Source organism: Calliphora vicina, chromosome 1 (genome assembly GCF_958450345.1).
Source record: "Calliphora vicina chromosome 1, idCalVici1.1, whole genome shotgun sequence".
Taxonomy (NCBI): domain Eukaryota; kingdom Metazoa; phylum Arthropoda; class Insecta; order Diptera; family Calliphoridae; genus Calliphora; species Calliphora vicina.
Genome location: NC_088780.1, coordinates 45,869,642 through 45,941,730, shown reverse-complemented (window position 1 = coordinate 45,941,730; position 72,089 = coordinate 45,869,642).

Sequence of the window (72,089 nt, the reverse complement as noted above, 5' to 3'; positions counted from 1 at the left end):
TTGCTCTACAAAATAATCATATTTATTTCTTCAAATGACATTGAAATTAAATTTAAAATGAATTTAAATGAATAATTTAAATTGCTTGAATTAAATATGTATATAATTTGAATTGATTATAATTTCTTTAAAAACAACTGAAACATTTTCCTTGTCAATAAGAGTATTTATTATTAGCATTTACATTTTAATCATTATGATATTGTAAGAAGGACAAACATTTTTTATCTTTAAAAAATTTACATAAGAATGTTAAATAAACAAGAAAGAAAAGATTTCCCCTAGTATCAGCTTGAATAAAATTATTACATTTTTCCTATACAAGCAATGTCTTAATAAAAATTTAAAAAGATTTATTAATTCCTTTTCCAATGCATGTTTCACAAAATACCAGCGATACTTTGGTATTCGCTATTTCTGAGATCCAATAAAGTAAGAATTTTAAAAGAAGAGAGAAACATAATACTACACAATTTATAGTTATATTTAGAGAAGTTTAATTTTAATTTAAGGAAAAACAAGTAAGAGAGCATGATTCGGCTATGCCTAATCTTATAATTCCCTCAAGAACGTATGGGTCTTTTTAGTTTTTTCGTTATATCTTTGGAATTTAAAGTCGGAACTTAAGGTATGATATATAAATGTTTTTGTCTCGAGAAGACCAATGTTTTATGCTAAGGGCCATTGACTTCAAGTATCCCTCTATCTAATATTTATACACCAGATTTCTGTTTCTACCACCATAATGTATAAACCAAATGTCAGAAAATTAATCTGGTGGATAAATGCATTCCATATCAAATATCTAGATCATCCGGGACCCAAATTATACATATTTTGGACTCTAAGAAAAATATAAGTCGGTCTAACTATGTCGTTTTTCTGTTTCAGATATTTTCACATCCAAAGTAAGTTTCGGTTGATCAAGCTCCTCAGTGTTTGTAAAACTAAACGTTTTTTTTAAAGAGACACTCATTAAACAGATTAACCAATGTAATACAAATTCTGCAGTATGTCAGTTTTTAGATGTTTTTTATGACTCAACAACTCAAATCCACCAGTGCTCAGACTATTTATATTCACAAGTGGTTTGTTTCAAATTCAATTAAACAACAATTGCAAATACAGCTGGTGTCTAATTTACAAGCATAACATTATAGCGGTAATATAATCTAACCCCAAACACAATTTGAATTTATAATATTATACTAATTGTGATTTTATGGAGGATTGGTGGATATGTGGTAAAATTTAATAACTTTTATAAACCACAGCGTAAATTGCATACCATAATTTTCACACATGAGTAAAAGACAGAAATAAGTTAAAATACTTATAGTTAAGTATATGGGGCATTTCACGTCAAGTGAACCAACTTTTGAAATCGATGTCTTCCGATTGCGATGAAATTTGCACCAATGTTAGTTCTATTGGATAGTAATTCGGACACAATTTTTCACAATTTTTTTATTACCTATTGTTCTTAGCAAAATGTGTCCCAAATAGTTTAGATTGCTATTTATGCAATCTTTCGAAAAAAAATTTAATAAAATATTTTTGATTTTTTTTTTTAAATCAAAAATATTTTTGACTTTTTTTTTCAAAATGGGCCCTTTTTATTTTTTTTTTTTATTTTTTTAAGAAAGCTTAGGTCTTTTCCTAAGCGACCTATATGGTCGCTTAGTGGGATGCGAGTGGGATATCTATCAAAAAAAATATTTTGTAACTCAAGATTTAAAATTTTTGAATTTTTTTGCAAAATCAAAAACTTTGTTGACTTTTTTTAAAAAAATGGAACCATTTTTTAATTTTTTTTTTTGCTCAGAAGAAAGCTTATGTGTTTTCCTTTAACACCCTTTTTGTCGCTTAGTGGGATGCGAGTGGGATATCTATAAAAAAAATATTTTGTAACTCAAGACATACAATTTTTTACTTTTTTTTGAAAAATCAAAAACCTTTTTGACTTTTTGACCTAATGGACTCTTTTTTTATTAATTTTTTTTCTCAAAAGAAAGCTTAGGTCTTTTGTATTACATACCGTCGGAAAGGCTAATGTGTCTAGTTTCTCTGCGTAAGTTTAATTTTTAAGGTTTACACACAAATATGAAAAAAATTTAAATAGTGCAAATTTAAAAACCTTTGTCATGAGTTACAAAACATTTATTTTGATAGATATCCCACTCGCATCCCACTAAGCGACCAAAAAGGTTTTAAAGGAAAAGACCTAAGCTTTCTTTTGAGAAAAAAAAATTAATAAAAAAAGAGTCCATTTTGGAAAAAAAAAGTCAAAAAGGTTTTTGATTTTTCAAAAAAAAGTAAAAAATTGTATGTCTTGAGTTACAAAATATTTTTTTTATAGATATCCCACTCGCATCCCACTAAGCGACAAAAAGGGTGTTAAAGGAAAACACATAAGCTTTCTTCTGAGCAAAAAAATAAATTAAAAAATGGGTCCATTTTTTTAAAAAAAGTCAACAAAGTTTTTGATTTTGCAAAAAAATTCAAAAATTTTAAATCTTGAGTTACAAAATATTTTTTTTGATAGATATCCCACTCGCATCCCACTAAGCAACCATATAGGTCGCTTAGGAAAAGACCTAAGCTTTCTTAAAAAAAATAAAAAAAAAAAAAAAAAAGGGCCCATTTTGAAAAAAAAGTCAAAAATATTTTTGATTTAAAAAAAAAATCAAAAATATTTTATTAAATTTTTTTAATTTTTTTTTTCGAAAGATTGCATAAATAGCTATCTAAACTATTTGGGACACATTTTGCTAAGAACAATAGGTAATAAGTTATATGGATAAAAAAAACACCTGTTTGGCCAAAATGTCAAATTTTGACCTCCTATAACTCAGAGAGTTCTTGACCGATCTTGTTGAAAAATGGTGTCCGAATTACTATCCAATAGAACTAACATTGGTGCAAATTTCATCGCGATCGGAAGACATCGATTTCAAAAGTTGGTTCACTTGATGTGAAATGCCCCATATATCTGATAAACCTTTAAATCTTTAGGCGTAAAATTGTTCTTTGTCATCTAGAAATCAATTGCTGAAAATTTTATCAAAATCGGATAGAATTAGAAGTTTTAAATTTTAGGTCAAAGTAGAAATATTTTACAAAAAATATGAAAAATTAAATGTTAAAAAAATCCAACTATTGGTTGTATGGCTTAAAAATACCGTATTTTTTAAAATTTTTAGCCTATATTTTGAAAGATCTTTCTTTACAATATAAATTTATACAAAGTATTGACCATTGTTAGATATGACCTGTTCTCTTCTTTCTGGCAACATGTCGATTCCGAGCCAAAAGAACAGCTCATATTTTGAGGCAAAGAACGCATCAAGCCAATATCGGATACACTATTCCAAAGTGAAGCGTTTCCTAGAGGGAGCGTTCTGGACTATAAAGCAGATGGTGCAAAGCTTCCCAACCATTTATTTCTTATATTTTTTAACAGGTATTTCAAATTGTGGCCGAGCGTTGTCATAATGGAATATTACGGTTAGTTTCCGGCCACATATTCTGGCCATTCCCATATAACCGCCTCCAATAAATCTTCCTTCCTGGTTCCTTATTCTTCTATTCTTCCTTATGTTACGATATAAAATTTCCCATAGATTTTCTATGGGATTGAGATCTGGCGATTGGGCAGGCCACTTCAAAACACGTACCTCGTTGGATTGTAACCACTCGGTACAACCATAGAGGTGTGTTTCGGGTCGTTGTCGTGTTGGAATCTCCAAACTAGGGGCATATTTTCCTCAGCGTATGGATACATAACATCGTTTAATTTGGTTCTGTATTCTATACCTGTCATTGTATCTTTTACAATATGAATTGGGCCCATACCTTGCCCTGAAAAACATCCCCATACCATAATATTGCCACCGCCAAACGTTACAGTCTTATTTGTGTACTTTGGATCTAATCTTTTTCCCTTTGGTCGTCTTACAAATGTTCTCCCATCACTGCCTCTTAAATTGTATTTGGATTCGTCGGAAAAGAGGACAGTAATCCATATCTGTATCGACCAGTTTAAATGATACCTGGCAAATTGTAGACGAGCAGAACGGTTCTTTTTAGAAATGAGTGGTTTTTTCACAGGACGATAGCAACCAAGACCAACCTCATTTGCCCTGCGACTAACTGTTCGGGTACTTTTTTCTAATTTCAGGCTATTAACAACCTCTCGAGGAGTTATTTTTGGGAATTTCTTGAACTCTCTCGCTATTAAATTATCTTGTCTAGGAGTAGTCTTACCAGGTCTTCCACCTAAATGTTGAGTTTTTACAGAACCGTTCTCACGAAATTTCTTTATAATTTTTGAAACTGCTGATTTATTTATTGAATATTTGTCACAGATACTTTTTTGTTTTAAACCAGCTTTAAAATTGTTAATTATTTTAGTTTTTAAGTCTTCACAAATCTTAACTTTAGCCATTTTCGTTAACTTTGAAAAAAAGCAATTATGCGAAAAACTTAGAAAAAGAAATTGTGAAAAATTACCAGAATTTAAAAATAAAATAAAATAACTGTAAACAGGATGCTTTTTACATCGTTTAAAAGTTTAAGTTTAAAAGTTTCCATTGTTTTGTCAGTAGCAAAATAGTGAATATTTTTAATTTTGTTCCCTTTTTTCAGAATATAATTAATTATGTTGTTTGTTTTTCAGTTAATTTATATAAATAAAACTATACAAGTAAAATACTAAAAAAAATAAATTTATTTTAAAAAAAATATTTTCAATTTTGGGCTACATATGGAATATTTGGAAAAGTTTCCATTGTTTTGTCAACCACTGTGCCCATCTATTGTAAATCCTGCAATTTTAAAAATAATTTTAGCATCGTGGATATGATGTTCACAAATTATATCCACGTAAGATGACCAAAAAGTCACCATATTTTTTCTTGTATAGAAAAAATTCTTCGGGAATATATATGTATATAAAACTATAGCCACCCAGCACAATCCAAACTTGCCCAACTTTTTTTAAAAAGAGTTTTGGTGAGTATGCAAGATTCGGTACAGCCGAATATAACATTCTTGCTTGTTGTGAAATTCAAATGAATAAAACTGAAAATGTTTAATATACTTCAGGGGTTATCTGTTTACCAAATATGGCCAAATCGGAAGACCCAAGTTAAAAACTCTTGATTTTCAATGTTTTTTGATGAAATTCATGATATAAGTATGAGATTTCAAAAAGTGTTCCTTCCTTGTATCTGAGCTCTTTGATTATAATAATATTTCCATTTACACAAAATTGTGGTTACATTGTTTTTTATGTGCGGTTTACAATGTGTTTGATGTTATCTATATTTTATGGGGGAAAACACAATAATTACTAAAAAAAACATAATTTTTGCAATAAAAAATAAATTTTTCAAACAAAAACATTAAAGTCAGTAACAGACGAAGCCAACATCAGGAACACAAATAAGGAAAAGTATTTTTAGCTGTGGTTTCGATTCAAGTGGTTGGCAAAGAATTTCGTGCGAATGACACTAAATGGCGAAGGACGAGGGTCAAGTGCAAATTGCTTTAAAATAATGATAGATCTGTAGTTACTATTTATCGATATACAAATTGTCCTGGAGCAAGTTATCTTTACTTTTAACTAAAGCAAAATCTTGTTTTTGTGTTAAAAAAATTAAATGAATTAATACATGATGTTTTTTGTGTTGATAGTGACGAATGATTTTATTAATTAACAATTGCCCTTTTTGAAAACTTAAAACTTACAACCCTATTTCAGAACAATAAATTGCGGTTTTTGAAAAAATCCCTATAATATTATTGTACTATTTATAATAAAGTTATAATTTATAATAAACACTGATATTTGAATAGCAATTGCGATGTTTCAACTTAAATCGTAAATATGTTAAATATATATATGTGTACTTCTTACTCATGCAAATATTTACACCATAATATGCAAACAAATATTTTGTAATATTAATATGTATGCGGCCCATATTCAAAATTCATTCAGACATAAACATTTCCATATATCAGTTAGTCAGGCAGCTTGCCATTCAATGATTCGCTGACAAGTGATGTCTTTTGTTTGGAGTTTCATTCATGTATTTAACAGGAAATAGTAAGTTAATCATCAGCGGCATTTTCACAAAGACATACAGGAAATTTTAATGGGTTTTTGGTTCAATTTAGAGAAGTTTATGTCAGTTATTATGTAAAAATACACATCATTGTATTTGCTTACATTTTGTACTTGAATACTTACTAGGAAATCATACAAGTAACGCATGAAAAACATAAAGCAAACACCAGATATGCTGGAAAAATCAAAGAATAAAAAAAAATTACAAATTCAATCTCACAAATCCTTTATAAGGCGTCTTTGCAAATGTTTTTCGTCGTTGTTTTATACCCACGACCAAATAAATGGTGGTATATGGATTTTTTTCACATCGAAATATTCATCCTAGACCCACAAAAGTGTAAACATTCCTTATAATATTCAAAAATTCTGTCCGTCCGTCTATCTGTTGAAGGCACAATAAGTCCTACAGAAAATAAATTTTTATTGAAAAACTAGCTGACCCGACAGACGTTGTCCTGTCCAAATTAAAAAAATGCTTGTGTTCGATTTGCGAATTTGTGAGAAGCAAATGGTGTCTTAAAAATGGATATTTTCCGAAATCTTTTAAGCATGCTAAGGTAATACCCATTCTGAAACAGGGTAAAGATCCAAAATCTCCAAATAGCTACCGTCCTATTAGTATGTTGAATTGTTTAGATAAAGTGTTTGAAAAAGTAATTTTGAATAGAATGCTAGAGTTTACGGAAAATAACCATATCTTAAAAGACGAACAATTTGGATTTCGAAGAGAACATTCAACAATTCATCAAGTGAAGAGAATTGTAAACTTTATAAATTGTAATAAACTCCAACGTAAAAGTACAGGAATTGTGTTTTTAGACGTAGAAAAAGCATTCGATTCAATCTGGCATAAAGGCCTCGTTTACAAACTTAAAAAAATTGAATATCCAATTTATCTACAAAAAATTATTAACAGTTTTCTATCCGACAGAACGTTTATTGTAGACATTGAAAATGACAAGGCTCTGTCCTATCACCGTTGTTATACTCAATATATACCTCTGATTTTAAATTACTTAAAAAAAACACTGCAGCGCTTTATGCCGATGATACAGCTATAATATCAAGCGGAAAACTTTCAAACGCAATTATCAAAAATATGAAAACATCTATTATTCATGTTCAAAAGTACTTCACGAAATGGAAAATAAAAGTTAATGAAGGAAAAACACAAGCGATAATATTCCCATTCAATAAATCACCTAAAAGGGTTCCAACAATTCCATTGGAAATACAGGGATCAACTATCCCCATAAAAACATCTGTAAAATATCTCGGTATAATACTAGATAAAAAATTAACTTTTAAGGAGCATATTGTTCATGTATGTAACAAAGCTGTAAGATGTGGAAAAGCTCTCTTCCCCCTCCTGTACCGAAAATCAACATTAAACACAAAAAATAAACTTTTACTATATAAAACATGCATTCGACCCATAATGACATATGGATGCCAAGTCTGGTCTACCAAATGCCCCAAAACTCACATTAAAAAACTACAAATCATTCAAAATAAAAACCTTAAGATTATCTATAACTTAAATAGACGCTACCCCACTGCTAACCTACATAGTCATTACAAAAAAGATATGTTTATAACTATAATTTCTAAACTTACAAAAAGATTTGAAGATCGAAACAGAGCTTCAAGTTACGATATCCTAAGAAATTTGCACAATTAATAACTTCTACAACTTCAGAGATGAAGTTGTTAGAAGTTGTTAATATTAAAGTTTCTTAAAGAACATAAACAGGGATTTTTCCTCTATCTTTTTTCCCCTAAGCTGTATCAATTTATTTAAATTTGCAAGTATCTTATTATAAACAGGCCTGTATTTGCTGCAATACTTATTTTAAGTTAAACCTCAAGCTTTGTAAATATAAAAATTGTAACAATATTTTTAAGTGTACTGATGATAGAAAAATAAATAAAAAAAAAATTGTGAGAAGCGGTTTGAAATGGGTAAAAATAGTTCAAAAGATAAAAAAAACGTATTGTTGAATGATAATTTTTATTCATATGGGTTTGGGTTATGTTTGATTTACATTTGATTTTAAAATATGTACAATGAATCTTATTGTCATAGAATAAAATATACATGGAAGCGTTACTGAGAGACAAAGAACCTAAAGGTAGGGTCACATATTTTTGTTAAGTTTCATCAAAATCGGCCGAAAAATGTACAACATTTCGCTCTTTAAATTAAAAATTCAAAATATTGAAAAATATGACCTTTGACCTTTACGATTTAAGGTTTTCTGATTTTAGCAAAACTTTCAGAGTATATTTAGAATTATCTGGACTATAATATTGTGAATAGGGTTTACTTAAATTTTATAACAGTAAGGAAATAGAGCTCGTTCGCCAAAAATTTTCTCGAAAATTTCAAAATTTAAATCGCAGGTACGGAAAAACTATGGGAGATATTTCCATAACTTTTTCATATTTTTATTTCCTATTATGTTCTCAATAAATCCCAATGAGAGGATAAAAAAATTCTGAAATTTGTTTAACAAAATTTTTAAAAATTTGAAAATGGAGTTTTGAAACTGCCGTTAAAAAAAATTTATTTTTTTGGTCATACCTGCGAATAGGTTAACGGTATCCTACGAAGACAAAAACTCATATACAAGTAAATATGGATGTATTTTAAGTAAAAATTAGCTTTTATTTTAATATTTATCAAAATATGTTAATTTTGTTCCTACATTTCTTCTTCTAGGTGCCTGAGACACGGTAATGGCCTGGCGAATTTTTAATAACTTTAACATTTTTTGACCAATTTCTGTTTTATATGCCTCATTAGAACGACAATTACGTACACATTTCTATTCTTTTAAATTAAATTGCTAAAGTAATTTTTAAATGGCAACATTTTTACAAAAACTGAAAATGCATCTCAAAACTTCAATGCACGTTTCAACCCCAACCGATTTACCTAAAATTTTTTCAGGATGATTTTTTTACTAATGTTCACCAAACTGGGGGGTGAGAATGGCCAAAATCCAACTTTCGTTAATTAAGGGCCACCCTAGTGATCACAGATCCAGCTCTTTTTCTTGATTAAACGCTTATTGGCCAAGTTATTAGCGAATTTAGGTATTTTGAGTTTTTATATAAAAAGTCGGTATTTGGTCAGGAATATGAGTGATCACAGATCGAGATGGCGGTCGATCAACTCATTGTAATACATTCTCCTCAGTAAAGTACACTCATTTTCCATATGAGCGGCTAAATGAACAACAGTTGGATATCTTTCATGAATGGCAAATGAAAAAATGAGCTTCGTTACTGCTATCATAGCGGCCCATATGAAATTGCCATGTGGGAGTAAAAAACTTTTGTGGACTATTACGAACATTTAAAAAAAATAGCCAAATCGGTTCAGGCGTTCTGCGATTTTAGATATATCGAAAAAAAGTGGGCATCGTAAATTTTTCTTACGAATTTTACTAAGAACATTTAAAAACAAATTAGCCAAATAGGTGCAGCTGTTTTCCGATTTTAGATAAATCGAAAAAAGTGGGCGTGGTTCCTTCAGTAAAACTTAAATTGGATAACTACGAACATTTAAACCAAAAATTAGCCGAATCGGTGTAGCCGTTTTTCGATTTTAGATAAATAGAAAAAAGTGGGCGTGGTCAATTTTTCATTTCGTAAAAACATAATGATAAACATTAAAAAAAAAAATTTGGCCACTTGATTTTTATTTATATAGATAATAATGGGATTTTTACAAGTTTTATAGAACATCAAGATAATTGTGAACAGTTTTACCCATGATAAAAATATAGAGGGTAGTTTCAGTCAATTGATTTTTTCACAAATGAGTGTTAACATACAATTTTGACACATATGTACATATTAAGATGTTAACAAGGTCAATAAGCAAATATAATTGAAACTGCCTGGTGAAACAGTAAAACATAAATCAATTGACAGAGTAATGAACGAAAAACAAGCCATCGATTATCCTACTGAATTTTTGAGTTCATTGGAACCAGCAGGACTGCCACCACATGTATTAACATTGAAGGTTGGATCACCGACTGTGGCCGACAATACTATTTTGAAAAAATCCTTTTAGGAGTATACTTAAGTATATATTCTTAGCTTCTAACTTCAAATTCAACAATTTAAAACATTTTTTTGACTGCAACAATTTTATTAAATATGTAGCTTTTAATTAAATTTTCTTAGCAAATATAGACACGACTTTTAATATACAACGCAGATTACATAAAACCTACATTAGACCACATATATATAATAATCTCTAACATTTTAGCCACATGAACACACGCATGAAATCATCCATTAAAGCAAACTGATATTTACACAAATTCACATTTATATGGGCATCATTGCTATTAAATCCTTATGCCGCATGCTTTTATTTGAAAATGGATTTATAAACTCTTTTGTTTTATTTTGTTATTGTTTTCATCTGTTAGACTTTAAAGGACTGTTTTATATACACTCACACTCGAATATGTAAAAAATGTAAATATTGATAAACAAAGTAAACCACAGAAAATAATACAAGAACCAACACCTTCATATGTACATTAGTACTGCCCTAAAAAAAATATTATTTTGTTATTTAGTAGGTAAAACGAACCACCGTTTCAACAAGTTTACAAGTTTTTTAACATTATTATGGTCACTGTAATTATGTATATGATTTGGGTAACAGGCTTTATTACACAGTGCAATAGTGGAAAAAACACACGATCATGACAGTATACGTTCGACTCTACTACCAAAGGGTAGTAAAACCATATACTCAGTTTGGCCTTTTTGGTGACCAATTTTTTTTTATGGACCCCCAAAGATTCTGAAAATCAGTGGGCCCTCAAAAAAAGGTTTCATCAGTTTTTGACCAACAGCTAATTCAGACTTAGAATCAACCAAACAAACATCGTTAACATTTTTATCCAAAAAATAGCTTTTTCGTGCACTTTTAAAAAAAATATAGGAAGACAATTTTTTTTTTTTACTTTTTTTAGTATAATATCAGAGACTCTTAATTTTTCACTAACAAAGTTGTAGCTACGATAATGCTGAATAACTCTTGTGAACATATCAATGCATTCTGAATGTGTCTCTAAATAAGACATAAAGATCACTTTGTACCTTAACAATTTTCGTTTTTACTATTTTTTGACGCTAAAACAAAGATTTTTTGTTAAAACAGTATGATCTAACCCACACTTCTATGTTGTGCTGTATTATTTAGTCGGCTGAGGTGTTCGAAATGGGGATCAGTGGGTGGACCCTTAATATCACACATTTAAAAAAATCTCAAAAATCCATTTATGATCCGAATGAGCTGAAATTTAAAATATAGATAGTCCTTGAGAATATGCTTATATCTGTAGGCTATCTCTTATAGTTCATGAGATATTTAGGTTTACCTGTTTTTTAAATTTAGCTCGATCTTTTTTTCGTATTTTATTATGTATGATGGGCCTAAGGAAGGTCGAAATTTTTTTTATATATGACGTATATTTGCGATAAAATTCTAAAGAATATAAAACAAACCTGATAACAATTACTTCGTCCCTAGAAAATGTTACACGTATCCAAAGCTGAAGCATATTTTTATACATATGTATATTTCAACCATGTATGCGTGTGTTTTTTAAGTTTTTTCCCAAAAAAGTCCCCATATTTTTTCTTTTATAGAAAACAAATTTTGTACAGGACTATACACATTTTTTATGATCTGAAAAGACAACTTAATGCAAAAACGTACAAAGTAAAATTTGACTCACTTAAGCGGACATTGTGCCCGCAGCCCTATCCAAACTTGACCAATTTTGTACAACATTTTAGGTTTGAGAAAAAAATATAAAAAAACGCAAAGCACCGACCCTCTAAAACTTTTCATACTTGTATAGCCCTTTATGTTGTTTATATATACACAAAACGTTTTTACCATCATACTTTAAATAACGTCAAGGTGGGCACTTTTCTAAAAAACCTCAGTTTTTAGAACACATTTTCCCCGTTTAACTAATTTTGGTGTTTGAAAACAAAGAATGGCAACATTAGCCGGTTGCTTGATCAAGATTGGGTAATGTGATGGGCGCCGATCATACTCATAATTATTTGACCATTCTTTGTTATTGCAGTGCAATACAGATCCATACACTCGAACATACTTTTTTAACAAATCTTTTTTTTAGCGTCAAAAAATAGTAAAAAACTAAAGGTACAAAGTGATCTTTGTGAGCTTATTAGAGTGCATAGATATGTTCAGATTACATTGATATGTTCACAAGAGTTATTCAGATTTACCGTAGTTACAACTTTGCCAAATAATGTAAGTGAAAAATTAGGAGTCCTTGAAAGTTATTCCAAAAAAGATTAAAAAAAAATTTCTTTCTACAGTGGTGGCCACCAATTTAAGACATATATTTGAATTTTTTTCATCAACTGAATTTTAAGTGCGATAGAGCCAAAATAAAAGGACCTCTAAGGGTATAAAATTTATTACTAATGTTTCTAGTTTCTGAAAAATGTTTGGAAAAATCGGTAAAACATATATGGATAAAGACATGTGGAAATACGTTGACCCACCTCAGCGAACATCCGCTGTTAATAACATGATATGACCGAAACTAATGGAGCTAAAAATACGAAATTTGGTCCGAATATTTTATAATAATAAAATTATAATGATATAAATGTGAGAAAATATGTTTATTTAAAAAAAATGTTTGGTCAAGTTGTAGAAAAATTTTATGTGTTCATGGTGAATATGTATGAATTGCACAGTCGAATAAAACACACTTGTGTGTTAAAACAGTCCTCATGCATACATATTTGTGGAAATATTTGAAAAAATAATTGACAATTACATGGAATTTAGCAAACAATTTTTGTCTTAAATTCCTGGCCACCACTGTATATATTTTCCAAAAAAAGCACGAAAAAGCATTTTTTTGGTAAAAACTCTTAATAAAATTAGTTTGGCGGACTCTTAGCTATATTATTGCCATATAAAGTTAAGCGGTATCGCCAAGTCTAAATTAGCTGTTGGCCAAAAGCTGATGATGACACCATTTTTTGAGGGCGCACTGATTTTCAGAATAATTGGGTGTCCATTAAAAAAAATTTTGTCGCCAAACTGGACAAACTGAGTACAGGGTTTTACTATTCCCACTCTGAGAACAACATTTTATTATATAATGAGTCATCATGAACATGATTGCTATAAATAAATATTTATTTACTACAGTCGTGTACATGGTAACGGAAAAATATTATGGTTACCGTAATCATATAAATAATTACAGTCTCCATAATATTTAAAAAAAATATGTTTATATTTAAAAAAATAAGTTTAAATAAAAAATTATTTTAAGAAATAAAAAAATTATTTTCGGTTACCAAATTTCACAACTTTGGTTCCGACTGGCCTCTGATTTTCCAGATGTTAGTTTTAACTACACAGAACAAACAGATTCGTAGTTACAACCGAATTTGTTAGTTCCAAGTACTCATATCTGTGGACATTTGACAAAACGTCTTCTTTCTAAAACGTCAACTTTTCAGGAGAGCGAAAAAACTGTAAAAACTACTAACAAAAGTTCTTGTGTAGAAAATCAAAGAAATGTTATATATAAACATTATAGACAAATATCCAATAAACAAGTATCGCTTTTTCTTTTGTTTGAAAGAGCAATAGTTTTCTTTAAAACAGCAACAACAAATTTTAAGCTTTTTTGTCAAATGTATTTTTAGCAAACAAATTAGCTTGTATCATATAAGTCGTTTTGTCAAAATTGTTTTAATTAAATTAGAGTCGGCTTATGTAAAAACAAGTTGTTTTGTGAAATTGAAATATAAAAAAAAAGTCGAAAAAAGTTGATTTGACAAACATATTTCGGTATTATTAAAAATTATTCAAAAAAAATTATTCAACTTTTTTGTTACAATAGCCAAATAATTAATCAAATATAAAAATGTTTCTTTAAAAACAGTAAATATTTGATAAGGTTGAATTTTAATATAAAAATTAACTTTTAAATAAAATAATACTATTATCTTATTATAAGAAGAAAACAGTAAAAAATCATATTTTGCGATTTACTTTGTGAAACTTTATTGAGTTTCTTCTTCGTCAAGATCCAGATAGATTTTAAACGATCTTAATGCTTTAAAAAATGTGTAGATGGGTATTTATCAGTGGCAGCATATCCATCAAATGTGATAAGATTAATAGAGGCATGTAACTTCGACCAATTGTGGAATCGGCATCTTTAGACGACGATAGTTGATGTCTAGCAGCTTAAAAGCCTATCCTGGGTCTAGTGATGATTTGTGCTGCAAAACTCCAGGTTTACTTTACTCGTACTGCATCCATCGAACCTATTATATTATAATTATGTTGCAATTACTGAATATATAGTACACACTTTAACCGATTGCTGACGCACAACTGATATAAACAACCATTCGGTAGCTAAGACTGAATGTCAAAAAAAGGCACTAAATATTTTTTATAAATTTTATCAATATTCAAAATAAAAAGTCATTTTATTTTCTTTGAAATTTTTTACAAAAACATGTTTATTCATATTACGCTTGTTTTAGGCAGCTTTAATAAAATTTATTTCGTTTTTTGCCAATTTGATCTTGAAGATGAAGTTCACACTTTTTGTTCTTAATGACAAGGGCTACAACTTTGCCTCAGAGAGTAAATCAAAATTCCGAACTGTTTGCGCCTGTATGAGCCTGAGAAAATTATCACTTTTTTGCAAAAATGACACCGATGCCCCAAATCTTTGGTGGCCCATAAAATAAAAGCGCATGACTTTGGGCAAAACTGGAAGACACTTGTCTTTTTTTTGCTATTTTATCACGTAGTGGTGTCCGTATATGGTTATTGTTTTTTTGTATTGCACTGTGTTATCGTAGAAGAATTGTTTCTAATCAAAAATTTTTTTAAGGGCAGGTCTAATTTATATTCAGATTTTTGTTTTGTTTTTGTTCGAGAACAAACAAAAACAAAAAGCGAACACCGCATACAAAAGGCAAAGTGTATAAAAAGTACTTCAAACAATGTTACAATAACAATACATTTATGAGTATGGCGAAGTGATTTTCTTTGTATATAAGCCAGTGCAAATAAATGAAAAAATTTTCCACCCTGTTGAATAGAAAGTAGTGGAATGAAGGATGGCATAGACCTTATTTTTTATGTTCTAAATAAGGTCTTAATAATCACATATATCTGGGTTTCTCTGCAACTTACGGGTTAATTAGAGAATAACCCCAATATTCATAAACAATTTTTAAATTTCTGAATATTTGGGTAAGTATATATTTTAACATTTTGTTATGTATACTTTTTACATACTCTAAACCATTATGGAGTAATGGAGCATTTGTTTTTCGTTACAATGTGTTTTTTATTAACGATAGGCTACTCTTTGGTATTAGCACTACACAAATACTAAATATTTGAAAAATTACTCGGCTTCGAATCACTAAATATACTAAATATAGCAATCGTGAAAATTATTTGATAAAATAGCGATCTTAATTTTCAGAGCTTCCAACTTACCTAAAATGACGGACCTGAAAAAGTCCTCCGCTCAAAATTTTACATACCTTCTAATCGCTATGGAAAATCTCTGTATTCCATTTATCCTACTCTAGATTTCTACATATTTGATAGCTACAAATTTGTATTTGGTAAGGAACTTTGTTAAGTTGAGTTTAAAAATAAAATTTGTATCCTGTGTCTTATTGTCGTAAAAAATTCTTAATCAAATTGCAATTTGTTTCTTTTCGGTAAACTTAAAAACATTTTTATATCAAAGCTCAATTAGGAACTAAAACATAGCATAAATATTAAATCAAACAGCGAACAACTATAGAACTTTACCTCAGCAGTAACTATATGAATCAGGATTATTATTGAACCAAAAAAGGGTTATTATTAAACCAAAAAAAGAACAATTTTAGAAGCATCACTTCTAAAGTTGTTTGTCCAATCGCTGTCCTTTCTGATAATGTCGAAAACATGATAGCCCCATACCAAAACAAAATCTTTATTCTTGAAAGTTGCCTGACAAAAATGCTTACAACAAGTGAATTAAATACAATTTGGAAACATTTAAGAGGTCTAGTAAACTTTAATACTATTAATATTCTACTATGTACAAAAACTTTTGGTTTACTTTAAACTCAATTATGCATCAATTGCGAGCAGTTGACGTTCAAATGCAGAAGTTTAATTTTAATATGAAAGACGCAAATAACTAAAATATAAGGAAAGCAAAAACCAACTTTAACCTCGAATGGTGGAATGCTATTAAATTGGATTCAACGTAAATAACACAGTACAACATTTTTCAGTTCATTGCTTTGGGACTCAGTTCTGACAATTGCATGTGAAAGTAGCCCCAAAAATAAGAACTTCTGCATCATTGGTTTTGTCAAGTTTGCTGCCATAATAATTTAATGGCCATACGATTTTTTTTTTGCTCAAGGTGGATTTTTATCACTTTTTCTATATTTTAACACGGTTATATCTCGGTATACCGTATGGAATATCTCTTTTGTGGCTGAAGATATTGAATAGGAGAAAAAAATAGCGGAACATACCTACCCGAAAAAGAGCATCCAGTGCCTTAAAAATCGCAAAAATGCCTATTTTTTTTTACCAATTTTTCACATTTTTTTCTCAATAGCTGAATTACAAATCCAATTAATGACCGATCACCATGAAATCATAGCTCGCATATAAGACCCGCTTCCGAAAATCACTTTAAAGTGCATAAATCGCTTAAAAATTATGGTATACGTTATGGTATTCGAATTATTCGATTTTTCTCTTGTTCGAATAAAACGAATAATTCGAATACGAGATTTTAGCTTGTTCGAATAATTCGATCACACGTTAAAATTAATCGAATAATTTAAATTTTTTTAAAAAATAAAAAATTAAGTTTTGATGTCGGTTTTTTAATATTTTATTGTTAAAGAAAAAGAAAAAAATAACGTTAAAGTTAACAATTCAAGTATTGATAAAGAACATTGGAAAACAAAGCCGTTCATTAATTCGGGTTTAAAATTGAGTAACTAGTTTTTTAGTAAGTTAATTCTTCACTATTTCTAAATTATTTATAACATATTGTATTATACATCAAGCTCTATCAACGTTGCCGAATCTTTGCTTAATAAAGTGGTCTTGGGGAATTACACAATAAAGGGAAAAGGGTCCAAGGTTTGATATCATTGTCAGTGAACGTGGCTAATTTAAAGTCAGGCAGTGCATGATTGACGCATTTACAAATACGCAAAAAGTTTATTACCATGTTAGACGTTTTGTTGCATGCTTTCCTTGCAACAAAACGTTAACTTGCAATATTTGTGTTTATTATCCGATTTATGAAATAGTTTGCCACAATTACGTACGCGGTTTATGGCCTTTATCTATTTCAATGTAATCATTATAAATGTCATCCTCAATATCACTTTCGACAACCGTTTCAAAATCACATTCTTCATCACATTCAACTCCACTTTAATCTAAGTTAAAATTTTGATTATGAATTGCGATTCTTCTAATATTTCGCCAGCTAAATAACAAATATTTTATTCCGTACCTTTTATTTTCATTGGTTTAAGTCCTAAGTTCAAAATTTTGAAAGATTTGTTTTTAGAATTGTAAGTAATATTTATATATTTATAGAAGGAGCTATCGGAACACTCAAGTACAGTGATCGAAAGTCCGTTTGTCTTTAGTTATTTGTCGAATTTTAGAAACAATACAATTTTTGAGAGTCATTATTGCTTATTTAAGTTTGTAATTATAAAAAAATTTAAGGAATTTAATAAATTTAAATATATATGAACATTTATTCCTTTTATTCGATTATTCTACATAATATTGTTCGAATTATTCGTTATTCGAAAATGGCCATTTTTAAATTGTTCGAATAATTATTCGTAAGAAATAATTCGATTAATCGAACGATCATTAGTCGAATGAATACCCTAGTATACATACAAAGTTCATGATAAATAACTTTCATATAGACACAAATCACACGACTTAATTTCATGGTGATCGGTCCATAATTGGATTTGTAATCCAGATATTGAGCAAAAAAGGTGAAAGTTCATATTTGCAGAAGTTCTTTTTTTTTGGGGCTAAGTTCACGTGAAATTGTCAGAATTGAGTCCCAAAATCATGTGTTGTGTTGTGTAATGTTTTAGTGCTCTAAATTTTGTTTATTCTGTCCGATTGGTATACTTTAAGGTGGGTGTTAGACCAATGTGGGATGGTTATATACATGTCTATAGTTTTATTTTGGGAAATTTATTTTATTTGAAAAATTTATCAATAAAGGGTTATATGTTATTTGGGATTATGTGTAGGGTCTATTAAAACATGACTTCAACACTTGTTTTCTTTTTTTCTAAAATATCATCGACCATGCTCAACCAACCCAACTGTTATTTAACGTGGTGTAAAATTATTTTTCCTTTCTCTTCTTTACAATTTACATATGAACGAGTAATTTTTTTGTTTTGGAGAACAAGAATTTTAATTGTTGTCATAAATTAAAAGACTGGCATGTAAAGGTTGTTTTATAACACATTTTATGAGTGTAATAAATATAGATAAAAACATTTTACTTTGAAACAGTAAAAGGCAGGCTACGAAAAAATACATTTGTAATAAATTTAAAAGGAATTTTTAGTATATTTTATGAATGCATTTTTAGACATTTTTATCTATTCATTTGAATGATGATTTGCAAAAGTTGATATTTAATGTGAAACACGTAGTTATGATGGAGGAAAACAACCGTGCAAATTACTTTTGACCGGAAAATTTAAGGACAACATGTATTTGGTGTCGTCTTATGGTGGCAACTTGTGGTCTTTAATGTTTAGTAAGTATGGCTTTGTAGCTACTTATGTACCATACCGCAAACGATCAACACTATCACACTTCTTAAAATGAATTCCTTTGCAGAATCTGAAGAATTGGTCAGCCAATTTCGGAATAGGTCAGCTAATTTCTACATTTTTTATTTACGTCCCTACAAAGTAAATATATTCTGAATCGGCATAGATGGGGCATCGATATAGCCATGTCCGTCAGTGCGTCTCGCCGTCTGTATGTTGAAATATACGTCCAGTAGCCCCCAAATAACTAACATACATGATCCATACATAAAATATCGGTTGGTATTTAAAATCAAGAAAATAGGCCCAAAAATGGCTGAAATATAATTTAAAAAAACAGGAAAAAATCGATTTTTTAACTAAATTTGATCTACATATATCTGGATTACTAAGTCATTAATATGGATACCAAATAAGAGATATTTCAAAGACCTTTGCAACGGCGTATATAAGGCTAATGCTAAAAATCGAGAAGTACATTTTTTAAACAGATTTTTATTTTAAATAAAGTCAACGGCGAGAGCTATACGTCGATGGTTACAAACTTCTTTTGGCCTGAATTGGATCATGTGGACACAAACGACATGCTGTTTCAACAGGACGGTGCTACGTGCCACATTAGACATTTTGCACGAGCGATTTCAGGATATTTTATTTTATGTGGAGGTGATGGAACTGGACACCGGGATCGTGCATTTTGACCCCGTTAGACTTTTTCTTGTGGAGTTTTCTTAAGTCATAGGTTTATGGCGTAAGCCACAGCGGCTCTCATAGCCAAGTATCTGGTAAACTCAAACTGATTTATGTGCCAGAGTCATGGAAAATTGGACATTTCGGATGCACGCACAATGTTCTATTCCATAAATAATGGCATCGATATGCCCTTCAAATGAAAAGGAATTTTCAACCTTTGATTTATTTAAATTTAAGGATAGGATGCGCTTAATACAATACCCTTTACTTACAATTTAATAGAACTACAAGTTTACATAAATTTACATGTGTTTTTTATTGTTTATCTGTTATTGTCTAATATTATTACTTTATTTACATACACGTAATCAAATATAAGTGAAATGTGTACATTAGGATGGCCCCTTTTGCATGGAGGAAAAATAAGGTTTTATCTCAAAAGGATAAAAATGTAATTTTTTATGGTTTTTATGATTTTTTTTAATATATCTCGAAAAGAAAACATTTTTAAAGACCTTTCACGTGAAAGGTCTTTAAAAGAGTCTCTCCATGTGGTCTCAGAAATTTTTGTAAAAGATTAAAATTATTCAAACTTTTAAATAATTTAAAGTTTATAGCACTTAATAACACAGTGCAGCAAGATTTGTTTGGTGGACTCTTAGCTATGTTATTGCGATATATAATTAAGCGGTATCATCAAGTCTGAAATAACTGTTGGCCAAAAACTGATGACACTAGTTTTTGAGGGCCCACTGATTTTCAGAATTTTTGGAGTCCCGTAAAAAAAATTGGTCACCAAAATCGTTAAACTGATTATATGGGTTTACTACCCAATTGTAATACAATCGAATCTATACTGTTCAGTCCATGTGTTTTTCCATATTTTACTGAATATTTTTTGTCTTGAACATAAAGCTAACATCAAATCGGCAAGAAAATAGGTTTCCAAAAATCAAATAAAACTCGAACTATATAGAATTTATAAAAACGAAAAAAACTCTTTTCGGTAAAATTAAATAATTAAATATAACAGTTTTAAAAACCTTAAAAAATATCTTTTATCCTTTGATCCAGCTCACCAAATACTGAATGCAGGACAACAGTTTTGAAAACAGGCATCTTACAATGAATTAATCTTTTACTTTTGTTGAGACAATCCAATTTTTTTTGGGGCCACCCTCATGTACATCTTTGAAATGTAATAAAAAAAAAATAAATATACAAGTACACACATTAAAACATATTAACATTGGATAACTTTTCTTTATACACAATTTTTTTACAGACATTTTTACTGAGTTTTTACATCACTTCTAGATCCTTTAGGCATACCAACATTTTAATATAAATACAGGCAGACCTAGACATTCGTTTGGAATTTCTTTTAATTTTTTCTTAAAGTTTTTTATTTTTATTGTTGCGTATATTTAATTTAATAACAAAAATATGCTCCCATTCACAACCATTTGTGGAGAAGGAAATGCGAATGAGAATTCATAAAAAATAATATGCTAATATTCACATTAAAATTCTGTATTTCTAAGTGCTTAATCAAAATATTGGCACACGTTAATACTGGTTAGGTTCTAAGGATGGCGTAAGTTCCATTAAGAAATTTTATGTTTGCTGTCATAGAGGCAAATAAGTCCCATTATAATTCATGTTTTTGATTCTTCTTCACCTGATATCTTCCAATAATGACACTACTAAAAAGCCAAAATACTTATTTTCTCAAATATGTCAAATATTTAGTCGATTTTCGATTCTCCCAAGATCTAAATTTTAAAATTAAATGCTAAAATTTGAACAAAATAAGACAATATTTACATGCATATTTTGAGATTTTCAAAAACATGTTCCAAATTAACTTTCATAAGGCCTTCGGGTCAACTTTGACCCATTTTGAAATTAAAATTGAATTTTTTCTGAAAGTAAGTGGTTGATATTTTATGAATTTTATTTAATTTCGAATGTCAACAACTACGTTAGGTTTTTTGAATTAATGGTTGATATATTTGATATTTTATTACTATTTTGTAATTTGAAATGTCAACAATTACGTTAGGTTTTTTTATAAAGAATTGGAAAAAAAATATCTGTTTTCTATTTTGGTCAAATCTGTCGTTAAAGTCAAGCAATTTGATAAAGTGATAGAGTGATTAAATTCTTAAATCCTTAAATGACATGTCGAAATTTATGTTATTCTTATATATAAATTATTTATTGATAGGAAAATATTTTTCTGATACAGGGATTATATGGGGGTAGGGTCAATTATGCTCCTCCTTATGATCCTCACAAAAGTTGGTAGAAAGATTTATGTTCATATATTGCGTCAATTGCATTTTTCACTGCACTAAACCAAAATGTCAATTTAGTACCATTGTGGACTAGTTCATCGGGCGTATACTTACTATTAACAAATTTTCAATTAAATATGAAGTATACGACACATTTGTACAATTTTGTTTGTGTAAATAAACACGCATTTTTTAATATATGGGGCATTTCATGTCAAGTGAACCAACTTTTGAAATCGATGTCTTCCGATCGGGATGAAATTTGCACCAAGGTTAGCTCTATTGGATAGTAACTCAGACACAATTTTTCAACAACATCGGTCGAGAACTCTCTGAGTTATAGGGGGTAAAATTTTGACAATTTGGTCAAACAGGAGTTTTTTCTTATCCATGTAACTTATTACCTATTGTTCTTAGCAAAATGTGTCCCAAATAGTATAGATAGCTATTTCTTCGATCTTTCGAAAAAAAATATTAAAAAAAAAAAAATAAAAAATTTTTAATATTTTTTTTCCGAAATCAAAAACTTTTTTGACTTTTTTTTAAAATTTGTTCTCTTTTTTTTTTTTTTTTCTTAAAATAAAGTTTAGATATTTTCCTTGAACACCTACTTGGTCGCTTAGTGGGATGCGAGTGGGATATCTATCAAAATAAATATTTTGTAACTCAAAACATAAAATTTTTGACTTTTTTTGCAAAATCAAAAACTTTGTTGACTTTTTTTTTTCAAAATGGACTCTTTTTTAATCTTTTTTTTTAGGTCAAACAAAAGCTTAGATATTATCCTTGAAGACCCTTTTGGTCGCTTAGTGGGATGCGAGTGGGATATCTATCAAAATAAATATTTTTTAACTCAAGACTTACAATTTTTGACTTTTTTTTTTGCAAATACGATTTTTTTTCCAAATGGGCCCTTTTTTTAAAATTTTTTTTGTACTCAAAAGAAAGCTTAGGTCCATTCCTTTAAGATATTTTTAGTCCCTTAGTGGGATGCGAGAGACATACAATTTTTTAATTTTTTTTTGCAATATATTCTAAACATACATAGCTGTTAATTTTGGATTACGATTAGTAATCAATTATATTACATTCTAAAAATAATGTAATTGATTATATAATTCTTTTTAGGTGAATTTCTGAATACTAATGGATTACGATTACAAATAATCCAAAAGTAATCGAGATTACTTGCAATTACGATGGAATAATCAAAAGTAATTAAAAAATAATCCGACCACTTTCAATAATTATCAAAAGTAATCATTAAAAGAATTATTTTGTGATTACTTTTAATTATTTTCTGGTAATCCTTAGCAATCTTGATTATTTTTGGATTCTTTATAATCGTAATCAATTAGTAACCGTGCGAATATGAATATAATCGTAATTTAATCATTACTTCAGCTTTCGAAAAAAATGTAGTCTAAAGCATTGTTCACTTAAAATCCGGTCGCACTTAAGCATTAATATCTACATAAAATGCGATTTCATAATGTTCAACCATAAATTTAATCTTATTTATTAATAGTTATGAATATGCAAAAAAATAGTTTCTAATAAAAATTCTAGCTTTTGAAAAAACTCTAGTTCTGAGTATTTATTACAAGCAGATAACATTTTTTTATTGTCGATAATAGCGCTTCCATTTTTCTTTAATTTAGTTGGGGACAATTGGGTGGGTTCAAATTTTTTGGTATTATATCGACTTTGTTTCTTCGATACCAATCCATGACAGCTTTGGAATAGTGGTAGAAGGCCAAACCAGACCAAAACTTTACTGAAGAATGGTGTTGTCTAAAAAAGGGTAGCAAATGTTTTTTTAGACATTCTTTGATATAAATATCCGAAGTCATAGTTGTAGAGGTTATAAACCATTAGTCTCCAGCAGTACGCCCGCGGGCACCGTCTATGTGTGAGTTTCTTATATATGTGAAATGAAACCGAAATTGAAAAACGAACATGAGTTATTTTACAAGTGTTGCCAGTGAAGGATATTTTCATAAGAAATTTGGTTCAGTGTACACACATCGTAACACTAGAATACGAAGCAAGTCTATTGTTGTGAGAGTTTGGTTAACAATGTTATAAACGGAAAACTCCTAAGACCGCAACTGCAAATAGCTTGCCATACCATTACCTTCTTAACAAATTTATCCATTTTTGTTTATTTATATTATTGACTGACATTCCCGCTGCTCTCTGCAACATAAAATTTATGTCCTAGTTGATGGTCCATTTTCACATGGTTATTAAGTTTTGTAAAATTTTTTTAAAACGAAACCGTTTTACAGCAGTAATGTTTTGCTTTTCACTACGATTTGGATATATAATGCTACGATATGATCGTAAGCCATATTCTTCTTGCTGTGCTACGACTAGTTTAATTATTTTGGCGCGATCATTATCAGATAATCCAGGATTTTTTTTAATACAACGCACTATTTTCGCTGTAAGGTCTTGGTCTCATCTGCTAACTTTTTTTGTTTCTTTTTTCTTAAGATCTGTGCTCAAGGTTCCTCTGTAACATTTTATAACATCATTTACAGTACTTTATGGAAGCTTCAGATTTTTGCTATTATTTTTTAGAAAATTGTGCACAATTTATTTTCTACTTTGATTTTCCATTGCTCGCCACTTGTTCAAAAATTATTATACTAATTTAAAACCTTGACAGAATAACGGTTAGTTTGTTTAGAAAGTCATGCCAAAAGAAAATTAAAATCTTGCCACTATTTTTTTTTGTAAAAGCTTCTACAGTACGACCGGATTTTATGTGAACAATGCTTTAATTACTTATTATTGTGATTAGTAATTATTACTTAAAAGCTATGATTTATTACACTGTGCAACAGTAAAAAAACACACGATCATGACTGTATAGGTAGTAAAACCCTATACTCAGTTTGTCCATTTTGGTGACAGATTTTTTTTATGGGCCCCTAAAGTTTCTGAAAATCAGTGTGGCTTCTAAAAAAGGTGTCATCAGTTTTTGGTTAACAGCTAATTCAGACTTTGTGATACGGCTTAACTTTATATGGCAATAACAAAAATAATAAAAGTCCGCCAAATAAATTTTGTTAAAATTTTTTTCCGAAAAATAGCTTTTTCGTGCACTTTTGTTAAAAAAAATATAGGAAGAACATTTTTGTTTTTTACTTTTTTTAGAATAACTTCCAGGGTCTCCTAATTTTGTAGCTACGGTAAAGTTGAACAACTCTTGAGAACATATCTATGCATTCTGAACGTGTCTAGTCACTCTAAATAACACATAAAGATCACTTTCTACCTTAACAATTTTCGTTTTTACTATTTTTTGACGCTAAAACAAAGATTTTTTGTTAAAATAGTTTGATCAAGTCCACACTTCTATGTTGTGCTGTATTATTTACTCGGCTGAAGTGTTAGGAATGGGGATCAGTGGGTGAAACCTCAATGTCACACATTTAAAAAATAATCGTCAAAAAGCCATTTGTGATCTGAAATTTAAAATATAAATAGTCCTTGAGAAGATCTACAAAAAATATGCTTTTATCTCTAGGTTATCTCTTTTAGTTCAAGAGATATTTCGGTTTAATTTTTTTTTTAAATTTTGCTCGATCTTTTTTTCGTATTTTATATATGATGGGGCTACGAAAGGTCGAAGTTATTTATTATAAAATTTAAAAAAAAATAATTTCTTCCTATATTTTTTCAAACAAAAGTGCACGAAAAAGCTATTTTTTGGAAAACAATTTTAACAAAATTTATTTGGCGTACTCTTAGCTATATTATTGCCATATAAAGTTAAGACGTATCACAAAGTCTATACTCTATCGAACATATACTGTCATGATCGTGTGTTTTTCCAAAAGTCTTCATTTGTTGCATAGTGTTATCAGTAGTTTACAGAATTTAACCGAACGATTAATTTACTAGCTTATACATCAAAGCCAAAAATCTAGGAAAATATGAATTGAAAAATCAAAATGAATATCAAATGAATTAAAGCGTTGAATAGTTTTTAGTAAGCCGTATATGCTAAGCTAAAATCGATGTTAACACTCACTATAAAATCTATATACAAATTTTATCAAATAACAAGTTTTATTACAAAATAAATTTAGTGGCTGATAAGACATTACACGCATATATTCATACATATCAGTATTTAATATCTCATGTGTTTTTGTTACTTACATTTTAGTATATTCTTTAATACCAAAAATTAGTGAAACGTAAAATAGTTTTAGTTCCCCATACACTTGAATAATTTGAATACGGATCAAAATGTTAATTTATAGTGAGTGTTTTTTTGTCGCTTTTTCGTAAGGAAATTATTTATGATGTACGAGTAACCATAGGGAAAGGAAAATAGAAGAAAACTAAATTATTAACATTCATGTATGTATATGCGTTTCCAAGACATCTATGAAAAATTTATTCATTCATAAAAGATACTAATTCACATTAAACAAGTAAGAGAACTATATTCGGCTGTGCCGAATCCTATATTCCCTAATAGCCCTAAAATATACTGTCAGCTCAACTACCGTAACTGCTAAGCTACCGTCAATAAAATAACTGCAATTAACGTTACCGCTTAATACAGTTGCCGGTTTTATATAAATAATTTGAAATTATGTAAATACAAATTTTTGATTTTAATAATTGAGTTTGTTGAAATCTACAGAATTTATAATCTAATAAATTAGCAACCGCTAAATCACCGTTACCGAAATAGTTAAAATTACAGTAACATTTTTGCCAATCGGTAGCCATCCATGTCATTTGGTGAAACAAATTTTGGTAGAAAAAAAATATGGTGATCAAATTTTAGTGAACAAAATTGGTGAAAAATCGAGGTAATCGCGATTTTTTCAACTTTCTACTCGCGAAGTAAAAAGTTGAAAAAAGTCGGAAATAGTCGAAAAATCGTTTTAGCTAAACAGTCGAATGTTCGAAAATTCAACTTTTCATAAATTACAAAAATTATAAAAAACGAAAAAAGTCGAAAGATCGAAAACTCGACTTTTTGTTTCAACTATATAACCCTAATATATACCCTTGCCACCTATTGTGAAGGGTATAAAAATATATCCAAATGTTTATGTGCAGCATGTTTTTGTTTAAAAAAATAAAGAGGGAGACAAAAAGTAAGTATTACACATAAATAAATATACATAGGTAGTATGAATAAATGTACAGATATGAATAAGATAGAATATATCACTGTGTAAACTTGTATAACAAAACTAAAACAGGTTGCAAATGCAAGTGAAGGTAAAATGTATATATTAACAAACACAAACACACTAAAAAAGTAATGGAATGAATTATTGGTAAATCCCTAAAGAAAACTTTGGGGTGGACGTCACAAAAATCCTGAATAATTTAGTTAGAAAAAGAGTTTGAACTCTTTGTAACAGAAATTACTACTGTATTTTATATGGGTAGACACTTTTATTTAATTTGTTTATTATAACTATAAATCTTTTTGGATTTGCATAAATTGTTATCACTACTAGACTTGGTTATATGAATTGTATTAGTAAATTTTCAAATATAAACAAATAGACAATATTTTTATATAGCGATGCTAGAAAGAACATTCACCTCATTCGCTTAACAGGGTTAAAATTTTTCAAAATAAATATTCAAGTTTTTTCATTTATTTATCAAATAGTTTAATTTGTGCATAAAAAAACTTTCTTTTTGTGAGTAATATTCGAATATAAAATACATTTTTTTATTGCACTTTAATAAATTTTCATGTAAATTTCCTACATTAATAGTAGGAAACTTATCTCCTTCTATAATTAGGGTAAAAATACATGTTGTGTGTAAATTCAAATATTTTTTTTGATAACAAATGGGTTTTGTTTTCTTTTAGAAATAAAATGTTGACAATTTGTATATTAAACGTTTAAATTAGTTTACACACTTTATGTGTAAAACTTTAATTTATGCACAATATATGTAATTTTATATATAAAATGCCTTGTATATTATAAAAATTGAAAATACAACATTTTGTTTGTATTATTGCTGAAAAAAGTATTTAATTGATTTTGGTAAACATAATGTGCTTAAATTTACGCATATTGTGTAATTTTACATGAAAACTTACTTTATAGTAGTAGATTTACATGAATTTTTTAGAGTGTAGTAAATAATGATTATTTTATTCTGCATTCGTAAAGAGATAAGAATGAGTAAATATTTAGCACGATTTATTTAACTATTTATATGTGGGATTTCATGTCAAGTGAACCAACTTTTGAAATCGATATCTTTCGTTCAGGATGAAATTTGCACCAATGAAATTACTAAAAATATTTTTCTAAATTTATTTTTTATGACCAGAACTCCATTTGTGTTTGTATACACCTGTACTTAAGCATGCTAAAATTGTTATTTTGGTATAAAGTTGAAAATTTAAAAAAAAACATTAAAACTAGAGCTTTATTTTATGGCAACCAAAAATTTGTTCTAAAAAAAGTGTTTTATGCGCACAAAAAATTCACCTAAAATCGAAAAATTTGTAAAATTTTAAACATATATGCACCTAAAAATAGTTTGTTTTTGTTTAAAATTCGAAATGTTTTTTTAAAAAAAAATAAAATGCTGAATTTATGATTAAATTTGGTTATAAGTGAGACAAAAAAAAAACTTATACACAATACTCCAGCCAAAACTTATCCTTTTTCCAACAAATTATTTTTTTTTTGTAATCACGTTAGCTTTCAAATATGTGTCAGATATTTTGTTTTCTAAATCATTAATTTTCAACTATTATTTCGGTAAAAAAAGACAGCAAAATATTAAACAGTATAAGGAAGAATTGAAAAAATCTGGATCTAACAGATATTGATAAGGCAAAATAAGTCCAACAACTCTTTCGAAGAGCACGGAACACGTTTATCAGAAAATCTGCTAGTAACCTTAAATGCTCTAATTTTTTTGTGCGCAGAGCCAAAGCCGCAGAAAATTCAGAAAGTTTCAGATTGCAATGCGGTAAACATAGAAGTTAAAGAACGAGCGAGAAAGTTGAAGTCAAATTTTATAAAAAATACACCTGTTGTCTGATGGACAAATGTTCAAGAAAACACAAAAACGCAATAAAAATTGCTTGTGCGTCAATTTATTTACAGTTGTGACAAAATAAGCTAATAATTTGTGACATTAGGTACGAGAAACACATAAATATATATTACGAAGTGTCTACAAAAACTGTGTGTTACAAAAAATGTAAATTTTGTAATACTGGAGGCAAATCCACCCAACTGTTCAGACCTATGGCCTGTGGAAAGGCATTGGGCTCTAGTAAGAAAAGAATTAAAAAACACAGGACATGTACATTAGGGATATAACTGATTTTTGCAAAAAATTGTCAATAGTTATATACCTAATGTACATATAACGAATTTGTACAATATTTTAATAAATATTTATATTTGAGAATTTTCATATTGGACGGTTTAAGATTTATTTAAATTATTATTGACTCACTCTTTATTGTCTAATTTTAAGTTATTATTACTTTAAATACACATTATAATACAGAGGACCACTAAATATGTATAATAGCTAAATATTTCAATTAATTAGCAGCATTGTATTTATTGTTAAAGCTTAATGAGAAATAATGCCTGCAATTAGCCACGAGCTAAAGTAAAGTAAAATTAAAATAAATGTACCTTGAAATCATCAACTCTGCAAACTTTCTAATTATTGAAAAAGGAAGCTAATAGTAAGTTCCTGCTGACAAAGAACATAGTATGTTTTTAATGAATTAAATTATTCATAAATGTACATAATAAAATGTTGTGCTATATAATTAGTTATAAGGATTTGAGTTTTAATTGTACCATCACATTGGGGACCGTATTATTTGTTTGTGCTGATGTTTGTAACGCCCAGAAATATTATTCTAATACAAGCATTAAATAATCACTTTCTGAGTTGATTGAACGATATCCGGCTTGTGGATGTCCATGTAAAGATTGTGCGCAAAGTACAGGTCGTAATTTTGAAGATATTTTGATCAATATTTATATTTAGTTTATGTAGGTATCTACACAAATTTCGCTCCAAATAAATTTTATATATACAGAAGTCATGTCACCTATGTTTATGATGATCGGTATATAATTATATATATTGGTATCCACATAAAATTCAATAGAAATAAGTTTTACATAGACATAAATCACACGACATAATTTCATGGTGAGCGGCCCATAGTTATTCATGGCTCCCATATAAGGCTGGCTTCCGAAAATCATTCGCGAAAATAAATTATTGAAATTAAAAAAAAAATGTTTTTGCTCATTTATTCAGTATATGGTATGATATGGTAGTGCTTGACCGACCATATTTTCTTAATTGTTTTAAATTACATAAATGGCTCTGGAAACTCAGAGGATTATTTGGAACAGCAAATTGTATCTGTATCTGCTACTTGAATATAATTCATTGTTGAACGAATTCATAATTAAATTGATTCCAGCTTTGTATGACTAAACTTTTGATAATTTAAATTGAATGAAAATATTTCTTGTTCATTGTGTTTTTCTTTATTTTGGGTTTGTTTTTACATACAAAATGAATTTAAAAAAATGACTTAAGCCTTCTTGTCATAGAATAAACGCATAGCTTCCGTTCTAGAGAGAGGAAAAACATACATACTACAAAGTCATGACTGCATGAAATTGTGAATAATTACAATGAGTAAATAAAAGGACGGCCTTTTATTGCACTTTTCTATTAAATATAAATTTGATGTCTAAACACATTTTACATACATCTTGAGTTACAAAACATTTATATTAAGAGACATCCTACTCAGCGACAAAAAGCTCAAAAAGGACAAGTCTTAAGTTTTCTTTTGAGTAAAAAAAATTTTGATTTTGCAAAATGAGTCAAAAATTTTATGTCTTGAATCTTTATGTCTTGAAATTTTATGTCTTTATTTGGATAGATATCCCACTCGCAATTTATTCAGCGACAAAAAAGCTCTTAAAGGAAAAGTCATAGTTAAGCTTTCTTTTGAGGATAAACAAATTTTAAGAAATGGCCAATTAAATGATTTTTTTTCTCGAAAGATTAAAGAAATAGCTATCGAAACTACATTTTGCTAAGAACAATATATAACACCTTCCGACAAATAGAGAAAAAATTCGTTAGGCACGAATCGGATGATATACGTCTGAAACTATAAATTTAATTGAGAAAAACTGTTTTTTCATTTCGTGATCCTGTTTCCTTTTAAAAGGTCTTCAAATTTTCAGAAGAGTACATTTTTCAAAAAATATTTAAAAATACTCCTGCTTTTCCAACAATGACATATTGTATGTCAAAAGAACAAGAAGAGTTGTAAAATATTTTGTATTATCTTCATTTTATCCTGTAAATATCAAAAGATGTCAAAAATGTCCTTTAAAATGTTTATCCTTTAATAACCTTCAAGATTGCCAATAAATTCTTTTTAAAAAAACAGTGCGTTAAAGACCCAAATATTCTATACTAAATGTCAAAATTCCATCCTTTATATATATAAAGGTCAAATTAAAATATAAAAAAAATGTATTAGTATACAAAAAAGTTTTATTAAGAAAAGTTAATGTTTATAAACTACACCACCATAGTGGGGGAAGTATAATGCAACATACAAAAATATTGTCCCAACACCCACCTCAAAGTATACCAATCTACTCAGGATCACTTTCTGAGTCGACTAAGTGATGTCCGTCCTTCTGTCCGTCCATCCATGTAAACCTTGTAATCAAACTACAGGTCGCAGGTTTAAAGATAATTCGACAAAATTTAACACAAATCTTTATATTGGCCCAAGGACAAAGTCTATTGAATTTGGTTAGAATCAGCCCATTGTTTATCCTAGCACTCATACAATTGGCCTATTTGAAAATAGTTAAGCTCTCATAAATATCTTAATTATAAACATATTCAAACCAAATTCAGCACAATTAAGTTTTAGCTCCCATATAAGTCTCACTATCGAAAATGTGTGTATTCAAATAAGTTTGAACACAAATAAGTTTCATATCAAAAGAAAACTCTTTATAATCATATACCCGGTGTAGGGTATCATAAGGTCGGGCTAGCTATACCATTTTACTTGTTTATTAAAAAGTCTTCTTCGTTACTTTTCACAACGGATTTTGTTATATTTTTTTCCAATGATTAATATTTCATTGGAATAAAATATAAATAATAAAATATAAAAAATCAAATAATTCAAATTTAAAATATTTTTTAACACTTAAGTAGTTAAGATAGAAGGATGAAATTTTGGCATGCGGTATTCAATATTTGCATCTTTTACTCACTAATTTTTTTAAAAAAAATGATTTTAAATCTAAAAGAATATTCAAGGATAAACATTTGAAAGGACATTTGACATCTTTTGATCCTTACAGGATAAAATAAAAATAATACGAAATATTTTACAGCTCTTCTTGATCAGTTGACACTAAATTTGACATAGGGATGATCAGAAGTATTTTATAAAATTTTTTTTAAAAATGTACTCCTCTTAAAATTTGAAGTCCTTTTAAAAGGAAACAGGATCACGAAATGAAAAACTGAAAACGCAGTGTTTCTCCATTCAATTTATTGTTTCAGATGTATATCATCCGGTTCGTGTCTAATATTGAGTGTCCTACGGTATAATAAGTTACTCTTAAAATTAAATCTTTGAATACAATATTCCAAATTAAAAATTTGGGCTTTAAGATATGCTTTTTATGATTTTTTTTTTGTTCTCAAGCTATGTATAATGAGTTAATGATATCCAAAAGTATGTAAAATACAAACAAATTTTACGCATTTAAAAATCGAATGCATACTATGAAGCACTTTTATTTTAGTTTGAGAACTTGCTAAATATTTATTAGGAAACCCTTATATTTAAATGCATTCATCGTCATAAATTGCTACATAATTTGCACATAAAATATGGCCATAAAGTATTTTTATTTGTAAATGTTGTCCTTTTTTGAAAGGAAATAATATATGCATTTCGAGAACACTTGTGTCGACATGTCACATTTCATAGTTGTGTTTATTGTTTCAACTTGTATATAAAATTTAATATATTCGTGTGTGCGTGTTTTTCGACTGAATTTATGTAAACGAACACATGCATATATGCATATTATGTTACATGTATGTGAAAAGAATATGACATTTACAACTGTCACGAATATTTTTATTTAAATACGAAATATATTGTATATAATGCTGTGTAGCAAAACGGTAGTTTTGCTTTTTCGTACCTTAAATAGTACGGCATTGAATATTCCATATAAGGATGTTTATCCATATAAACTTTGTGCGTAGAGTACAGGTCGCAATTTTGAAGATTTCGATATTTCGATAAAACTTCTGGCAGAAATCCATTATTTCACCTAGCCCCCATACAAATTTCCTCCCGAAATTGGACTTTATCGGTCATAAATGTTTAATTTATATGCATAGGTATCTTCACAAGTTTTTCTCCAAATAAGTTTTATATATACGGAATTCATGTCACCAAATTTTATTATAATCGGTCCCATATAAGACCCGCTTCCAAAAATCACTTTAATATTCATAAATCTCTTAAATATGTTAGTATACACATAAAATTCAACATAAATCACACGACCTAATTTCATTGTATCGGTCCATAATTGGTCATAGCTCCCATATTAGGCCCATTTCGAAAATCAGTCTCGAATATAAATTATTAAAATTTTAAAAGAACAATGTTTTTGCTCCTTTACTTAGTATAGGGTAGTATGTGGTTAATAAATTATGGTCTCTCAAGCCCTACATGGTCGGGCACACTACACAAAGTTTTAATTGAATGTCTTATTACTATTAAATATACATATGTATGTATATAAAATGAAAATTACCAAATTATTAGACTGATGGGTGTTCATTCACAAAATCGAAACGATTATAATGCCCTGTCATTGTTACCAACACATACAGTTGGGAAAAACATAATAGCACCACTATGACACTTTTTTTTATTTTTCCAAAAACAAATAATTAGTATTTTTACAAATGTTGATATTTAATAAATATCTTAGCATGTCCCCTATATTAGCAAGTAAGAAAGTTGGTTGGTCAAGACCTACTGATTTTCAAAAACATCAAATTTAATAATCACCATAAAATTAGGTCGTCTGATTTATGTCTGTATGAAAGTTGTTACTGTAGGCTTGGTCCTTGGGCCAAAGAAATAATATGTACCAAGTTTGATCGAAATATCTTCTAAATTGCGACCTGTACTTTGCGCACAAGGTTTACATGGGCCGACAACCAGCTAGACGGACGGACGGATGGATGGACATCGTTTAATCGACTCAGAAAGTGATTCTAAGTCGATCGGTATACTTTAAGGTCAAACATCTGGTCAAACAACGCATTATACCCTCCCCACTATGGTGATGTAGGGTATAAAAATGTTGTACTTCTCTTACAAAGAATGCCGAAAAGTAAAATAGCACCAGTTACACATTTTTTTATAAAAACAGTTTTGTTTCACAAAAGTGCTTTAATGGAAAGAACGTGTTTAAAGTATTTGATTTTTATTTTTATTATTTCGATCATAAATAAAGTTTAACGAAAAGCAAATATTTTAAATAAAATAGATCGTGGAAAATCCAATAGATCTAGTGCGGAGAAACGCGAAATAATCAAAAAATTAATATTGGATGGAAAATCTTATAGAGAAGTTAGTCGATTGGTTGGGTTTTCTAACAAAATGATTCACAACGCAATTTATTATAAAGAAAAGGCTGAATGACGTGTAAAAAAGCGAGTTCTGACCCCCTTCACGCCAAAAAATTGATCTGCGAGAGCAAAAGGGATTCTTTTAAAGCTGTAACCGAACTAATAAAGGTTCTTAATATAACTGAGACAGTACAAACAGATTGCACATGTATCAGAGAATATAATTTAATAGCGTGGAGTCCAAGAAAGTCCCCTCTTTTAAATGCAAGACATATCGCCAAGCGCATGAAGTTCCGAAAGGAACATCAAAATTGGCTAATTGACAGATGAGAGTAAATTTGATCAAAACTTGAATACAATCCAAAATATACAACAAAAACCATTAAACATGAAGGGTGTTTTTTTTGGGTGTGGTGCTATTTTTTTGATAAGCGGCAGCTTATGAGATTTTCGTAAAAAAAATTGCAATAAAATACCTCCAACCCACTCTGCAAAAAGGTTCATTACCAAGTAGTGAATTAAAATTCTAAATTTTGGCACTTAACTACTTACACAATAGCATTTTAACTCAATCTTAATAACTAATAACTAAAGGCCTAACTATAATATGCATACACTAGCTTAAGCAACTGTGCGAATACATATAAAACGTATGTGACAAACTATAATGTACTCAAGAGAGTTTCGTCAAATTTCGTTAACTTTTATTTGCTTAAGCAAAGAGCGAAGCTGGTCGCACATTCCGTAAGGAATCAGCTGTTTGTTTGTTTTATACATAGAAAATAAAGAAAAAAATTAAAAGGATGAAGAAAATTAATTTATTTTCATAAAATAATAAGAAATGCGTATTTTTTTGATTACGTGTTGCACATAAATGTGCAAATGGGGCTAAATTGTTTTGAATGCACACAAAGTACATTATGACTACCTAAAAGTTTCTTCGGATTTTCTTAAGCATTTGACAGACTTTTCGTTCGGTTTTGACATTAACTTAAGCTAGCTTATGCATATTATAGTTGGGCCTTAACTGGTTTTATAACTAATTGCTAGTTAGATATCGCAGAAGCAGTATCAATGAAAACAGAATATGCATATGCACGTTATAAGCAGTTATCTAAAAAAATTTATATTCATATAAACTGAGTATCACAACTATAAACGGATATTATTTTAATGTGGTTTAAAATGCTCGCTGGTGATTTCAAATGATCTATGTATGTAATCGAATCACGTGAGAACCGCTGGAGCGATTTGACTGATTTTTCGATTCGATATTTTTGAGAAACGTGTAGAATTAACACTGCCTCCTTTTCACTTATCATTTTTTAACTATGAACAAATTTTAGGAAAACCCAAAGAAATAAATTTTACTGCCTCCTTTTAATTTTTAATTTTTCTTAATAAGAAACATTTTTTGAGAAACTTGAAGAGCTAACAACAATGCCTCTTTTTTACTTCTCAAGAAATTCTGGTATTAAATATATTCATTTATTTTTTTATAAAATCCTTTCACATTTTTTATTTTACTACGACAGGATTAGCGAAGCGCATCTGGTCAAGCTAGTTTTATATAAAGAAAAGTTCGAATATAATTATTGAGTTTGGCATTAAGTATGGAAATCTACAAAATATAAAGCATTTTACAGATTACTAAAAGGACTTGATGCTTGTACATTATTTATTTTCATAATGATTGATTTTATGTGATAGTTATTGGTTAAAAAAAATAATTGTTGTTGGATCCAATGATCATAATATTTATTGGATAGATCTGCGGAAGGAAACTAGGTTTTCATAGAATTCTGTAGAGCTAGTTTGAAGTTGTCGGCATATACGGAGGTTGCAAATGAGTAAATTTCTTGGAAAATTTAAAAAACTCAGAGCTAATATTTCAGCAAAAAAATGCACCAATACATAAAAACTGAATCTGTTTTAACGATATCTGAGAGCATAATGAAAAATAAAGAGTTTTTTATAGTTAGCATATGAGGGATTTCATGTCAAGTAAAATTTGCACTAATGTTAGTTTTTTCTTTTGAGCAAAAAAATAAAAAAGGGAGCATTTTGAGAAAATAGTTAGATTTTGCAAAAAAGTCAAAAATTTTATGTCTTGAGTTACAAAACATTTATCTTGATAGTTATCCCACTCGCCTCCCAATAAGCGACCAAAATTCTCTTAAAGGAAAACCCCTACGCTTTACTTTGAACAAAAAAAAAAATTAAAGAAAGGCTCCATTTTGAAAAAAAGTTAGATTTTGCCAAAAAAAGGTTTTATGTCTTGAGTTACAAAACATTTATTTTGATAGATATCCCACTCGCCTAACATTAGGCCACCAAAAATCACTTAAAGGAAAAGACCTACGCTTTACTTTGAACAAAAAGTAAAGCATAAAAAGTAAAAATTTTATATTTTGAGTTACAAAACATTTATTTTGACAGATATCCACTTCGCATCCCATTAAGCGAACAAATAGGTCTTCAAGGAAATAGCTATATAAACTATTTGGAACACATTTTGCTTAGAACAATAGGTAATAAATTACATAGATGAAAAACACACTTGTTTGGGCACCTCTAAGTCAGGGAGTTCTCGACCGATCTTGTTGAAAAATGTTGTCTATCCAATAGTACTAATCTTTATGTAAACTTCATCCCGATCGGAAGATCGATTTCAAAAGTTTGTTCACTTGACCTGAAATCCCCCATATATATAATTCTGCAGATTTACAAAAAAGTATAATTCTATCTTAAACATGACTCAGATATTGAAGAGTTGTTAATATGTATTGGTAAATTGGAATAACTTAATATGCATGTTTAAAACCTTAATGGAAACCTTAATGGAACTTATCTTCCCACTGTAAAGACTTGTATTTGGAGGTGTATTACCACCATTATTCGCAATGTACGTAAATAACATTTGGACAGACATTTTGTCAATTGTCTATTTTGATATGATGTATCCTTCAAATAAACAATTGTCAAAACGTGCCTGGAATTCAAATGTTTACGTAAATGTAAAAAAAATTGTTTAAAGTAACAAATTATATAAAAGAGATTAAGTTAATGGTCTAAATGTATATTCGTCGAACATACACATGCATGGATTTTACTTCCAATCCGCCAGTTTTATTTATTTATTTAAATTCCATTAATATTATAAATAAATTAATTACAAATATACAAAAATAATATGAACAATTTAAGCTTTATTAAATAATATACACGAGGAACCACACTCGCTAATAAGTAAATATAAATAATTATTTCATTTGTACAAAATTATTTGCCAGTATTATTATAATTAGTGGATTTAAAACAGTTATTATTGTTACTCTTAATCATTATAATTTTATATAATTGTGCAAAAATAATTGATAAAGAGAAAAAATTAAATGTTAATGAAATCATAATATTAATAGGCAAGTCGATTTCTTTAGACCCCTTTTACGCTCACATTATACATTCAATTTGGGCAAGAAATATACCATTTTAAAGGGAATTATTCAGAGAAGTGCAGAATATATATTTTATTGAAATCGGTTCACTTTTTTAGGAGCTATAAGCGTTTAAATATGTTACTAACACACATGCAAAAACGTGTACATGTGAACCTTAAGCTAAAAAGTAAACAAAGCAAATCGTGTTTGTCCAATTTATTGTTGTAAATAAATAAGAGAAACAATTAAACAGTATTGATTTCGCTCTGTTTTAAGTGAGAGTTGTTATAGAAAACAAAGAAGAAGACTTTAGAAATTCAAAGTGTCTTAAAAACTATATTTTGAAGGTGTTTTTTTTTGTTTTCTAACTCCCATATGTATAAACAATTTTTAAATTTATCAAAGGTTTATAAAACAAAATTTCCATTCAAAATTGTTCTTATAAACCTTTGACAAATTTAAAAACTGTTTATACATATGGGGATAAATATGTAATTATACATATGATGTAAGTATATACAGTGAATTTCACTTAAAATCGTACACCATCGTAGTCAAATTTTATTCATTAGTTTTAGAAAGTTGATGTTTTGGAAATATTTTAAAATTCAATATTTTATATTGTGTGTGCTATTACCTATCAGAAAATTGGGTATAATTTTAATTGCTCTTTTCCACAAATAAAAAAATTGGGTAAGACTGTCAGTGCCAATATTTTTTTTAACGAATTGAGGTTTTGTTAACTTTTTTGTTGAAATACATATTTTTTGTTCCAATTAATAAAATGACTTTTAATTTTTATATAATCACCTATTATTGCCTGTATAATTTCATAATATTTTTAAAAGAAATATGTTGTACGATTTTAAGTGACACTCACTGTAGTTATTTCTAAATATTTTGTGCACTATAATTGCAAGATTCTTCAAACTTAGTCTAAATGGTTCTTTTATAATTTTGCATAGTTTCGCTGAAATTGTTCGGGATTGAAATAGTGGGCGTGGCATACCCTATATAAAGTATATAATAAATTTTGAATATCTGTAGAACTATAATTGTAAAATTGTTTAAACTTATAGAGAAATAATTTCTTATTACTGTGCGGAGTTTAGCTGAATATAGACGGAATTAGATTAGAGGGAATAGCACACAAAATGGGAGGGGTCGGAAAAGGAGGTGAGTCACCACCCATACAAAGTAATAATTGCAAGGTTCTTCAAACTTTGTCCGCATAGCTCTCTTACCATTTTACACAGATTGGCTGAAAATTGTCGGGATTGAATTAGTGGTTGGAGAACTATAATTCTAAATGAATTTAAACACTGTATCAATCAATTTATTACCATTCTACGGAGGTTAGATAAAAACGAATTTATTTCTGTTCCCTGTTCGAAGTTTAGCTAAGCATTATCGGCTTAGTAGGAATGACCCCTCCCTTATAAAGGAAAGTTAAAGTAAAGCTTGATATTTACATAATGGGTGAGATCAGAGCAGTGGTATCTCCCATACAAAATTAGTTAGTTATTGATTAGTTGTAATTGATAGATTCTCAAATTTTTTATGTGTTATTTTCGTATTTCCATTCATATTTTTTTTAAATTTTACTAGGGTAGGGGTAGCGAAGTGCACCGGGTTATGCTAGTAAATAAAAAAAAACAAGTAAGAAAGTATAGTCGGTCAACCCCGACTGAGTATATGAACAAATTATTATACTATTACAATATCAATAATTTTGTTTTGGTATGTGATTTTCGGAAGTGGGAGCTATGACCAATTATGGACCGATCGCTTTGAAATTAGGTCACCTGATTTCTATCTATATGAAAATTTGTTTTGTTAAATTCCGACATTTTTAACGAGATTTATGATCGTTATAGTGACTTTAGGAAGTAAGCCTTATATGGGAACTATGACCAATTATGGACCCACACAGAGAAAATAGATTCGTGATAGCAACCGAATTTGTTGCCAATCGAATGACTCTGCCTTAGTGACCGAATTTTACAGTTGTTGGTACAAAATTTTAAAAGGAATAACAAAAGTTTGGTTACTTCAACCGAAATTCTTCATTTTCAACTGACTTTCTGTTGATAGAACCGAAAAATTCTATGTGTACAACCGAATCATTCGATTTGCAACAAATTCGGTTGCTATCACGAATCAGTTTTCTCTGTGCATGTGAAATTATGTCGTGTGATTTAGGTAAGTTTCTGTTGAATATTCTGATGCTATCAACATTTTTTGGGCATTATGTGATTTAAATGTTATTTTCTTTTAAATAAAACTTATTTGTGGAGAAACTTGTGTGGATACCTATAAAAATAAGTCATTTATGACAACAAAGTCCTATTTCAATCATTTCTTAAATTATGCCAATTTTTCTTAATTCATAATCAATCAACCAAAACGTCTTTCCACAAGTGATTTAATTTTAACAATTAATTTTTATACTTGAAATTAATTCACACTACTCTTTCAACCTTCTTACCATTTGTTTCAATTTAATTTCAAAATTCAAATCCTTAACAAAAGTAACTTAAATTCTTATAGATATGTACATATTTAATATTTTACCTACAACAATGAACTCTATCCAGTATTTCCTCCAACTAACCAAGAGTAGAAAGATTATGCAGTCATACAGTCATTTATTCTAACACTAGTATTTCTCATTATTTCTTAACTATTTCACAATTACAAAAACTAATTAGAACTTAGACCACAAATACAAAGAAATGTCATTTACCACTTTATTTTTATAAAATACAACAAAAATGAGTAAGAATAGGATAAAAGGAAAACCAGGAGAATAAAAAAGGCGATTAATAGTTAAAAGTTTTATAATGTGCGGTTAAGAAAAAGTTTTGAATAAATATAATGAAGACAAAAGATAAATAAGTAGTTTTATGACCTTAAGTATTTTAAGTACTCATTCGATATTGGATGAGTTTTCTAGATTCTAAATGTAATTGATCTAAAATTAAGTCTTAAAATTTTAAACGAATTATTTTTCAATGCATGAAGTTTTACCAAAAATAGGAATGATCGAAAAAGTTATTTTTAATATTTTAGGAAAAATAATTGCAAGCTTCTTCACATTTTTACTGAATACCTCTCTAATCATTCTACATAGTTTCACTGGAAATTTTCGGTATTGGATTAGTGGTATATCCAATAAAAAGTGAAAGGCTATAACTGTTCGGAGTTTAGCAGATATTAGGTGGAATTCGAATACCATACAAAGTAAACAGGGGATAAGTCATCTCATATACAAAGTAAATAGTTATTTCTAAATATCTTTAAAACTTTAAAATTTGTACAAATAGCTTTCTTAGTATTTTCCATAGTTTGGCTGGAAATGGTGGGGAATGGATTACTGGGTAACTTGTGTAACCTCCCATGATTTTCACAATTATTGTTCACCAGATATTAGATAATAACTATTTACTTTGTATGGTAGGTACCACGCCAACTTGAAATTAAAAAAAAAAATAAACAAAAAGATAAATAGACAGACATATATTAATTTGTATATAATTTTAACTAATTACTTTAAGTAATTCTATGTCAAAATTAATAAAAACTTAACATTTTAGACAAAACTTAATAAATTTCGAATATTTTTGGACTTGCATGAGAATTCAGATATTTTATTATGTTTCATTTGCGAGAAATATAAAAAAAATCTTAACAACCTTGAAAAAGGATCTTTTTATCGTATGATCAAATTCACCTAATACTAATACATTAATTTGAGTTGGGAGCACCGACATCTTATTTATCCTTCATACAAACTAAATTTAATGTTTGCAGTTATCGGATTACACAGTGCAACAGTGAAAAAACACACGATGGTGACTATATAGGTTCGACTCTACTACCAAAGGGTAGTAAAACCCTATACTCAGTTTGTCCATTTTTTTTTTATGGGCCCCAAAGTTTCTGAAAATCAGTGGGACCTCTAAAAAAGGTGTCATCAATTTTTGGTTAACAGCTAATTCAGACTTTGTGATACGGCTTAACTTTATATGGCAATAATATAGCTAAGAGTCCGTGCACTTTTATTGGAAAAATATAGGAAGAAAATTTTTTTTTTTACTTTTTTTAGAATAACTCCCAGGGTCTCCTAATTTTTCACTAACAATATTTTGCAAAGTTGTAGCTACGGTAAAGTTGAACAACTCTTGAGAACATATCAATGCATTCTGAACTTGTCTAGTCACTCTAAATAGCACATAAAGATCACTTTGTACCTTAACAATTTTCGCTTTTACTATTTTTTTATGCTAAAACAAAGATTTTTTGTTAAAATAGTATGATCAAGTCCACACTTCTTTGTTGTGCTGTATTATTTACTCGGCTGAGGTGTTCGGAATGGGGATCAGTGAGTGGACCCTCAATGTCACACATTTAAAAAAAAATCGCCAAAAAGCCATTTATGATCCGAATGAGCTGAAATTTAAAATATAGATAGTCCTTTTAATTCAAGAGATATTTAGGATTAATTTTTTTTTTTAAATTTTCCTCGATCTTTTTTGTATTTTATATTTGATGGGCCTACGAAAGGTCGAAATTTATTTTTTATATACGACGTATATTTGCGATAAAATTCTAAAGAAAATAAAATAAACGTGATAACAATTATTTCATCCCTATAAAAAGTTACACGCATAAAAAGTTGAAGCTTCTTTTTATATATTTCAACTTTGTATGTTTTTTTAAGTTTTTTCCCAAAAAAGTCCCCATATTTTTTCTTTTATAAAAAACTAATTTTCTTCGTGGCTATATACACTTTTTTATGATTTAGAAAGAGAACTTAACGCGAAAATTTTGAAACAAAATTTTAGGTTTGAGTAAAAAATTCTAAAAACGCAAAGCACCGATCTTCAAAAACTCGTCATACTTGTATAGCCCTATATATTGTTTATATACATACAAAACTTTTTTACTATCATACTGTAAATAACGTCAAAGTGGGCTATTTTCTAAAAAAAACTCAGTTTTTGGAACACATTTTCCCCGATTTAGGAATTTCGATGATTGAAAACAAAGAATTGCAACATTAGTGATGCCATTGACTTAAGAACATTTAGGTCTATACTACTTCCAAATTTTATTGTGATGTCTGTAACTGTTCAAATTTAACACTAATTCAAAGTTTTTATTTTTCTTGAAGGAAAATTACCATTTTATAATATTGTTAGTTTTTAAGGTAAAATACGTCCGAAAAAACACAAAATTAATTCATTTCACTAAAATGTCAATCTCCAAGTCATAAGGTTTCCACCGATATCAAAAACTTATACAAAAAGCTTATATTTACTCCTCAGAAGCTCCACAAACCTTGGCCACTTTCAAACATTTTAAAGTTTTTTCATATCTTGCATCAGCCGGTCTTGCCTGATCAAGATTGGATAAAGTGATACCGATAATGAGTTGCCCATTCTTCGTTATTTTTAAGCTACAAACTGATTTTTGACAGCTATTTAGAATGCCTAGATATGTTCGGATTGCATTGATATGTTCACAAGAGTTATTCAGATTTACCGTAGCTACTACTTTGCAAAATTAGGAGTCCCTGGAAGTTATTCTAAAAAAAGTAAAAAAAAAATTTTCTTCCTATATTTTTTCAATAAAAGTGCACGAAAAAGCTATTTTTTGTAAAAAAATTTTAACAACATTTATTTGGCGGACTCTTAGCTATATTATTGCCATATAAGGTTAAGCCGTATCACAAAGTCTGAATTAGCTGTTAACCAAAAACTGATGACACCTTTTTTAGAGGCCCCACTGATTTTCAGAAAATTTGGGGGCCCATAAAAAAAAATTGGTCACCAAAATGGACAAACTGAGTATAGGGTTTTACTACTCTTTGGTAGTAGAGTCGAACCTATGTTGTCATGATCTTGTGTTTTTCAAAAAGTCATCATTTGTTGCATAGTGTTTTTGGTTTAGAATTTACAGATTTAATTGCACTTTTTCATTTCCTCCACTGTGGCCCAAAAGCTCGGTTCTCGCACAACCACGATATGGGATTTTTTAACAATCCTCGGGTGAAGTTTATTGATAATCTTCGCTATTTGCAAATATTTATCTTTTCTGCCTTTCTTTCCTTTCGAACAGGCCCAAACATAGTCAAGTTTCTAAAAAGGCTCATAGATTGCTAGCATATTTATACAAAAATATAAAATACAAAAATAAAAGTTAAAAACGGGAAGCTCGATATTGATTATTGACCCACAGTTTCTTTGGCAAACCTCCTTAGAATTCGTCGTAGATTACGATTTTGGGAACAGCTTGGTGCATTTTTTTAATGCATACAAATGACCCACTCTAATATACATATATAGCTGAATACAGCATATGATATGGAATGATTTATTTGTAATACAAATGTGTTGTAGTCTTTTTATTGAGCTTCATATTAAACATGCGGCCAACTTCCGTGTTATTAAAATACTTAACAAAGTATTTCAATACCATGTAAATATGTAAATATCAAGAATGAAATAAAATTGATACATATTTTTGTTATTTTTCAATCTCTTACATATTTGATGGACATACATAAATATAAAAAGTGTCTGTTGAACATGTGGGCTTCTGTCATAATTTATAGTCCTTTTTAAAATGTTACAGATAAATTTGATTTTTTTTTGGAAAGCTGACAATTAGTTGAAAAACTGCGGTTTGATATGCAATTTTATAGAAATTTCAAATGGTTAACATGTTCTATATGGGTTGTTGCTGATTATGATGATTTTTCCTGTTAACAACAAGTGGTAAATTTGTTGTGCATTTTTTTAGTGAAAATTGTGGTTACAAAATTGAGCAGCAGAGTTTGAAAGAATATTGTAATTGTTAAAAGTTCTCCTTTATTTTGATTTTTTTGTGAATATTGTTCAAAAAAAATATTTTCTAACTGGATATGTCTATGCTGGGTAGTTCTTTATTGTTACTCAAAATGTAGACGACACCAGTCATGTATGAGTTAATTAACATCACTTCAGTTGAAAATATTGTACATATGCAAGAGTAGTTGTAATTTGTTTATAGATGAAAAAAACTGTGTGAGACCAAATTAAATGGGATGTTTTAATATGCAAATAGAAAAACTATAAAAATAGCAAGTTTTAAATTATTTAAAACTATACTTGGCTATACAGTTGGCATGGTTGGCTGGCAGGGCCAAGGACCAAGCCTATTGAAATTGGCTGAAATCGGTATATTATTTCACATAGCCTACATACAAATTTCCTCCCGAAATTGGAATTTATCTCTCATAAAAGTTTAATTTATATATGTATGTATCTACACAAATTTCGCCCCAAACAAGTTTTATATATACAAAATTTAAGTCACCAAATTTTATTATGATCGGTTTATAATTCGTCATAGCTCCCATATAAGACCCGCTTCCGAAAATCACTTTAAAGTGAATAAATTTCTTAAAAATGTTGGTATACACACAAAATTCATCATAATAACTTTCATATAGAAATTTATGAATTGGTATGTTTGAAAACATACCAATTTCATAAATTTAGTTTTTGTTTGTTTAAAAACATAGCCAAATTGTAAATCTACGCTTAAAATGCTTTAAAGTGTACATAAACAAATCCTTCGAATGCTCTTGCCGATCTAAAGATGTGTAACAAACAAGAAATTTACATTTTAAGGATTTTTTATTAAATTAAATTATGGTTTGTTAAAATTTAATATGAACTGAATAAAAAAATTATATTCTACTCTGGTCAAGATATTGATTCTGATGGATTGTTTTTAAAAAAATATTCTTCGTCTTCTTATTTTAACCTGTATTTTTGTCTCTAGTTTTCGTAATTGAAATCACATTTTAGTTTTGTTTTGTGTTTTCAATTACGAAAGTTGTATATTCAATAATTTTTTTTATTAAAGCTAAACCAATAAAGAAGGTTGTATATTAAATTTATGCTCATATATTATTACCTGTTGGAATTTAAACATTAAAATAAAAATTTTTAAAATTTTTCAACCAATAACCAAATTGTATATTTAATTATCAAATTCAAAACTCAAAATTCAGTACAAAATATTAGAAAATTTTGTTTTTGAGCACATGAGTACTTCATCCGATTATGAAATATTTGAAACCAGTTCAATATGTGATAAATATTTGAATTGAAATACAGTTTTTTCTGTGTACTTAAAGTTTTTTGTTCTCCTTCACACATTCTTATACATTAATTATTAGGTGAAGCAAATTTTCACTATGTTTCTTTCGAATATGTTAAAAAAATATTTTTGGAAATAAATGTATATAAAATAATGTTTTTTTTTAATATTATTTGAAAATAAGGAAAACAATATAAAAACTTTTACGAAAAGCGAGTCATAGAAGTTGTCTTTTTAGTATTTTTTTTATTTTTTTACATTTATGAAGGCAGTACTCAATTTTTGCAGTGTATTTTATGACAACAAAGTAGCTGTATATAATATACGTATGAGTGATATGTAATACGACGTAGTACAATATTAATAAGTATACGCCTTGTAATAAATTACTGATGCAATAAATACAAAAATTGAAGCATACTTTTTGGATGAGATTTAAATATAAATACCGTTCACATTTGCTTGCCTAAATATTAATAATGGTAATTTTTATGTTTTTGTACATTTTCCAAAAATTGGAATTGTGAGAATAATTTAATTAAATTTATAAACTTCATTACTACCAAAAACAACTTAATGTTAATGAATTAACTTTTAACAACATTAAAAGGGACCATTTTTGTATAATGTATAGTTTAGGGTGGCCCTTATTTTACACTCTTGCGCTTTTGTCTTCTATAAATAAAATTTTGAAGATTTAAACATCTATTGATTAAGGAAATGCTAAAACAATTTTGGATTAAATTTTTTTTTTCAACATTAAATTTGAGCATCGAAAATCACAAAACTGCAAAATAAGTGCAATCCTAGTATTTTTGGGGTGGGTCGATTTAGCAATCGATTTAGCAATTTTGTCACGAGGAAAAAATCCACTACGACATATCAAACAAATTATTTTCGAGCTGCCCAAATTTCAGAAAAAGTAAAAAAATTTACTTTTTCTAAACTTTTATTTGTAAAGTTTTCTTTTGTAGGTAACAAAAAAAACGGCTGATTTAATTTTTTTTAAATACTACTTAAATTAATTTTTGATTTAGTTTTTTTAAATATTACCTTAAATATTTAAAAAATTACATACTAAAAAACCTTAAAAATAAGAGCAATTTTTTTTTTTTTTTTTGATATGTCGCTGTGGAATTTTTTTTCCTCATGCCAAAAGCTATTGAAATATCGATGGCACAATATCGAAAAATGTTTGTCCATACAAATTGTCCCACCCTAATACATATCCAGTAAAATATAATAAGTATGTCTCCTATATTGACAAATTATTATTTTACCAACATTACGTATTGTGTATGTAATGGCTCATTACATAAATTAAACATACCGAAATAGTTTCTGTATAAACTTACGATATAATTTCCAAATACAAAGCAACAATATTTTAAGCAACAAAACAATTTTAGATAATGCTCCACAGAATGAAACACAATAGCCTAATTCACAATCTTGTGTATTTGTACATAATGTATGTATACTGGAGTGCCCCTTAGAATTACATTTTTTGAAGTGTTGAGACGGTACCCCCTGAAAACATTCGTAATGACATAAAATATCACCAAAAATTTTTTAACTTGTTCTAAAAAGGGCAACCCGTGCCGACTTAGCGATTTTGTTTTGAGGTGCATTAACAAGGGGAAAAAATGCATTTTTTTCAGTTTTTGTAAAAATAATTACTTTTGCAATTTAATTAAAAAGAATCAAAATGTGTACGTAATTGTCGTTCTAATAAGATATAAAAGACAAAAATTGGTTAAAAAATGTTAAAGTTATTAAAAAATCGCCAGGACATTAACGTGTCTCAGGCCACTAGAACATGAATGTAGGAACAAAATTAACATATTTTGAGAAATATTAAAATAAAAGCTCATTTTTACTTAGAATATATCCATATTTACTTGTATATGAGTTTTTGTCTTCTTAGGAAGACAAAACTCCTAACCTATTCGCAGGTATAAACAAAAAAAATATTTTTTTAACGGCAGTTTCAAAACTCAATTCAAATTTTTAAAAATTTTGTTAAACAAATTTTAGAATTTTTTGATCATCACATGGGAATTTATTGACAACATAATAGGGAGTAAAAATATGAAAAAAATATGACAATACCTCCTATAGTTTTTTCGTACTAGCGAGTTAAATTTTGATATTTTCGAGAAAAACTAATATATTGGCCATATTTTGGCGAATGAGCCTTACTGTTATGATTTTAAGTAAAAGCTATTCAGAATAATATAGTCCAGGTAATTTAAAATATAGTCTGAAAGTTTTACTAAAATCGGAAGACTTTAACCCTTAAATCGTGAAGGTCAAAGGTCAGAAAAATATAACACAAAGCCTAGTATTTGCAGTGCTATTATGGGTTAATTTTAATTTTTCTGTTGTTTTTGTAAATACTACATTGTATATAAAAATACATTTCCCTATAAATACATTTAATTATAAAAATAGTTAAAACAATATAACTTAAGACTTTGGTCATTATAAATTACAATAAAATAATTTTTTTAAATTTTAAATTAAAAACGTTATGTTTCATTTCTTACTGCAAGAATCATAAGAAGCATGGAAATTCAATTCAAACAAAAGAAATATAATTTGTATGGCAAACTTTTTTATAATATTGGCAATATAAGTACGCAGTAACATAAATATGGACAATATTATACACAAAAACTATATCCACGGATTTTAATATTTCACAGTGAAACGATTCACTTAAAATAATCCAACATAATTTTTTTATTATAATTAATATTTTACTTTAACTGGATATTTTCGTAATCTCGTAATTTTATTAACATTTTGTTACAAAGGAAACAATTAAACAAGCAGCAACATAACCATAAAATTTATAATTATTTTTGTCCTTGTTGTTACATTAAGTTTTTTTTATTTTTCTTATCAATGACTTCATATTTTAACAATATCTCTCTATTGATAATTCATTGGATTTTATGCGTTTAAAGCAAAAAGAAGAATAACTAAATAAAACAATCAACTGTACAATGATAAACGCATTTAGCTTTAATAATTTTTTTAAGAAGCAATTTACCATGAAAACACATTTTAATATAAAATGTATTCTCAAATATAGTGATAAGTTGTATGATGGGAAAATGTATTTAAGAGTAGTAAAATGTTTTTGATGATATAAGTTGTAGTACCAGCAATAGAAATTATCATAAGAGAAAAATACAATATAGGAAAATGACTTGAGTTTGTTTTTTTAAAAAACCAATTCGTTTTTAAAAATTCATCATGTTAAACTTTAATTTTAAAGCTACCGAACTGATGTCCCACACCCATACCTTAGTCTGTCAATTATTCGCATTATTTAAAAACTCAATGGCCGTAAAGGATAAAGGCTTATATCACAAAGAAAAAAAGTTGTATTGCTTTTGTAAGTTATGGTATTTATGTAAGCATTAAAACCAATGTTGTATTTAAATGCAGTTTATTAATATTTTTTTTTCATATATGTTTTTTTTTGTATCTATATGAGAATTCTGCAAAATAATACATTGTTGCAAAAGACAGGCCATTGTTGGTGCAGAAATTGTATGCTACGAGAATGAATGAAAATCAATTATTATCATGAATAAACCAGCAGACACAAAATTAATATGAAATTGTTTTCGGAAATAATTAAAATCGAGTAGTTGTAAAATTATGTAGAAAAAAATCTGTTAACATTATAGTTAGTAACTTAAATAATTGTGTTTTTAAGTAAATAAAATTTGTATGTGCTAAAGCTTCCAACCATTATTTTCAAATAAATTTTTGTACAACTTGTAATGTATTACTATTGGGATAAACTAGTTCCCTTGCGCATTTCCCTAGTTGCTTAAGCCAGCTCTTCAAGAAACATATTCCAGTTTTGTAGGAAATGTCCATAGGTCTTGCTGACTTGCAGCCTGACTGGTTGTTCTTGTGCGCAAAGTAACGTTCACAATTTTGAAGTTATTTTAAACAAATTTGGTACAAGCATTTATTTGTACCATATTTATTCGACGACAGCCTATTTAAATTGGCTGAAATCGGTATATTATTTCACATTGCCCTCACACAAATTATCTCTTGTTCGTTGCTTATAAATTTTCTAAGCCCATCGGCAATTGTATGAATTTGTATCAATATAGGTTGCTCAAATTCTCAAAAATGTATGTACACGCAGAGAAAAAATATAGTTGGGCATGGTTACTGTAACCATTTCAATATTGTTACAAGTTTTTTAACTATATTATAGTCACAGTAACCATTTACATGATTGTGGTAACCATAATATGGTTAACTTACGATTCACATGATTGTCTCAACCATATATATGGTTACAGTAAACATATATATGTTTGTGAAATTCAATGAAATCCGTTGACAAATGTCGGAATTATAAACAATTTACCAACTTACACCGTACGACACTCAATATTAGACACGAACCGGATGATTTACGTCTGAAACAGTTTTTCATTTCGTGATCCTGTTTCCTTTTAAAATGACTTCAAATTTTCAGAGGAGTATATTTTTAAAAAAATGTTTTAAAATACTTCTGATCACCCTACTATGACAAATTTGGTGTCAAATGATCAAGAAGAGTTGTAAAATATTTTGTATTATTTTTATTTTATCCTGTAAGGATCAAAAGATGTAAAAAATGCCCTTTCAAATTTTTATCCTTGAATATCCTTTTAGATTTCATATAATTCTTTTTCAAAAAATAGTGAGGTAAAGATCCGTATATTGAATACCACATGTAAAAATTTCATCCTTCTATCTTAACTACCTAAGTGTTAAAAATTATTTTAAATTTGAATTATTTGATTTTTTATATTTTATTTGAATATTTCATTCAAAAAAAATATAACAAAATCCATTGTGAAAAGCAACGAAGAAGACTTTTTAATAAACAAATAAAATGGTATAGTCAGACAACCCCGACCTTATGATACTCTACACCGGGTATATGATTATAAAGAGTTTTCATTTGATATGAAACTTATTTGTATTGAATCTTATTTGAATTCACACATTTTCGATAGTGGGCCTTATATGGGAGCTATGACTGATTATCGACCAATCGTCACAAAATTTGATGGGATGAACATATTTTAGAGATTTATGTAAATTAATGACATTTTCGAGAATGTTGCTTATATGGGAGCTATGGAATATTGTTGACCGATCGTCACGAAATTTGGTCGTGAGAGTTCGGCTTACCTAAAACTTAGTTGTGCTGAATTTGGTTTGAATATGTTTATAATTAAGATATTTATTTATATTTAACTATTTTCACATAGGCCAATTGTATGGTGGCTAGGATTAATAATCGGCTGATTCTAACCAAATTCAATAGAGTTTGTCCCTTGTCGAATTATCTTTAAACCTGCGACCTGTAGTTTGATTACAAGGTTTACATGGATGGACGGACAGACGGACGGACATCGCTTAGTCGACTCAGAAAGTGATCCTGAGCAGATTGGTATACTATAAGGTGGGTGTTGGGACAATATTTTTGTATGTTGCAAACAGCAGCCCTAACCCATTATACCTCCCGCACTATGGTGGTGTAGTTTATAAACATGCACATTTCGTAATAAAACTTTTTTAATTTCACCTTTATATAAATAAAGGATGAAATTTTGACATTTAGTATAGAATATTTGGGTCTTTAACGCACTATTTTTTAAAAGGAATTTATTGGCAATCTTAACGGATAAAATTTTAAAGGACATTTCTGACATATTTTGATCCTAACAGGATAAAATAAAGGCAATACAAAATATTTTACAACTCTTCTTGTTCTTTTGACATACAATTTGTCGTTGTTGGAGTAGCAGGAGTATTTTTAAATATTTTGACAAAATTGACATATAACCGCGAAAAACCAAAGAAAAAATTTTTTTAAATTATAAAAGCCTTTAAAAAGAAACATAAAAAATCAAAAAAAATATTTTATTTTACTTCCCATAAAATAGATTTTTCCACAAATTTCAACTTTGCTAAACCATAAAAAGGCACCTGAAAGGCGTAGAGCCATTTTCAAACACTGATTGCATAGGTTGATAATTATCTATCATATGCTATTTAAATTTTTTTAATTATCTCATTTGGTTCAAAAGTTATGATTTTTGCAACGAAAAAACTCAAATGGCACCACTGTGCGTAGATTGCATATACCCTCGAAAATCTTCCCAACAAAAATTTTGTGAATTTTTGTAATGACAACTAGTTCATGCATTATTTTGTAATGAGTGGTGGTTATCCAGCAAATTATTTTATTTAGTAGAATAAGTACTTATTTTTATACAGGTTAGTAATGAACTTTTGCATTAAGCACAGCAATCTAGTGTGTTTGACTGGAAAACGGGAGGTTAGTGGTTCGTCACCTGTCAAATCCATTAATTTTTTTGTTCATATCATATTCATTTATATGTTGATGTTAAAACTATTGGTAACTTACAATAAAATAACTCGTACATAGAGTAGTGAGTTAGCAGCTTGACTATCAAACACAAGCAAATAATGTGACTGTTCCATTCCCACACAAGGCAATATTTTTTGTGTTTTTTTTTAGCTACATATTCTTGTTGTGAATATACTTTCTTAACTGATTGTAAGTACATGTGTAAGCTTGACCGATGAATTTTTTAAAAATCTCGAATAAAGATAAGTAGTGTTTCAGTCAAATAATAAGTAGTTATGCCTTGACGTTTTTGTTGGGTTAGTATTGAAAATTAAAAATGCTAGAGTTATATATAAACAATTTTCTAAATTATCACAAATGTTTTAAAAACGTTTCCATTTCTTATGCACAAATGGTTAAATTAAATTATATGCTACAATTCAAATAAAAAGAAATAAATAACATTTAAACAGACTACACTTCAGATTACAAAGGACAACTTAGAAAGAATTGACTCTTCAATAGGTTACTTCTAAACACTGAAAAAACAACCGTTTAGGTAAAATCGCATGTAGATTAATTATTTTGTATACAGTTTAGCTAAGAACAAATTGCAATACATTTAGATTCATTAATATAATGCTTGATTTCTTTTATTTAGATTTACGTTTAGTAGACATCAGTAAATTTAGCTCGAATTTGTATTCATTCAACCGATTCCTATGTATGGAGCTTATTTATGGTATGACACAGATTTATATACATACATTGCAATTGTGCTAATATATATCATGAATTCGCTAATGAGACACCATCGAGTGCATTCTGTTGGCTGTCAATTAACTCGAAAAAAATATTTAGTTACTGTTGCAATTTTTTACTAATATCGTGTTGTTGTTTATATCCTCAATTTTTTTCTATCAAACATTAAATGATTTGCCATACGTCTTTGATTTCATTGTAAAAATATTTGAAAATGGGTTAATTTATATAATGGTATCCTTCTCATTTATTTAGATTTTTTTTTTTTCAACAATCTATTGTGATTGAATCTGTAACAAGTTTTTTTTTCATATGTATGTTACTATCACTCTCTGTACACCAAAAAAATTCTCAGCATGATTACAACAATATCTTTGTCTTGTTTTAACCCAAATACTTTAATTAATACTTCCAATGTCATTAAAATCACCTTCAAGAATATTTTACTACATCGTAATTTCTTTTATTAAACAATTATAATTGTCGCTACCATTGATTATTCTTTGACTAACAGTTGAAAAGTACAGAAGTGATCAACGTAAAAATTAATAATTACAAAATAAAAATTTTAACAAAAGTCATAAGTGAAAAAAACAAAATTGTGATTAATTAAAATTTAGTTGGATAGCTAAATATTACTGATTAGAATCAGAATTCATATTTTTGATAATCCTTGAACAGAGGAAGATTTGTTTCTACGGAGGGAAAACTCCAAATATTATTTAATAATTGTTATAACATAGGCTGCTCCAAGGTAAGCTTAAGAAAACGTGATTTTTGTCTTATAAACCAGATCATTAAATGTGTCTCATTTATTCAAGGGGGCCTAAGTGCTTACTCGATATAAATAGTGTTCCGAGACTCATTTATATTAGGACACCCACAAAATCGGACAAAACCACATATATTTGCCAAACTGAAATCAATTCAGAATTCCAAATATTGCTTCGGTAAACTACGGTTATTTGACTAAACAATTCTGAACCCATAATTTCATGTGGCAACGGCGGTACCACGTGCCGCAATTGTCCTACAAATTTACAAAGAATTATACAAATTTTAAAACTTACATCAGATTCTCAGACGTAAGCGTGCTAACGAACTTTGTTTTAAAGTCAACATTTCAACTATTCAATAAATTTTAATATTATGAATTAATTATAATTATTATATATACATATTGTTTTACGGTATACTATAAATATTGATATAAAGTAGCCCAAATTTCAATATTTTGTCAAAACTTGTATTATTATAAACATTATTATTTTATATACTTTAACTTTCTTATGATGATATACATAAATCAAGCTTATTTATATCCCAAATTTTGTATTTTTAAATTCTAATAATTTAGAAATTTTCATTAAAAACTTAACTTTTGTCATATAATGCTTAAAACCAAACACAATTCTTCAATTAATTAAGCTATTTAAACACATTTCTTGAATTAAACAATTTAGCTCTTAATAATTATAACTTTTGCTAAATATGAACTAAATTAATATTTCTAAACCTTACTATATCATTATTTTGTATTTGCTACCTATTTCATTATCAATATTGTAAATTAATTTTTCATTCAAATAATGATTGAAATTAATTCAATTTAAAATACTTTATCAATATTGTCAATGAAAATCATTAAAAAATTAATTTCTATTTCCTAAAAGTAAATTTAAATCATGTAAATTGTAAAAAATTCCCTTATCAAAATTAAAATATTTTTTTTTACTAACATTATTTTTATAGTGTATACTCATATCTTTTAAGTTCTTAAAATATTTTTTTCTTATGTCTATAAATAACTTAAAGTAAAGCTAATCTCATTATTATTAATAATTTCCAAAAAGTTGCATATTAGAGATGATTGACAACAACAACAACATCACATATTGAATGCTGGGCCCATCAACTCAATTGTGGAATCTATGCTCATCTTTTTGTAAGTCCTCTCTTATTATATTTTATTTCCAATTTCGTATTCTTATTATTTTTGTCAGTCCGCCTTTCATTCGTTCCAACTGTCCGCGAATATGTAAATATTAATTACTCATTGATTTATTATTATTTAGTTTGCTTTATACACTCAATGTATAAAGATCAAATACTTATATGGTCATTTATATTTATGTATGATCTTTTCTTTTTTTCTTTTAATAAATTTTGTAAAACTTGAATTATATAAAATGAAACACTAAATTTTTTTAATCAAAGGGAAAGATAACCAAAGCAATTATGTAAATGTAATTTAAAAATTATGTCATTTTTAGGGACAGTTTATAAAATATTGGTACTTAATCTGTCGTAGGCGTTTGCATATGCAAATTGGGAGGGAAAAGTGTACCAAACCTGGTTTGTCACCTGACCACGGTAATATTTGTTGAAATAATATATTTTTTCTTAACTACTCTTTGTATTTTCTTTATACTCTAAGGGTATGTAGAGTATATAATATGTTTGCGTGCCAAATACTCGGGTTGAGAACTACGAACATGAGATTTAGAGCTAGCTGGTATCCAACTATTCATACCCCTTAACCAATGAATTTGATCGGTTACATTTCGTCTGTTTATTGAAATAACAAACATTTTTTTTATCATTCGAATTTTACCGGCACGTAACATATATGGCGCCCAACGCAAAGGCAGTAGTTTAAAGCATTAAATGTTTTATAAAATCTAGATTATTGTTTTGTAAAATGTTGGTTTTCTATCTAAAAAGTTTTTTTTATAAATTTCACCTAAAGTCTAATTTCATTACGTAAGTCATAGTTTGTTTTCAAATTTAAATTTTTTTTCAAATCTATTTGCGACGTATTGACCTTAGTACTTGTACACTTAACCAACATAAACTAATTTTTATTTCAAATAGTCCAAGTTTAAAAGCTACGTTTTTTTTTTCTTTGCTGCATTTGAAATTGTGATTTAATTGTTTTCAAGTCCTTTTCAGATCTTAAAATTTCAGATTTTGTTTTGTTGCAGATAACAATTGTTTCACCAATTAGAATTTATTTTTTTTAAAAAACATAGATAGTTGATCCAATTTAGCTGATATATAGAGTTAAAATGTTGCACTTTCTTTTGTTTTGACATAATTTTTGATTTATTTACATTTTGATGCGGTTTATCTTTCCCTTATATATTATGAAACTTGCATAAATTAACGTTTAAAAACTATTACTAAAATTATTTTCTTAAAAACTAAATTTTTATAATTATACTTATTTAGAAATATTTCTTTGATATATACTTTTTTGGAATTGATATTTGATTTTTGGTTGTAAATATAATTTTTTTTTGTTTCTAAAATTTAAACTAAACTTTTTTTTATTATTCGTTATGAATACAAGAAACTCTGCACGAGGTGCCCTTAATAGTTCTTTAAATAGAGGTCGTGGTTCTCGGAGATCTTCATCTAATAATATCTCTATTGATTTAGAAAACAGTAACCGTAGTGGAAAACCAAAAGTAGTACACTCTCCCTCAATTAAAACAACAGTGAACATACCAAGAACTGCAAGTTCGACTAGTTTGCCCTCACAAGCACTTTTCCCAGACATTCAAATAATGGACAATCAGAACATATCGTCACAATCGTTTGTACCACCTAATGGTAGAGATTCCGTTTCAGCCTCTAATCCAAATATACCTATAAATCTTCCATTAGACATGCCTGTAGACCAGTGCCAAAATGTTCCCTCAGTTTCAAATGCAAACGCTAGTTCCTCTTTAGATACACTCATGGTTCTAATGGAACAGACAATGAGAACAACTAGGGAAGAGTTCCGCAGAGAATTAAACTCAATTAGAGACAGTATATCTCAGATTGGATCTGTTAGTATGCCTAATAATAACAGACCTGAATTTTTACCTTTTTTGCATAATATGAATACACCGAGTGTAAACACAAATCAGACAATGAATAGCCAACAGAACACACATGTAGAAAACGCAAATATCGTTAAGTTAGAGAAATGGAAGATCTCTTTTGACGGAACAGGTTCAGTGTCCGACTTTCTGTTTAAAGTTGAAACACTTTCGACGAGATCTAAATGTTCAGATGAGCATTTGTTATCGAACTTCCATGTTCTCCTAACAGGAAAAGCCGAACAGTGGTATTGGCTTTTCACAAGACAAAATCGAACTGTGACTTATCCATTACTTCGCCATGCCTTAACGAAAGAATTCGGTCACATAGAATCTGATCACGAGGTTATACTCAAAATTTCTTTGCGCAAACAGTTGTTCAAAGAAAGTTATGATGATTATCATAACTCAATAGTGACCATGAATTTAAGGTTGCAAAATCCATTACCCGACACTACTTTAATAGATATTATTAAACGTAACTTAAATCAAAATTTACGATTTCTTTTATTTAACACCGAATCTCGCGATTTAAATGAATTTAGAGATACTGCACGAAAAGCAGAAAAGGTTCTCCGAGATTCGAAATCTCAGAATCCAAATATTAATCAATCTCGTAATGTAAACGAAATTGAAGTTTCACCACCCGAAAATAATGACTATGAGGCAATAGATCCTCAAATTGAAGCTTTGAACTATTCTAGAAGAACTAATAAACACGATTTTTCAAATATACAATGTTGGAATTGTATGGCTCTTGGTCATTCATATATTTATTGTTCAAAACCAATAGAAGAACAATTTTGCTTCAAATGTGGACGTAAAGGAGCTCTAACTCCTAAATGTCCCAATAAACATGTTTCACAGGGAAACCAGAAAATGGGCGATTTGGCGACCGGGGACAATCGTCCACCCCTACAAACCCCGAGTTTACTATAGAGTCCGAAAGGAACAAATTTATTCTTCATTCTAACGATTTTCCTATTTCAAACAACACTAGCTATTCCCAAAATAATAAACCTATCCATATTCGTACTGATCCGAACCAAAATTCATCATTTCACAAGAAATCATTTAACAAAATTTTAAAGTGTAGATTGCGTTTTAGGAAACGAAGGACTTTTCGAAAATTGTTGGAATCAACAGTTCTTCAAGGTGAAGATAACAGGCCATTTGCCAAAGTAAAGATTTTTGATGAAACCTTAGTCGGTTTACTTGACTCTGGTGCAAATGTGTCCGTTTTAGGCCAAAATAGTTTGTCATTTTTAGAACGAAATAACGTTCCTTATAGAAAACTTAATTCTTCAGTTTTTACTGCTAGTGGAGCAAAACAAAGTGTTGTTGGGTTTTGTTCCTTGCCTATTCAATATAAAGGTGTAGTTAAAAACATAAATTTTTATATCGTACCATCTCTGCAGCAGCAAGCCTATTTTGGAATAGATTTTTGGCGAGAATTTGCTATTGCCCCCGAGCTAACTACTCCAAATTTTAATACAATTTCTGAAATTTCCAAAGATAGTAAAGATAACGATTTAGATAAAAAGTTTCATGATTTGACACCAGACCAAAATTTATTGCTTGAGAAAATGATCCTTAAATTTCCTTCGTATGAGAGGTTAGGATTAGGATGTACCAATTTATTGGAACATCATATAGATACTGGTGACGCAGTCCCTATTAAAAGTAAACATTACCCCCTTTCTCCTCCTCGCCAAGAAGAAGCTTACCAGGAAATTGATCGTTTGTTACATATGGGTGTTATCGAAGAGTCTAACTCGCCCTGGTGTTCCCCAGCTGTCCTAGTTAGGAAACCAGGGAAAGTTCGTTTGTGCATAGACTCGAGAAAATTAAATTCTGTAACAAAGAAAGATTCATACCCATTGCCACATATTAATGGTTTGATTAGCAGGTTGAAAGATACCTTTTTTATCAGTGGCATAGATTTAAAAGATGCCTTTCTCCAAATCCCCCTCTCTGCATCTTCAAGGGAGAAAACAGCTTTTGCCATACCTGGTAAACCTCTTTACCATTACAAATTTATGCCATTTGGGCTTTGTAATGGGCCCCAGACTATGAGTCGGCTCATGGACAAAGTTGTTCCATCGCGCTTCAGGGAAAATGTTTTCATTTATTTGGATGACTTGCTGGTATGCAGTCCCGATTTTGATTCCCACATGAAACTTTTGTCTGAAGTCGCTGAATGTATAAAAAGAGCAAAGTTAACCATTAATGTTGGCAAAAGTAATTTTTGCCAAAAAGAAATAAAATATCTTGGTTATATTGTTGGCAATGGGTGCTTAAAAGTTGACCCGGATAAGGTCAAATCTATTACAGAATTTCCTATGCCCAAAACCCCAAAGCAAGTTCGTCGCTTCATTGGAATGGCAAACTGGTATAGGTCATTTATTAATAACTTTGCTAACCTTGCCAGTCCCTTAACTGATTGTCTCAGAAAATCTCAGAAAACTTTTTCCCTTACAGATACTGCTAAAGATTCTTTTAATAAACTTAAAATAGCCTTGTCCTCAGCTCCCGTTTTGGCGCAGCCAAATTTCAACAAAGAATTTGTTATTCAGTGCGATGCATCCAAAACTGGTGTTGGTGGCGTTTTGTTTCAGTGTGACGAAGAAGGCAAAGAACACCCAATCGCCTTCGTTTCAAAAAAGATCAATAAAGCACAAAAAAATTACACTGTCACAGAACTCGAATGTATGGCAGCTGTTATTTGCGTTAACAAATTTCGCCCATACATTGATGGTTTGCCCTTTAAAATTATTACGGACCACGCTTCACTCCGGTGGCTAATGTCCCAAAAGGACCTTAACGGCCGTTTGGCTCGCTGGAGCCTGAAGTTACAGGGCTACGATTTCAAAATCGAGCACAGGAAGGGTTCAATGAACGTGGTTCCCGACTGTTTGTCCAGAATGGATGTTGAAGAGGTGAACATTTCTGATATGAATTTTGACATAGATTTGTTATCTCCAGACTTTAATGAAGAAGAGTATAAACAACTTAGACATTCTATTGAGGAAAATAAAGAATATCTACCCGATCTATTTGTGTCAGAAAATTTGATTTTAAAGCGTGTTACATTTAGACAAGGTATAGAAAATGAAGAACACAGTCTTTGGCGGCTCTGGATACCCAAAGCTCTTATCCAGACTATTTTGAAATTGGCTCACGATTCAGAAAACTCGTGTCATGGTGGGGTTTCGAAAACCTTATATAGAATTCGCCAAAAATATTTCTGGCCCACCATGGTAAGTGACGTCAAATTATACATTAAAAATTGTGATGTTTGCAAATGTGTCAAATCTGAGAATAAGATTTCCAGGCCAATAATGGGAAACCAGTTTGTAACCAATAGACCATTCGAAAGGTTTTATTGTGATTTCCTTGGCCCGTATCCCTTTTCTAAGGCAATGAAATCGGTCATCTTTATATGCCTTGACCATCTAACGAAATTCGTTTTTCTCAAAGCACTTAAAACGGCAACATCGTCAAACGTAATCTTGTTTTTCCAAAATGAAATTTTCCCAACTTTTGGAGTACCACGATTTGTCCATAGTGACAATGGGAAACAATTCGTTTCGAAAGAAATGTCAGATTTTTTTAATACCTATGGAATAACACATATAAAGACTGGGTTCTATGCCCCACACTCCAATGCCTCCGAAAGGGTGAATAGAGAAATAATCACCAAAATCAGATGCTTTTTGAAAGACCGTAGCGAACACAGAGATTGGGACAAATATATACCCCAAATACTGTCAGTACTTAGAAGTGATTACCACAGTTCTATTCAGTGCTCTCCTTATTTTGCCACCTTTGGGCAAAATATGATACAACACGCCTCTACGTATGGTATTTTAGACAAATTAGGTTGCAATTCTGGAGAAGATCTTTGCATTAAAGATAATGTTGACAAGTTAAACAAAATTCGTCATGAAATTCGAAATAACCTGAACAAAGCTCATGAAAGGTCATCAAAGACATACAATCTTCGTAGTAGACCTATACATTTTTCTGTAGGGCAAATAGTTTTCAGAAAAAATCATGTTTTAAGTGATCTATCAAAACATATTAATAAAAAGTTTCTTCCAAAATTCATCAAATGTCGTATAAAAGCCAAAATAGGAAACAATTTATATGATGTGGAAGATGTTGAAGGCAAATATACTGGTAGATATCATACTACAGATCTGAAATTGTAAATATGCCCGGCTGTTCGTGGGTCGTGCCACACGTACCAGGTTTTCGAATGATAAAAAAATAAAGAAAAAAAAAAAAAAAAAATTGTATTCCTGTTCGTCTTTTGATTGAGAATCACAGACGAAGCAGTTTTGTTGCAATTTTTTACTAATATCGTGTTGTTGTTTATATCCTCAATTTTTTTCTATCAAACATTAAATGATTTGCCATACGTCTTTGATTTCATTGTAAAAATATTTGAAAATGGGTTAATTTATATAATGGTATCCTTCTCATTTATTTAGATTTTTTTTTTTTTCAACAATCTATTGTGATTGAATCTGTAACAAGTTTTTTTTTCATATGTATGTTACTATCACTCTCTGTACACCAAAAAAATTCTCAGCATGATTACAACAATATCTTTGTCTTGTTTTAACCCAAATACTTTAATTAATACTTCCAATGTCATTAAAATCACCTTCAAGAATATTTTACTACATCGTAATTTCTTTTATTAAACAATTATAATTGTCGCTACCATTGATTATTCTTTGACTAACAGTTGAAAAGTACAGAAGTGATCAACGTAAAAATTAATAATTACAAAATAAAAATTTTAACAAAAGTCATAAGTGAAAAAAACAAAATTGTGATTAATTAAAATTTAGTTGGATAGCTAAATATTACTGATTAGAATCAGAATTCATATTTTTGATAATCCTTGAACAGAGGAAGATTTGTTTCTACGGAGGGAAAACTCCAAATATTATTTAATAATTGTTATAACATAGGCTGCTCCAAGGTAAGCTTAAGAAAACGTGATTTTTGTCTTATAAACCAGATCATTAAATGTGTCTCATTTATTCAAGGGGGCCTAAGTGCTTACTCGATATAAATAGTGTTCCGAGACTCATTTATATTAGGACACCCACAAAATCGGACAAAACCACATATATTTGCCAAACTGAAATCAATTCAGAATTCCAAATATTGCTTCGGTAAACTACGGTTATTTGACTAAACAATTCTGAACCCATAATTTCATGTGGCAACGGCGGTACCACGTGCCGCAATTGTCCTACAAATTTACAAAGAATTATACAAATTTTAAAACTTACATCAGATTCTCAGACGTAAGCGTGCTAACGAACTTTGTTTTAAAGTCAACATTTCAACTATTCAATAAATTTTAATATTATGAATTAATTATAATTATTATATATACATATTGTTTTACGGTATACTATAAATATTGATATAAAGTAGCCCAAATTTCAATATTTTGTCAAAACTTGTATTATTATAAACATTATTATTTTATATACTTTAACTTTCTTATGATGATATACATAAATCAAGCTTATTTATATCCCAAATTTTGTATTTTTAAATTCTAATAATTTAGAAATTTTCATTAAAAACTTAACTTTTGTCATATAATGCTTAAAACCAAACACAATTCTTCAATTAATTAAGCTATTTAAACACATTTCTTGAATTAAACAATTTAGCTCTTAATAATTATAACTTTTGCTAAATATGAACTAAATTAATATTTCTAAACCTTACTATATCATTATTTTGTATTTGCTACCTATTTCATTATCAATATTGTAAATTAATTTTTCATTCAAATAATGATTGAAATTAATTCAATTTAAAATACTTTATCAATATTGTCAATGAAAATCATTAAAAAATTAATTTCTATTTCCTAAAAGTAAATTTAAATCATGTAAATTGTAAAAAATTCCCTTATCAAAATTAAAATATTTTTTTTTACTAACATTATTTTTATAGTGTATACTCATATCTTTTAAGTTCTTAAAATATTTTTTTCTTATGTCTATAAATAACTTAAAGTAAAGCTAATCTCATTATTATTAATAATTTCCAAAAAGTTGCATATTAGAGATGATTGACAACAACAACAACATCACATATTGAATGCTGGGCCCATCAACTCAATTGTGGAATCTATGCTCATCTTTTTGTAAGTCCTCTCTTATTATATTTTATTTCCAATTTCGTATTCTTATTATTTTTGTCAGTCCGCCTTTCATTCGTTCCAACTGTCCGCGAATATGTAAATATTAATTACTCATTGATTTATTATTATTTAGTTTGCTTTATACACTCAATGTATAAAGATCAAATACTTATATGGTCATTTATATTTATGTATGATCTTTTCTTTTTTTCTTTTAATAAATTTTGTAAAACTTGAATTATATAAAATGAAACACTAAATTTTTTTAATCAAAGGGAAAGATAACCAAAGCAATTATGTAAATGTAATTTAAAAATTATGTCATTTTTAGGGACAGTTTATAAAATATTGGTACTTAATCTGTCGTAGGCGTTTGCATATGCAAATTGGGAGGGAAAAGTGTACCAAACCTGGTTTGTCACCTGACCACGGTAATATTTGTTGAAATAATATATTTTTTCTTAACTACTCTTTGTATTTTCTTTATACTCTAAGGGTATGTAGAGTATATAATATGTTTGCGTGCCAAATACTCGGGTTGAGAACTACGAACATGAGATTTAGAGCTAGCTGGTATCCAACTATTCATACCCCTTAACCAATGAATTTGATCGGTTACATTTCGTCTGTTTATTGAAATAACAAACATTTTTTTTATCATTCGAATTTTACCGGCACGTAACATTACAGATAATACGAAAACATATAATTTGTACTAAATTTTTTACAAAAAGCAGGACTCCCAAATCTTTGGGTTTACAAATTTTTAGAAGTGTAATGAACTGTCTTTGTAAGTATAGTACAAAATTATTTTTAGAAAATACTATCTCCTTTTTTTGAGTTGAAACTAACTGGATGTCCTATCGCATGAACAACAAATGTGATATTTGAATTAATGTTTATATGTTTGCTTATTTAAGTCTATTATTAGGAGATAAATGCACAACCATTTTCAAAATTTACAGACATTAACGTTGTGGTTGTAGAGCAGACAAACTGTACATTATGCTGAAATGAATGCATTGGACATAAAATATTACTGTCATTCGATTCGGTTCACCATTTGTAAAAATGATGTGCAAAATGCATGATGATAATGGTGACTGCTTTTGTTGCTCAGAGTGAAATAAAACACGAATATAAATATGTAAATTTGCTGATACTACTTGCATTCGTCAGCATCACTTTACACCCTACATAAATATTAGTGGTAAATTATAGGAAATTTCCATAAAAGTGAAAATATAAAAAAAGCATTTTCAATGAATATGAAGTATAACAGACACCATCAAGTAGAAACTCTGAAGCTATTTCAGAGATAAAATCTTTAACGTCACTGTACAGATTACAGATGATATAGAAAAAAAATAGTTGTGCATGTTTACTGTAACCACTTTAACATTGTTACAAGTTTTTTTAGCTATATTATAGTGACAATAACAATTTACATGATTGTGGTAACCATAGTATCGTTAATTTACGATTCAAATGATTGCATCAACCATATTTTTGGTTGCAGTAAACAACTATTATTATGATGAATCATAAGCCGAGAGCAACATAATATGGTAAGTCCTTTATCATAAAAATGGTTGTCACAAACATATACCTGTTTACTGTTACCATATATATGGACGACTGTTTACTGGTTATAGTAAACATGGACAACAATAATTTTTCTCTAAGTGTACATATGAACTATTTTTCGAATGGGTCGATTGGGTTGGAATACATTTAAAACCACCAAGAAAAGAGCTTTGTTGTTAAGACTTCTACCTATTTCACACAGAGCGAGTTCATCAATTTCTGTCCTTAAATTATTTAAATCTAGTATTAGGTTTTACAATTCCAGTTGGAAGTATTCATTATATATATGTATAAGGATATTTCCACTGGGATCATGTAGCAATACATAATATTATGTACATGGTTTTTTTTTGTAGCAATCAATAACAGGAAAACTAAATTTTATACGCTTTTTCCGAGGTGTATTGAGAATCATAAAGACTGAGCAAACAAAAGTTCTTGGAAAACTACTAAAACAAAAGCCAAAAAGCAGGAGAAACACATGAGGATATGATATATGATGACTAGTGTGTTGTCATTTATCAGTTGTCATACAATACTGCCACTAGTGATACGAATGATTTCTCTCTAAATTTACAATATTTTCACAATACACAAAAGAAAAGTAGTGTATCTAGTTGAATGCAGTTTTGTTGCGCGTTTTAGATATTTTATGCTTTTATTTTAACTCGATGTGTATGTTTGTTTATATGGGCAAAAACACTTTTATTCTAAAAGCTATGAACCTGATCATAGGTGTTTATTATTTCCCAATCATTAATAGGCATAGTTTATTAAATATGAAAAATAAAATTGTTATACAAATTTAAAATTTTGGATTTAGAGTTATATAAATAAACTGTTCAGCAGATATGGGGAAGCAACATTGTCAATCAGCAATAATGTCAATGTTCAAAGGTGCTAAACTTTGAAGCCAATAATTAAATTTTTTTAATTTAAAAATCGCAAATGACAAGAAAAATCGTACTCTAGTGATCAAAATAAGAAACTTTGCTAAAGGAACCATACCTCTAAAATGAATTCTGATGTTCCTTATTTTGACCCAATGGTCAAATTGACCCATTTAAAGTGCCCCAATAGAATCTAAATGTATGACCGATCCCCACTAACTTTGGAGGGCCGACACACCCATGCTAGTAGCACACCCACCGGAACCCCCTGGGGGGTCCCCATACAAATATTTAAAAATATCACAATTTTTGGCATTTTAAATGATGTATGTATGTATTGTGTATAAATTTTGTTTATAGAGCGTTAATATATAAAAATGTGATGTAGGTAATACATAATATTTATCATGCGTCTATGAGATTCAGCATAGCTTTATTTGTAATATTTAGTTCAAACTTTAAACCAACATAACTTTTGCTCGCAATGATCGAAATGATTAACAGGAATAGTTTTAGCGTGCTTAAGTAGCGGAGTATTCAACAAGCACAAAATGGCGTTCGTATCATAATAAATAAATTTGGAAAAATATGCTTAGATAAATTCTCCAAATTTTTTGAAATGTGGCATTTGGGTCAAAAGAAGGAACATCAGAATTATTTTAGAGGTATGGTTCCTTGGGCAAATTTTCTTATTTTGATCCCTAGAATATGATCCAATAATATTTGAGTAAATGTTTTCTTGATATTTTGTCTTGGAACATCAGTGACAAAAAAATTAGTTGGCATTATTAGTTGGAATTAATTTGGTGAAGCAACAAAAAGTTATCGCAGTCATTGATAACAAAAAAATTGGAAGAATTTGCGTATTTTTTTAAAATATACTGTTTTGCATCAAAAATTAATACAATTGGTGTTTTTTGAATCCTTAAAAATAATTCCAAAAACCCACAACAGGGGGCGCAAATTTCATAAAAAAATAAAAAAAGTATTTTAGATTTTTTAAATATACACGATGAAAGGGCATTTTAAGCTTAGCAAAACGGCACCAGTATTTATTTTCTATCACTAACCATTAAAAAGTTATGTGGCTTCAAAGTTATCTATTTAACTAGAAAATAATATTTGGTAAAAAATAAGTTTAGAAATTTTTTTATTAGCTTGCACTAATTTTTAACTATCACTAATAGTTAGTGGTAGTGTAAAATAATTCACTAATTTTATTAATGTTTAGTGATGAGTTGAAAAATATAAGCCTCACTCAATAATAGTGATAGTGTAGTTAAAATTTTTTAACTAATAATATTTTGAAAATATGCACTAAATTTGATCGAAATAGCTTAAAAATTTCGACCTGTACTTTGCGCACAAGGGTTAAATTGACAGCCAGGCGGACGGACATAATGTAATCGACTCAGAAAGTGATTCTAAGTCGATCGGTATAATTTATGGTGGGTGTTAGACTAATATTTTTGGGCGTTACAAACATCTGCACAAACGCATGATACCCTCCCCACTATGGTGGTGTAGGGTATATTAAAAAACTGAATTTTAGTTTTTTTAAAGATGCACGATGAAAACGGCACCAGGAAAACGATAATTTTAAAAAAAAAGTTTAGAATTTTTTTTGTTAGTTTGTCTTAACAAAACATTTTTAAAGCCACATAACTTTTTAACGGGTTGTGATAGAAAGGAAATACCATTTTGCTAAGCTTAAAATGCCCTTTCATCGTGTATTTTTAAAAAATCTAAAATACTTTTTTTATTTTTTTATGACATTTGTGGGTTTTTGGAATTATTTTTAAGCATTAAAAAAACATCAATTGTATTAATTTTTGATGCACAATCGACTAGTGAAATCAGATTTTCAATATATTCAACCGTTGCGTTGAACCACCACAAGGAGTGAGAATTTTCCTTATGATATGATACCCGCAAATTAAATTTTTGAAATTAACTCTAATATACATACATAAAATCCAGAAAAGAATTGCAACAACTTACTGAAATAATAGAGTTTAATAATTATTTAAGTAAATGTTTGTAAGCGGAATATCAGACACTTTTATCCCGATAGATTTTGCTGCGGCACTTTTAAGGTCTTTAATTACATTTATCTAAACTAAATGCACTCTTAAGCTGTTGACAAATTTCGTCTTAAAATCGATGCCATTATTAAATTTTGAATCTGCAGATTTATTGAATAAAAAATATACATTTGAAAAATACATTAACTTATGTGCGTTAAAGTATTTTTCAGGAGTCCATAACGATAAGAAAACTTAAAAGAAATTAGTTTCAAGAAAATCTTACTGCTGGATTTTGTGAATATCTGTTCATAATTATGCATAGCTAATATATACGCGAATAGTTCTAGTTCTAAATTATATGATATAACCATATGGAAGTTTCAGACAGAATAAAGACGTACTTTTCAAGCATATGAAATTAAATATATTATGCATAAATTAGTCATTCCTACAAGATATAAAATACCATAACATTAATTAAAAAACGCATAGTACACATAAACCGCACTAAGATCAATAACTAACACTGAATATATGTAGTTTTTACAATTCTGAATATATTTAGGTGGAGGTTATTTAAGATTCGACATAGCCGCGTATAGTATTCTTACATGTTTTTGTATGGAAATTTTTCTTTAAAACATAGTTTGAATTACATTTTTTTTATGAATATGGGGAGAAATACTCTTAGGCAGTGAAGTCGATAAACAAAAGTGGTAATTAACCATAGCGACCAAATGACTACAGATGTAAGCGCAACACCGTTATTATTTCTTTTTGAATATACTAATGTTAAGGGTATATAAGATTCGGCATAGCCGACATTTTTTCATTGAGTACATATGAAATTACCCATATACATTATGGCCACGAATTAAATACTTATGTATGCTTTCATTTTTATATTTAAAATTTGTCATGATATGAATCTTTCCTTCTCAATCAACAAAAAAAAGTAGAATTCGATTTCTATCTGGCAGTGGATTCATTTCGTATTTTGTACATGTTGTATGAATAGGATTGCGATGTAGCAATTGTTTTGGTTTTATGCACATAAAGAAATAGAAAAACCATGCAGAAAATATTCGTCCATTATTGTTTGGTTTTTCTGAAAGCAAAAATTCCAAGAACTGAAGGATTATTGTCATAGTTTACAGTGAATGCTACAAATTTCTGCTGATATAAAATGATAGTTGTGCTTAGTCATAAAAATGTATCATTATAACAACAAAGTTTTAACTAATCTAGGAATGTCGGCTTCAATATGGAACATAAACAGTTTGCAAGACAGAGACCTGGTGCGAGAACAGCACTTCGATATGAACCAGCAATAACAATATCTGAATGAGCTTACGAAAAAATGTTGCAACGTATAGCAGTCGAAAATTCCTTATCAATTTAATATTGGCGCACAGAGAAAACAGATTCGTGTTCACAACCGAATTTGTCGCCAATCGAATTCAGTCGGTTGCATGTACTATCGACTGAATTCGGTTGAAATTACTGAATATATGGTACTCCCAACCGTTTAAAAAAATAATTCGGTGTTAACGACTGGTGCGATTCTTTTATTTTTGTGAATTGAAATAATAAGTTTTTTTTTCTTTTTTTAAATTTATTATAACACACATAGTATATGCTTCAAATACAAATGGTTTATCAGATGCAATTACAAGGGACAATAATTGTACATTGTATATTGTACATATAATAAATGAATTGTTCTTGATGAGATTCAGCTTGGCAGGATTAGTAGTTGATTCTACGCTCCATCATTCATTTCAAGATTAGCTTAAAAACATTATGTATCAAACTGCGTTTCGGAATTAAAAGTAACATCCTTCGTAGAGAGTTGATAAAAAATCTAAAAGAGAAACACATTCTTACTCAGGACACAAAATTGTAAACATGAAAATGCATCTACAAAATATGTTTATGTATGGATGCAGAAGCATAAATATGATTAAAATTACATTTGAAGATACTGAACTTACCTATGTATTTACTCTGATATATCAAAATATTAATCACCAATTAATTATTTATATTTTTCTATTTTCTGATGTGTTTTGCATTCTAAAATTTTCAGTTAATTTTAATTTATTTTATTCTGATGTCAGAAACTCAACACCATTTCATTATTGCTTTCGGTAGAGAACATCGAATTAATTTGTATTGTAATCAATTATTCAGGTAGAGTAATCGAATATTTATTTCTGCAGTTAAGGTTTTTATTACAAACAATTTTATGATTACAACAACCAATAATTTGGATTTGGAGCGAACAATGCTAAATTCAATTCAGTTGTAATTTTCGAATTAGTAAAATAAAATTTAGCAAAGACACATATCGGTTAAAGTGAACAATTTTTCAATTGATGAAATCATGATTCGATTGCCATTGTGATTTTGCATTTCTAGACATTGAAAATGGGTTGTGTTTATATATTTTTAAGATTAGCAACTAATTTTCGGTTTATCTTATTAAACATTAATATTAATAACCGAATTCCGACCAATTTGTTTTCTGTGTGCGTTGATTCGAATTCTGAATTGGATTGAACTTCCATCGACGTTATTGGACATCAGACGCGCTGCACACTTGGCAATCAAACTCCCATAAATCCTTCCGGTACAATCCTTAAAACGTGCAAAATTATCATTTGGGATAAATGCACAATGGCACATAAGAAATTCCTCGAAGCGCTCGATCGGGCCCTTCATGAATATTGAGGAAACAACAATCGGCAAAGTTTGGCTGGTGACTTCCGCCAAACATTGCTTGAAATTTTTATACCTTTTGAACCGCGTCGAAAAAATCACGATATCGACGAACATGCGTGTGCATATTCTGCAAGACCCTTCTGCCGAAACATTCTTAAAACAACTGTTGAGCATCGGAAATAGAAAAAATCCAATTGATCCCGCCATAAATGAGATTTGGTTCCCGCCAAACTTTTTTTTTTGCAGCCTAATGAAATAATTTTTCCTACACTAAAATTGTTAGTTAAAAAAATATTCCTGCACTATTTTTTTCAACAAAGAAATGTTTTACTCTATTCATAGTTTAAGTTAATATATTTAAGGAAAAAACGTAAAAGCGGTATATAAATACACAAATTACAATAAAAAGAGAAATAAGGAATTACACAGAAAATAATTAACGACTATTGGCTTTAAGTAAAACAAGCTTTTCGAAATTCGAATCACTTTTATCATTTATTTCTCCGAGGAGAATTCATCATTCCACTAGAAGAAAATAAACGCTCTACTGGAGCAGAAGAAGCCAAAGGCGTGTTAAATTTAAAAAACATTTGCCTTATTATTGGATATTTGTTGAGACTGCAAATATCAGTGTCCGAGCTTAAAATGAACGCACATATTTAATTTTCTATGCCATCTTTCTGCACAAAGGTTGAAGGTCCTAATATTGAAGATGTTAATAAACTAAGTAATTTCTTCAATAACTTTTGCACTTATTGTCAATTTCCCCAAAATCTAAGAATCCTACATTATCAGTGTTTTTTACTCTTATTATTTCTTCGGATGCTGAAAAACACTTTGAAGCTTGCTCAACAAACATCTGTTTAAATTGAAATAACTTCATGATCACTAATTTTGAATATATTAGTGCAAAAAAAATTATTGAAGCTTGGTTTTAGTTATTGTTAAATTTTTGAACTATTTGAGTTTATTTCTTATTTCTACACTACCACTCAATTGATTTATAGTTAAAAAAATAGCACTATCACTAAAAAATATTAGTGATAAAAATACCACTAAAGCTGATGAAAATTAGTTAAAAATATATTTTTTAAAATAATATTTAGTGCTAGTGAAATGTTGATTGCACTCAACATTTAGTGCACTACCCCCAACTCTGTTAAATTTACATGATATCAAAATATTTTTAAACATGATATCAAAATATTTTTAAACACATATGAAAGTAAATAGGTAAATTGAATCACTT